General features: G+C 44.9%; 1 protein-coding gene across 1 annotated transcript; it reads right to left on the reverse strand.

Moving 5' to 3' along the window:
* Positions 1 to 38,978: 38,978 nt before the first annotated feature.
* Positions 38,979 to 53,825, reverse strand: DMRT3 (doublesex and mab-3 related transcription factor 3). The gene is made up of 2 exons (XM_029054852.2): positions 52,957 to 53,825; positions 38,979 to 40,698 (listed from the first exon to the last, which is right to left on the reverse strand). The coding sequence occupies exons 1-2, from the start codon at positions 53,396 to 53,398 to the stop codon at positions 39,734 to 39,736; spliced, it is 1,407 nt and encodes a 468-aa protein (XP_028910685.1). The 5' UTR covers positions 53,399 to 53,825; the 3' UTR covers positions 38,979 to 39,733.
* Positions 53,826 to 62,879: the final 9,054 nt, after the last annotated feature.

A 62,879-nucleotide genomic window follows, 5' to 3' on the forward strand; every position in this document is an offset into this window, starting at 1 on the left:
CCCGTGCTCTTGCCACTAAACCGCGCTGCTTCAGATGAACCGGACTTGCAGACCTGCAGATCCAAATGGACCTGCCGTGCCCCAGGTCTGGCTGGGAGGGGTGCCCGGGTTCAGGCCCCGGCCCCTAGGGTGGAGGAGCCCCGTTGGACCCGGAGAGGGCAAACCCCGTTGCATCCTACCGCGTGGCACTTCTCGGGTCTTGAAAAGGGCCACTGGGACCGAGTTGGGCTGCTCAGGAAAGGGAGAGATGGGGCGACGAGGTCGCGATTTGTGTGAGATATGCGGGGCCAGGCATAGATTTGTGTCTTCGTTTCCAAGGAGTTGTAAATCAGGCCGTTTCTTCCTGAAAGAAAATTCGCCTTCATTACCCTTCAAGGCCTCGGAAGGAAAATGTTCCTGTGGGCCTCTCCCTCCTACCTAATGCCCAGTGAGAAGAAGTACAGGGAACAGGTCTGAGATCATTTGGGATACCACTGTCCGTCAATCCCCCTGCTAGCCAAAACTCTAGTAGCTTTTGTTCGGGTTTTCTTTTTTTCTAATGGTATTTGTTAAGTGCTCACTATGTGCCAGGCACTGTACTAAGCACTGGGGTAGATACAAGCTAATCTGGTGGAACACACTCCCTGTCCCACATGGAGCTCAGAGTCTTAATACCCATTTTACAGATGAGGTAACTGAGGCACAGAGAAGTTAAATGACTCACCCAAGGTCATACAGCAAACAAGCAGCCGAGTCAGGATTAGAACCTAGGTCCTTCCTACTTCCAGGCCCATGCTCTACCCACTAGGCAACACTGGCTTCTTGTTAATAACTGTGGAATCTGTTAAGCATTTACTCCGTGCTAAGCACTGGGAGAGACGCAGTCGGAGCAGTCACTGTCCTTGGTAGTTTTCAGAGGTCCCTCAGGGCCCCAGTTCAGCTGGGTCAGCCAGACATGGAGACATTTTCCTTGGGGGCCCACACCTCAAGCCCCTTTCCAGAGCCATGTCAGTTCTCTTCCTGTCCCCAAAGTGGAGAGTCTAGTTCACTGTTATGTACTCTGTGGAGCTCAGAAAATATTTGTTGACTGACATTTTATTGGTTGTTAGCTGAATGACTATGACTGGGCTTTTCCACAGTATGGTTCTGAATGTACTTCCCATTGATTTCTTTTTCCTCCCATAACCTGAACTGGGAGATTTCTGTACCCTGGATAATGCCAATAATGCCAACCTGAATCTCTGATTAGAGCTGAAACTCTCATTTACTTTGGATTGAGTGTTATATGAATGGTTTTAATCATTAGAGAAACTGGAGATAAATGTCAGTTTTGCTTAAAAAACAAAGGGAGGAAAGTAGCAATACTCATAAGGGAAAACAGTTTTGATCCAAATGTGATATATTCTGTCCAATTTGATAGAGGAAGAGGATTGGTTTACAATTCTCTCATCCCGAGGTACAAGGCCAACTTTCCATTTGGAAATACTGGGACTAAAGTTGTGAAGGATCATTTTTATGGCAAAACATATTTCTCATCCTCCATCGATTATATCTTTTATGCTTCATTATTAATATCACAACTTCATAAAGCCTTGCTGATTTTTTTGCCAATTTAAAAATACTACTGGTGGAATCTCCTGTCAGGAATAATGTGTGAGCCTTGGTGAGACTTCATGGTCAAGAACTTGTACAGAGGAATTGATTACAGTGCTAGTGATTTTGCAGTGCCACGAGCACTTTCTCATCCCTGCCAGTCATTTTCCTACTGAGGCCTGAAGTGCAAAAAACAAGTAAACAGACAGAGGTACAGCACAAGGTTTTTGATGTGCAGGACCCAGTGCCATTGTGTCATCAATCAAGCAATCAATCATATTTATGGAGTGCTTACTCTGTGCAGGACACTGTACCAAGCACTTGGGAGAGTATAACACAACAATATAGCAGGCACATTCCTTGCCCACAAGTCTAGAGGGGGAGCTTACAGTCATGACCCAGATGGCAATTGTCTCGGTAGTTATCCCAAGGTGACCCCGGAGTACCCATCATCTCAAGGTCAAATACTATCTTGTGACCACCCCAGCCAGCAGGCAGAACTTGGAAGTGCGTGTGGGATTCCGCCCCCACAACCAAAACTGCTAGATTGACAGCCCAAGCCGGGAATAATAATGTTGGTATTTGTTAAGCGCTTACTATGTGCAAAGCACTGTTCTAAGCGCTGGGGGAGATACAGGGTCATCAGGTTGTCCCACGTGGGGCTCACAGTCTTCATCCCCATTTTACAGATGAGGGAACTGAGGCACAGAGAAGTGAAGTGACTTGCCCAAGGTCACACAGCTCACCCCCGTGCCAATCAAATTAGGTATGGAGGAGGGGGGAGGGCAGAGATTGGATAAACTGAGGCTGGAAGCTGGGATGGCCTGGGAGCACAGGTAATGAATATCTGTGGCCTCTGACCTTCTGTGCAGCGGATAGAGATTTGCAGCAGCTGGCTGCGGGTCACCTCTGCCCAGAGTGTGAGATGCCCGCTCTCTGCCTGCACCAAGTGAGGAGCCGTGGGATGGGTGATTGTCCCGTCCCGCTGTACGCTCATGGGACTGGAAGCCAGGTGCTTTGCCACGGGTGTGTAATGCATAAGTGGATTCCTCCCAAGTGGGAAGTGCTCGTGGCTGGGAGCTAGCCACCTCCTGCTCATCCTCGTGGCCGTGGTTGGGTTTGTCATCTGGAAGAGGTCAGGTCCCAGAGGAGGGAACTAAACCCCTGCAAGCTCTGACTCTTCCATTCCCATGAAAGCCTCAGCCTGAGGGAGTGGCCTGCGTGGGACGGAGGAGCCGACCTCCCCCACCCTTCCTGCTGACCACGTTCTCTACCTGCCAACCTAAAAGTTCTGAACACTCCATCAACTCTCCTCGACCATGTCCAAGCACCCCCAGCTGCTCCTCCCCAAACCGTAGTGGCCTCTGATGAAGGTTTCATCAAGAGCCCGTCCATATCCAATCTAGCTTGCGTCCCCTCCACTCTACCTTTTTTATTACCCTATTTATTTTGTTAATGAGATGTACATCCCCTTGATTCTGTTTATTGCTATCGTTTTTGTCTGTCTGTCTCTCCTGATTAGACTGTAAGCCCGTCAATGGGCAGGAATTGTCTCTGTTGCCGAATTGTACATACCAAGCGCTTAGAACAGTGGTCTGCACATAGTAAGCGCTCAATAAATATCATTGAATGAATGAATGAACTACGTGTGAGCAAACCATAAGTGAATTCCTCCTGGGTGAGACCTGGAGGTTTTGCCATGCGTGAGTAACACATAAGTATATTCCTCCTGATAGGGAAGCTCTAATATCATTAATCATATTCCTCCCGAAAGGGAGGTTCAATTCGCCACATCCAAAATAATCAAATAATTCAATTCGCCTTGCGGAATAAATTTTGTATAAAACTCGGGCTTTCTATCCTCGGTCTCTCTCCTTCTCTCTCTCTCTCTCTCTCTCTCTCTCTCTCTCTCTCTCTCACTGAGCCGATTCCCAAATGAACTCGTCCACGGGCGACGGGTGACAGCAGCCACTGAGGTTTTTTGCCCATGTTGTTCTGCTATTTTCCAGGATTCTTGCTGGGTCTGTCCACCTTATGAGATGCCCTAGAAGACTCTTTGGTCAGAAACATTCCCTACTGATGGCATAGACTCAGCAGGCAGAACTAGGACAAGGACCCAGATCTTTTGATTCCTAGAGTCTTACTCTTTGTCACTGGTCTAACAATAGGGCTCCAAAAAAAAAGGATATTATTTCAGCAAGAGTGTCAGAGTTGGTGATAGATAATGTGCAGATACCAATCCAAGGAGGGACTGAAATTGGGTGGAGTTTCACAGGATATTAGATTCAGTTCTTTTTTTTTTTTCCAGTGAGTTCAAAGGCAAGTATCACTAGCTGACATGAAGGTCAGAAAATAATTCATAAGAATCCAATACTTCTATGTTCAATCACACCTTCCCCCAGAACCCATGTTAGGATACAACTTTTAAAGCTTTTAATGCAATTCTGTTAGATTGTAAGCTCCTTGAGAGCAGGGATCACATCTATTAACTATATTGTCTCTCCTAAGTGCTTAGTACAGTGCTCTGCACAGAGTAAGTGCTCAATAAATATCATTGATTGATTTCAGAGACAAGTCAGAAAAAGGCTCACCTCCCAAAGAACTTTTTTTATTGGAATTCTTAAGCACTCACTGTCAAACACTATTCTAAGCGCTGGGATAGATACAAGTCAATCAGGTTAAACAGTGTCCCTGTCCTCCATGAGGCTCACAATCTAAGTAGGAAGGGGTAGGATTTAATCCCCTCTTTACAGATGAGGAAACCAATTCATAGAGAAGTTAAATGATTTGCCCCAAATCACCTAGCAAGCAATTGACAGAACTAGGATTAGAACCCAGGTCCTCTGACTCCCAAGCCCGTGCTGTTTCCAGTAGTCCACACTCTTCTCTTGGAGCATTCACATGAATGAATGAATCAATCAGTGGTATTTCTTGAATGCTTCCCTTACTGTGTGAAAGTACAGTGTACAGTAGGATTGATAGACACAATCCCAGCCCACATGGAGCTTACAGTGTAGAGGGCCAGATCAATTTTAAATAAATTACAGCTAAGGGAAATGGGAGAGTGTCAGGATATGTACATAACTGTTGTAGGGCTAAGGGTGGGGTGAGAAACAAAATGCTCCAGGGACACAGATCCAAGTGCTTAGTTGACATGGAGGGGAGGGCTCCTAGGGAAAATGAGGGCTTAGCCAGGAAAGGCCTCTTGGACACGTTGTGATCACATGTGCTTGGACGATGTGATTCACAATCATACAAATGACCTAAAAACCAAAACTCTCTCTTAGCAAGTATTTTTTCCTTCAAGAAAGAATAAATTTTGCCCTTGTACTTGAAATATGTCTGAGACTGGACTCTTGGGTCACGATCCTCCTCTCCCATTTTAGGAATGCATTTATTCTATATTCTCTTTAAGGGTTAAGCAGGAACTCTATGACATGGCCGTAAGATTCTAGATATCCTCTTTATTCTATAAAACTCCAAGATGAAATACCACATGAAAATTCCTCCAAGTACTACAAGGCTTACCTGGACTTCAGAATGAAAATGTCTTTTGGAAAACTAAGCCAAAATGCCATTAGCATGGAGTACTGTGCTGGGAGACTTTTACACCATCTCTATCACCCTCACGTCCCTATTAATGAGTAACTGCATTTAACCCCACAGCCAACCACAGGTCCTATAGCTGCATCTGCATTGGTAATCCGTTCAAAACCATTAATTTTTATTTTTACTTTACACAATTTATGTAGCCTTCCAGAGACATACGGTCTCTACCATGTGTTCGTGTGGTCTGAAAGACATTGAATTGACCTTTGATTTGCCAGCACTTAAAAAGTCAGACTTGTTGGCATATCTTTTGCTAACGTATGCTAAAAACTGGATCTGCCCTCAGTGTGCAATCCAGTATATAAAGCAATTAATCAGCTCAGCAGCTATGCAGTTCACTATAATATTCCCAAGTGCTTTAAAAAGTTTGGCAAATCTATAATGTAGTAAATATTGATTGTTCCCTTACATGTGGCGTTACTATTTGCTCAGCCAAGGATTCATTCCCTTTTTTAATATATTGTTGGAAATTATGTTGTCCCAAAACTTGTTTGCACTTTGGCAGCTTCATACAAATGTCAACCAGATGCAGGAAGGGTGTTTCAGTATGTGTTTTTAAGAATAAAAATAGGCTTTTCAAAGTTCATTTGGAACAGACAGCTAGGAAATTTGAAGGCAATCTATTTTGTCTAACATTTTTTTTCTTAGCTCCATGGTTACAAATTTAAAATTCTGTTCAGTCAAGACACAAAGTAGAATTGCTGCCTAATTGACTGTAGCTTAGTGTTACTGTAGTGGTGACCTTTTGCACCTTTGAAGGGTTCTGTCAATTAAATTGCTTTCAGTAGTGAACCTTATAGTTAAGGTTACACACATACATGCACACACACACACACACACACACACACTTCCATTCAAAGCTTCTGTTTTCACTACTTCAGAACTTTCCAAAAATATTTTCTTTGTGGGATGAAATTTTCCATGCATAATCTCAGCCCAAAAGTGATTTCAAAAAAAGTTTGCGAAAACTGTGTTCAACTTCTTTGGAGGGCATAGAAATATAGATTTACATTTTAAAGATGTGATATCCCTGAGTACTTGTGTGAATAACCAAAGAACAGTTGGAATAAGTGAGGCTTTTCATGCATTTAGCCCTCAGTGAGATAGTCTCCTAGACACTTTGGAGTGAAAGTACTTTAAAATAGTCTCAAAGTAATATGTGATTGGAAAATCACTTTTAAACATTAAAAATAAACTGCATTACATTTCCTGAATCTTTAGTGTTGCAGAACTATTTCCAGAACTATTTCTTAGACTCATTAACGACATTGTATGATTCTTACAGAGTTTCTTGCATTTACTTTTTACAGGTCAACTTTTCCCCAAGTTTACTTTGTAGATAGTGCTTTTTAAAACTTTCCTTTTTCTTTTTATTACAAATACAGCTATGGTGAAATTTAGCAAGCTGTTTGGGATAGGAGTTTTGTGGTGAAATTTATTTTCCCACAAATTCCTAACTAATGTAAACTACTGCATTAGATGGCACCAGTCTAGTTTTGTGGTGGAAAAGGGATCTCTTTAATGAAAAATGATTTTTTTTCTTGTCTATTAATAGTAGTTAATATGATTTCAAAGGAGGAAATAAAAATGGAAGTTATGTTTCTAGGACTGGGGTGTCTGTTGCTTTTCAGTTATTGCCAAATGAATTGGTTTAATAAAGATAATTTAGGAGCTCAATTCATCATATTTTCTAGAGTCTTACTGAAAGTTATTTTATTTAGTAATGCATGATTTATGATACAATGCTCTCATTTTATTTTCTGAAAATTTGATAATTGCCTTCAACATGCCCTGGGGCATGATCTGATGCCACTGTTTGTAAATGCTTTATGTCTGCCTCACCCATTAAAGTCTAGACTCTTTTCCCAAGCACTTAATACAGTGCATCGTACTAAGTGGGTGCTCAATAAATACCATTTCTACTAATAGATTTGGTTTTAGTGACTAGACCAAAAACTAACAATCATAATAAATCTCTTCATTATACATCATACCATTCAACAAACAAATGGTATTTACTGAGTGCTGATTTTGTGTAGAACATTGTACTAAGCACTTGGGAAAGTACAATACAACAAAGTTGGTAGACACATCATTCCCTCCCCACAAGGAGCTTACATTCTATTTGCCCTATTGAGCATCCACATGTGTAAATGAAGTATTTTTTGGCTCCCTGCCCAAAACCAAAGTGGGAAAAACTACTGAACCCAAGTAGTGTGTGTGTGTGTGTGTGTGTGTGTGTGTGTGTGTGTGAAGGTGTGAAGATACTTCCTGATGGACTTTGGGAGAGCCTCCTGCCTTGACTCATTCCCACACTCTGAAAACTTCCATTTAACTCTTATACTTGTTTCTTCCTTTCATTTTTTATTCAGGTGGCCTTAGTCCAGCTGCTAGCTGAAAGAATATTTTCCCTATTTATGTCTTCATTGGCAAAAGACTTATCCATTCTATTGTGAATACACTTTTCAGAAGAATTTATAGGGAATGTTAATTGAATTTCCAAGATTCTTACAGTCAGGCCCGGCTTCAGATGGCATACAAGATAATCGATCACTTCAGGGCAGCATGTGATGGGGATGGCACTCTTCCCAACTTCAGCTTGCTGATTGAGAGCTTACTGTGTGCAGAGAACCATATTAAGTTCTTGGGAGAGTACATTATAAGAAATATAATGTAGAAATATTCTCCTTTGCCATTTCCTGTGGAGAGAGACATAATCCACATAATGATGTTATTTGTTAAATTACTGTATGTCAAGCACTGTAATAAGGGCTGGGATAGACATGAGTTAATCCGGTCCACATGGGGCAGTTTAAGTAGGAAAGAGAACAGGTTTTGAATCCCCATTTTACAGATGAGGAAACTGAAGCTCAGAGAAGTGAAGTGACTTGTCCAAGATCACATGACAGACAAGCGGCAGAGCTAAGATTAGAACCCAGGTCCATGCTCTTTCCACTGGCCATGCCACTTTTCTATATGAAGGGAGCTCTGTACAGGTAGGAATGAGGCTGTACTGGATGTCAGCTTAGATGTTTCCCTAGTGAGTGCTCAGGTGGAACTGCCCAGGCCTCTGGTTCCCAACTACCTTTTCAAATTGACAAAAAGGGAGTACCATGGAGGGGAAGGTGCAGTCAAAAGAGCTGCTTAAATATGTGAGCTCTTCTGGCAAAAGGATTAACCTGGGTGGTGGTAAGTGCCTGGGACAGTATTGCTACTCTGCTGATACAATGCCAGATTTTTCTGGGACATAATAATAATAAATTGTGGTATTTGTTAAGGGCTTACTGTGTGCTAGGGACTGCACTAAGCGCTGGGGTGGAAACAAACAAATCGGACACAACTTGGACACAGTCCCTATGGGGCTCACAGTCTCAATCCCCATTTTACAAATGAGGTAAGTGAGGCTCAGAGAAGTGAAGTGACTTACCCAAGCCCATACAACTGACAAGTGGTAGAGTCAGGATTAGAACCCATGACCTTCTGACTCTTAAGCCCATGCTCTTTCCACTACGCTGTGGGACTTACTACTTAGAGAATCGGAAGGACAAAGAGAGACCTGAAAAAAGGGACAGTATCAGGTCGAGAAGATAAGGGGACAACAAAAAGGTAATTGTGTTTTGAATTTAGAACATTTTGCAAGGCACTGGGGGAACTTAGTATGCTTTTCTGTACAGTAAAATATTTAATGTAAGTTTTTTAAGAGACCAAAATACCATTTACACCTTATATTAAAGTCTGATTGAGCAAAGTTTATAGGTATATAAAATTCTATCAAAAATCAAATGACTTTATAATGCAACACACAAATCTTAATAAATATAGCACCAAAAATGATTTCAATGAAAATGGATAATGTTAAGGAAACATTTTTACTGAAAATTACTCTGTACTGTCACCTAATCCAATTTTGGCTTTAATGTTGAACAGTTACTGAAAAGAAAGGCACTTGTTTCACTATCAATTCATTTGGAGACTACTTAGAAAGAGAAAGAGTGTAAACAGGGAATAGGAGAGACTGCCTAAAAATAACAAAGAGAAAAGGGTGAGCAGAAACAGTTAGAAATAAGAACCTTTCACTGCACCTACAGAACCATCTCTTATTTCAGTTCTTAGGGTCATTTTCTTTCTCCTCCCCTCATTTTAGAGCAGGGATTCTCAAACATGGTTCATAATGGTACTTTGTGTGGTCAGCAAACATTTATGAAAATATAACAATGAAATAAGAATAAGAATAGTAAAATGGATTAATGTGCTTAAATGATTATAAATGTTGCATCTATCAGCTGACTAAGTATATTGTGGGAATGCATATAAAATTATGCTATTTTGTTGTTCACTGCTATTTTATAACAGCTAATTTTCATATGTATTTGACTTATTATGTGGCCTTCCTTGCCTGGAAACATTGAGAACCCCTGATCTAAAGGTTCCCAAAATTATGTAATCCCATTCATTTCACCAGAAATCTCTCCCTGTGGTGCTACAAAGTGACTCCAGTGACTATCTTAGTATTATTTAAAAGGCTAGATTTGTATTTCTTTGTCACCCTTGTCTTTGTGAGGGGAAAACACCAAGCGTCTACTTCTGCTCAAGTCACTGGCTAGATCAGCATGGGGGAAAACCAAACTCACTTGAACAAAAAAGCCCAAATCTACATGTTTCTTCACATACAAAACAAAGCTTCATTTTCAATCAAATGAAAGGGGGATTTGCAACTGGTAGTTTTTGTTGTAATTTATATGGATCGGCAGAAATCTGCTTGTTTGCTGGCAAGCTTTAGGCAGCTCAGCCACTGAAGCCAGGGTGGAAGGCAGATGCACCACTAGCTACAAAACAAACCCTGAAATAATAATGATGGTATTTGTTAAGCGCTATGTGCCAAGCACTGTTCTAAGTGCTGGGGTAGACACAAGATCATCAGGTTGCCCCACATGGGGCTCACTGTCTTAATCCCCATTTTACAGATGAGGTAACTGAGGCACAGAGAAGTTAAGTGACTTGCCCAGAGTCACTGAGCTGGCAACTGGTGAAGCTGGGATTAGAACCCACAACTTCTGACTCCCAAGCCCGGACTCTTTCCAGTAAGCCATGCTGCTTCCCTCTTACATGTTACATGGATAGGCCTATAGCAACAGCAATAGAAATTGTGGCTCTGGTAGCTAGAGTATGCATAGTGTTAACAAATACAGAGTATAGCATTGTAAATTATTCTAGTTGTGAAAGCAGGTGGTAGAGATTCTAGCCATGAGAAGTGTGTGCTAGGAAAGTTATTAGAAATCAAACATTGAAAATATTGATTAGAAAATGAAAAGGTATAAAAGATAATACTTACATTTATTTCATCCTTGTTCTCTTAGGTTCTAGAGGAAATGAGTGTACATTTGAAGATTACTCCATACTATTATAAAGTTAAAAACCTTGAAGAAGAACTGAAGATGTGTCTTTTCCTCCTAAATTGTCAGAAGATTGCCAACTCTCAAGAATCTGTGGATACCCTGATAAGACCTTGGAAGCTGGGGGAAGAAACAGAAAGCAGAGCCCTTTACCTGGATACTGAATAGTTTGGACAGGCAAGGAGGGATCTGGACAGAGTCCCCGGGGCAACCCATTGAGATAAAGTTTTTGGGACAGAGTGGCTGCATCCTATGTTTTTAGATTGGCATGCAACTCCAGCTGATTGAATGTTGCTTTGAGGATGTTGGCAGTTCGGCTCAGCTGCCCTGCTAATAATTAATAATGATTGCAATATTTGTTAAGTGCTTACTATGTGGCAAGCACTATATTAAGTGCTGGGGTAGATACAAGGTAATCAGGTCGGACACAGTCCTTGTATCCCATGTGGGGCTTACAGTAAGCCTGGATAGACCCTGGGTACTGCCTTGAGGGTCCCTAGAATAGCATAGTGGGATGGAGGTTCAAGGCTGAGGACTGGAAAACCTTAAATGCTGTCTATCAATCAGGCAGTCAGGCATGACAGCACCCACAACAACCCCTTCTCCTCCTATCTCTTTGGCCACCCCTTGGAAGCATCTTTTGCCAGCTCCTCCTCTGCCTCCCAACCTCTGAGAGTGGGAGTCCTTCAAAGCTCAGTCCTGGGTCCCCTTTTATTCTCCATCTACATCCACTCCCTTGGAGAATTCATTCACTTCCATGGCTTCAAATACCATCTCTATATGGATGATTCCCAAATCTACATTACCAGCCCTGATCTCTCTTCTCTGCAGTCTCACATTTCCTCCTGCGTTCAGGACATCTCTACTTGGATGTCCTGCCAATGCCTCAAACTTAACTTGTCCAAAACAAAACTCCTCATCTTCTCACCCAAATCCTGTGCTCCCCCTGACCTTCCAGGACCATCATCCTCCCTGTCTCACAAGTCCATAACTTTGGCATTAGCCTCAACTCCTCATTCTCATTCAACCCACATATTCAGTCTGTCACCAAATCCTGTCCATTCTACCTTCATAACATCTTTACAATCCACCCTTCCTTCTCCATACAAACTGATCCAAGAGTTTACCATACCCTGCCTTGACTACTATATCAGCTTCCTTGCTTACCCTTCTTCCTCCTGTCTCTCCCCACTCCAGTCCAAACTTCACTCTCCTGTCTGAATCATTTTTCTAAAAATACATTCAGTCCACATTTCTCCACTCTTCAAAATCCTCCATCCATTTTCACAGCCTACAGAAACTCCTTATCATTAGCTTTAAGGCTCTCAATCAGTTCTCCCCCTCTTACCTTACCTCATTAATCTCCTACTAAAACCCAGCCTGCCCAGTTTGCTCCTCTAATGCCAAACTTCTCACTGTACCTCGATTTCATCTGTCTTTCCACCAACCTCTCACTCACATCCTCCATCTGGCCTGGAGCTCCCTTTCCCTTCATATTCATTCATTCATTCAATCATATTTATTGAGCGTTTACTTCATATTCAATAGACCACCACTCTCCTAATTTTCAAAGTCCTGCTGAAATCATTTCTCCTCCAAGAAAACTTCCCTGACTGACTCCATTTGTTTATTATCTCACCACCGACCTTGCCCAAATCCTGCCTCTGGCCTGGAAAGCCCTCCCTCTTTATATTCGAGAAACAATTACTCTCCCCACCTTCAAAGCCTTATCGAAGGCACATCTCCTCCAAGAGGCCTTCCCTAAGCCCACATTTCCTCTTCTCCCACTGCCTTTTGTGTCACCCTTGCACTTGGATTTGGTCCCTTTATTCACCCTTTCCTCAGGCCCACCGCATTCATGTATATATCCATAATTACATAAGAGCTTTGGGACTGAGGAAGGGATGAATATAGGGAGCAAATCTAAGTGTCTTTGGAACCATTTCAGTACATGGGAAGAGGAAAAGTGAACAAGTGTTAAGAGGATCTGAGCATTTACTATGGGAAGAAATGTTTATGTCTGCATCAGGAAGGTATACATTTTGAAAGGATTTTGTTCCCTGGAAATTTTGGCTTGTGGCCTGAATATGCCCAAATTTTGATTTGCATCCTTAGCGCTATGCAAAGGTTTTGGGGAAAAGCACTGTAGACAGGAAAGGAAGCAGGGAATGTGTCTGTTTATTGTCATATTGTACTCTCCCAAGTGCTTAGTACAGTACTCTGCACACAGTAAGTGCTCAATAAATATTATTGAATGAATGACTGAATTGGTTGTAGAGCTAGATGACTAATCTTACCTTGGAACCCACTCTGGGAACCATGACATTTATTATTCATTTATTTATTGCTAATGTTTTTTGAGCACCTACTTTGTACAAGGAACTGTATTGAGTGTTTAGGAATATGCTAATCAATCATATTTATTGAGTGCTTACTGTGTTCAGAGCACTGTTTTAAGCACTTGGGAGAATACAATATAACAGTATAACAGAGTTGGTAGACATTCCCTGCCCACAGTGAGCTTAAAGACTAAAGCAGGAGACAGACGTTAATATAAATAAATAATTTACAGATATGTACGTAAGTGTGGGAATAAAAGGAGCAGTTGTACTCTTCTCATGAAAAATAACCCATAATCAATCTATCAATGGTATTTATTAAGCACTTACTCTGTGCAGAGCACTGTACTAAGCACTTGTGATAGTGTAATAGAGTAAATGAATAAAATCCCTGATCTCAGGAAGTTTATACTCTAGTGAGGGAGACTTTCTTATATGTACTGATGGGAACACTGCGGGGAGTCTTGAAATCAGGAGGTTGACTTGATCAAAGGGTACATCTTGGATTTTTCATCTCCCATCTCCCATTCCCACACGTTTCCTTCCTCCCTGTTGCTGCCCTGGGTGACTTCAGGGATGTTTTGAGAGCACAGATTGCATGGTGGGGTGGTTGAGAAGAGAAGAGGAGGAAAGGGAAGGAATTTCCCCAGATATCAACTGTCAATAATGCAGACTTCCAGACCAATCAGGAGGCATGCACAAGGAAGCTACATCAAAGGTCTATTACCTCAACAGCTCAATCAACCAACCAATGGTATTTATTTAAGGTTTACTTGTACAGAGCACTGTACTAAGCACTTGGGGAAGTACAATGCAACAGAGTTGGTAGATACATTCCCTGTCCACCAGTGCTGAATTGTATTCTCAATTCAAACAGGGCTTATGAGACAAAAAAGTCTAACTAGTTTTGATCTTCATCTTTTTGGGTTAAGAAAATGAGCTGGGGACTGCAGTGAAGTAGATTTTTTTTTCCCCAAAGGTCTGTGCAGTTCACCTGTTGCAAACTCAATAAGAGAGTTCATGATTTGCACACCGAAGTAAGTCAGTGACAGATACAGGAAGAGAGCGTGAGGTTTCATCTAGTGTGTACTACATTCTGGCTCATTTTGGATATAAATCTGGGAGGTCCTGAAATGTGGTTATGAAATAAAGATCAATCTGGGTTTATACTACAAAGAAACAAAGACAGATACATTTCCTTTACAGATGTTTGAAGCCAACCTACACAGAGAGCCCTAAAAAGAGAATCTGCCAACATAGAAGTGAAATTGTGCACATAAATCAGAAGCCAGTTGTGGGTCTGGATATAGTTTCTTCAGAAGACAGCAGGATTCCTGCTGATTGAACTGTCAGGGAGTTTGTTGTCACCAGTCCTTATCATTGTAGAGAAGCAGCGTGGCTCAGTGGAAAGAGCACGGGCTTGAGAGTCAGAGGTCATGGGTTTGAATCCTGACTCTGCCACTTGTCAGCTGTGTGACTGTGGCCAAGTCACTTAACTTCTCTGTGCCTCAGTTACCTCATCTGTAAAATGGGGATTAAGACTGTGAGCCTCACGTGGGACAACCTGATTACCCTGTAAATCTACCCCAGTGCTTAGAACAGTGCTCTGCACATAGTAAGCACTTAACAAATACCAACATCATTATTATTATTATTATCATAGAGTCATTCCAATTTCAGCTAAACTTTATCGGACAGTAGGAATGATGCCTTATTCAATAATTTTCAGCCCTGAACCGAATAAACGCTTGATACTTTTGAAAAGTTTCACCATTTTAGGATAAACCATTGATGGTTCTTTTTGATTGTCACAGAATTATAAGGTCTTTAGATCTTCCATTTCATGTCTCCATGTACCTGCCTCTAGCACATCATCTCTGAAAAGACCTAGAGATTATTTAGGTCTCACTCACCCAAAATTGTGATTGAAACATTTTCTCTTTAGTTTCTTAATAGTTATTCTAATGTAAGCATAGATATAGATAGACCTATGGTCCTCAGGAAAGCTGGTAGAGATTAGAGATCAAAGTGAAAAGAAAAGTGGGATGGAAAAATGAATTCAACCTGATTAATTTTACATTACTTAAAATGTGAATGGTTCCATAATACTCTACCACTATTGCTCCCCTTTAAGTTTGTAAGGTGAGTTATTTATGAAAACAGAGGTATCTTCCAGGCAAGTTACCATTTGGTCAGGGGACTGCCATGCTAATATTTGAAATGACAAATTTTGTCAAATAACTGTAACTATAAATAAGTCGTTACTTGATTTGAGAACTGATTTTGATCATCGTTGCTACCATCTCCATAGTCTTCAGTCAGAATTTCCTCTTGAGGTACACACAACTCAAGTTACTAAAATCAGTCTTTATCAGCAATCACCTCATAAAAGACCAATTTGGAAGACTCTGTGAGAACTCTACAATAGTATGAGAAGCAGCGTGACCTAGAGGATAAAGCACGGGCCTGGAAGTCAGAAGGACCTGGGTTCTACTCCCGGCTCTGCCACTTGTTTGCTGTGTGACCTTGGGCAAGTCATTTAATTTCTGTGTGATTCATTTACCTCACCTGTAAAATGGGGATTAAGACTGTGAACCCCATGTGGGACATGGACACATTTTTAAAACCACCTTAGGCTATTTATCACCTCCTCTATCAAGATAGAGGGAGGATATGATAAATAGCTATGTTTATAAACATAACTATTTATCAGCATTTGTTGTTATTACAATAAAAGGTGGGGGATGGCAGTCAAGTCCATCCTTCAAAATACAAAAGCATGTTCAGATTCTGGAAACACAATGGAACACAATCTGTGCATAGATTAAAATAGAACTCATTTGATAAGTACTTTGCTGCCATTTCAACACAAACCTGCAGTGGATTGTTTTCCCCCCCTCTTCTCTTCCTCTGTCCCCATTAAGGTCCACTAAAGCAGAGTTTTTGTTCTTAGGGGCAACGAGACCTTGTGGAAAAAGCCAGGGCCTGGGAATCAGAGGACCTGAGTTCTAATCCCAGCTTGGCCACTTGCTTGCTGTGTGACCTTGGGCAAGTCACTTAACTTCTCTGTGCCTCAGTTCCCTCATCTGCAAAATGGTCTCAATACCTGTTCTCCCTCCAACTTAAACTGTGAGCCCAATGTTGGGCAGGGACTGTGTCCAACCCGATAAAATTATATCTCCTTCAGCACTTCTCGAACAGTGCTTGACACCTTCTAAGTGCTTAACAAATATTATAATTAATCATTAATCCATCTCAAGGTCGCCAGACTATACTGTCTTTGCAATGAATGCACTTTAAACACACATTTCAATTCAAAGAGGAATTTGGGTGGGTGGGGAGATCTTTTAAGGCACTAAATGAGAAGATGGCCCTGCAATTCTCTTATTTTGATAAAATGTTTCTCTGGGAGACAGGCTTGTGAAAAGACCCAAGGATCAGATCTGAAATTTGAATCTGTGGAGCAGAGCACAGTGTCTCTTAAAATACTACCAACCTTCAGCCCCAATTTCAGGCCTGGACAAAGTGAGCCATGTACATAGGGCTAATCCACATAATTCTATTTCCTTAGGTAACCCTGTCATGATAACTCCAGCAAACACTATGCCAGGAACCTTGGGGGTCTACAGAATGTGCTAGGTCATCATTTATTAACACTAAATGATGCCTCCACAGTGATTTTTACTCCGTGGAACAGGTCGAGCTGAGGAAGTGGAGGCCATGTCTCATTTTCCCAATATGTCCTTTGTTAGGTCAATAGAGAAATTGTTATAAAATGGTAACCTGAGCTGGGTAACGTGTGCAGGATCTGGGGCTTTATTGTGTCCCTGCTATGTTAATTAGTATTAGGAACATGATGGATTGGCAACACGTGTACTTTCTGAGTCTTAAACCAGCCCTGAGAGTTTAGCACTCCATTAGTTACACATCACAGAAACCCAGGGGATGTTTACTCAAAAAAAGTATCACTTACAAGAGTGAAGCTTTCTAATTCATTCCTGATACAGTCCACTGGTGAGTAACCTGCAGCCCAAGAGAGAGATGGAATTAAACAGTAGGCTGAAAGCTACTTAAGCCTCACTCTTCAGTCCATAGAATCCTGAAATCTCAAATCCTCATATAGTCCATGGATGAATCCCTCAGAGGAGAAAGGTTAGGAGAAGAAGGGCTGTGTTGACATCTTTCATTGCCATATTCCTACTTCTAGAAATGGGGAAGCATCACCCCTGCTTACCCTCACACAGGGTTTGGAGAGGGAACCTGCCTTTCTTCTTTTTTCTTCTATGAAGCTCTTTCCACCTGGTATTTCTTTTATTCTTCCATCCTTCCCCACAACACTTCTGTTAGGCAGCTACTGAATTTTCACTCAGAGGAGGCTACATTTCAGAGAAGAGCTAGCCCTCCTCCTGCCCCCTCCAAGATAGAGGGAGGATGCTTGAGATGATCTCTTAAGCTCTCAGAGCTCTTTGAAGGGAGGTGATTATATGATTGTTCTTGCTATTTCTCAATTAGCCATGACCTAATTCACAGGAGAATGAAGAGGAGCTGAATTAGTCTTGGTAAAGTAAGCAGAGATCTTCATATAAAAGACTGTGTAAGAAATGCAACATATAGAATGAGGCATTTAAAATAGCAATGGACCTATAAAAAGGCCTTCTATAATGGGTCACCCTCTATATTTTATGTGATTATTACCATTATCATTATCATTGGTGTTACCATGGTTAGGAATATGCGTTGCTTAGAAAAGGTCCAGAATCAAATATTCACAGTTCAGCATTACGTGTTTTGTCATCTTCTTTGTCAACCTCTTGACCTTACCTTATATAAAAAGTTAGAAACTCCTCCATGTCATGCTTCACACTTTGTACACTGTTTTTGATTCTGCTGCCAGGTGGAATGAACAATCAGTCACAAACTGTAGCTTCAAGCCAGCTCTATTCCTAGGTCCTGGAACTTCCCTCTGATCACTGTCTTAAGCTCACTCTCTCCCACAGTGACCTATCCCAGCTTCTGAACAGGCCATCTTTTGCCCTTTTGGGATCCTAGAACTCTGCTGGGCTCCCTGTCTTCTGGCTTCGGGAGCCAGGTGAATTTGCCAACTGCACCTCAAGTAACTCAGGCTTAAGCCCCAGCATTCGCTCGGGTAGGTGTTGGGGGCTGTAGGCCCAGCCAGAGAAGCCAGAAGTTGCCATGCCACTGCTCAGGACTGAGCACTGGGCAATCTTCAGCATTTAGCATCAGAAGCAGTGTGGCCTAGGAGTTAGAAGACCTGGGTTCTAATGCCAGCTCTGCCACGAACCTGTTGTGTGACCTTGGGCAAGTCACTTCATTTCTCTGTGCCTCAGTTCCTGCATCTGCAAAATGGAGATTCTCCCTCCTACTTAGACTGTGAGCCCCACGTGGAACCTGATTATCTTGTATCTATGCCAGTGCTTAGTACAGTGCTTGGTACAAAGTAAGCACTTAACAGATAGAGGTTATTATTAAATTACAAGGCATAGCCCAGTATGGCTCCATTGTTTTTTGCCAGATAAAGATGACATCCCTGGAATACCTTTGAAAGATGCCATGGAGGACATTACAGTTTTCAGTCTCTGATCCATTGACCCAAGGGATAGAGAGCCATTTGGAAGAGCACTTCCAAAACAATGAAAATCAGGGAATTCACACAAGAGGGGCTGAATCTGGCCAGAGTCTTTCATTTTCTAACTTTCTTTTCCCATATTTCTATAGCCCCTCCCCATCCCACAAACATTTTCCCTGTTTGGCTCAGCTCCAACTGCAATGTTCATATTGAAGACTAATAAAATCTGACTTCTGTGTGATCATTTCAATAAGTGGTTTATTCCAAGGGATCCACCTCTCCAAAATTGTTCACTACACTGTAAACTCATTGTGGACAGAGAATGTGTCCACCAACTCTGCTATAGTTTACTCTCCCAAGTACTTAGTTCAGTGCTCTGCACACAGTAATTCCTCAATAAATACAGTCTACTGATAGACCGATCTCAATCCAGACACCCCTTCTCTATCCTTGCTAATAGCTTCGCCAACCCCTTGCAAAAGAAACTTCTTTCTATGGGATGGTTCTGAAACCCTGCAGACCATACTCACAACAGAAAGAGCAAATCCATCCAATGCCACATATAATAAGAATTCAGGATCCAAGTGAGAATTCCCATATAAAATACAGAACCATGATCTCCTAACACAAGCATCAAATGGGGGGTTAAAGTAGGTTGAGGTAAGAGTTACACAATTCTTTCCAAATCAGGTAAAAAGTGCTTCTCTTTCCCATATAGTAAAGAGAATTCTTGCTACTGCCACTCCCTATTATAATGCTCTTCTTTCAGAGCTCTTCTGAGATAGGGCTATTGATTTTAGTATAGATATATCTTAGAGGGCTCCCTCATTTTTCTGAAAAACTGATTTTGGATATAACACCTCCCTTTTTCTTGTCCTCAACCTTTAAAGTATTTTTACTAATAAACAAATTGTTTAAATCCCATTTCAATTTAGCATTAGATAATAGCAGATCTATTTATCATAGGTAATGAAAGTGCTCTGCACACAGTAAGTGCTCAATAAATACGATGGAATGAATGAAGATCCCTAGTGTGTTAACACAAGGTGCCTTTTTGCTGAACAGGATGTGAAAGATAGCACTTTGAAAAGTATTTACATACGCACACATAAAAAACAACAGATTCATTTTTTTGTTATTACTGATACATATTTACATTTACATTTCATCATATAATGATATTTGTCATGTTTTATCACTGTTTATATTTGTATTTGATGTTTGGGGATTTGGGGAACTCACAAATGCATCTCACATTATTTCCTACTAGAAACTCTACTTTATTTAAGGCTCTTTCACTTAACACTCTATTTTCATGGAAGCATTTTCATGGTACAAGCCAGGTAGAGCAATGTTGTCCTTACCCTACAGTGCAGGAGGTAAAACAGGGGTGACGACCCCACATTTTCATACCTGTGAATTGCCCTCTCAAAAGACAGACGTTGAGTGTTGAAGACAGACTCTGAGAAGATTTTCAACATTTCATCGTTGTGCATATCACAATCTACATTTAATGAAACCTTGTGAATAAGAAGTCAACATTTGCTAGACTCCCATAGAGCTTCACTAGCTTTCTCATCCTCAGGAGATTCACAGGTAATAAAATAAGTAAAATCAGCATTATTCATTCAATCATGTTTATTAAGCACTTACTGTGTGCAGAGCACTGTACTGAGCATGATGATGGGCATCAGAGGAACATATTTGTGCTGGCCAGTGAATATGTTCAGCTGATATGCATAACTCACTCAACATAAATGACTTTCTCAGGATGAAAAATAGGCTATTTGCAAAGCTTTAAAAAAAATCCCTCCTATTCTCAATTTACCACTGTCTTTACTCTCTGCAAAATCAGGTGAGACTTGTGAACATTTGGTCTTAAAGAATGCCTAAGCTTAGGGATATGGAGCAGACACACAGTACACAGCCCGTGTTCTCCAACTGGGACCTGAAAGGTTCCCTGTGGAATTTCTCTCCCTCTTCCTTCAACAGAGTACACTCCCCTTCCTTCCCTTTTCACTTGAAAATGGCCTGAGAATAAACTGCACAGACTGTTTAGACCTACACAGAACATATGCAAATCTTACCCACATGCGCTTGAGACCCACCTATTTTAAACACCTGGATATGGCCTTTGGGAAAATCAGATCAGAGACCTCTATGGTGTTCACTATTCCAATATCCATAGTCCAACATCCTAACAATAAACATTGAATTTAAAGTTTATCAGGACTCCCCAAAACTCCAGCTGCCTTCAAAGCAGCCTGTAAACTTTTATGTGACTCACCTGTTTCTGTTATGAGGTCATTGCAGAGAGGCATAGGGGTATGATCAAACAGGTTCAGGACTCGCAGGGGTTCCCAGAACAGAGAACACTTCAAGCAAAGAGATTTTACAGGAAGCATCAGTTACATAATCTGTGAAGTAGAGGAATCAATGTGAACTGACTATGGTGAGAACACAGACAAAATTTCCTGCTGATACATCTGATTTCCTGTTTCCACACTTCATGGCACATCTTTCAAACACTGTAATCTGTGTATGATATAACTACCCAATTTAACCTTTCACTAGTACTGTGCATGGCACTCAGTGGGCACGCAATACAAACTGTTACTACTGGCATTATTATAATCTCTAATTAATATCCCTCTTATTAGAAGAGAATGGCTGCTCCCAGGCCTTCCTAGGCTTGAGCTCCCCCAAATTTCTACTGCCCCTCTCCAAAAATAGAAAAAAGAGTAAAATATGAGATCAGTGCAGCAAGCTTGCTACTTTCAATAGCCCTTTACAGTAGTCCCTGACTGTTAATCCAACAATTAATCTGATCCAACTCAAGTTTCAACCACAGTCTGGTTGAAGGAGAATGAAGGAGTGAATAGCATATAGTTTGGGGGTCAGATGATAGATGCTCTTTCTCTTTTCATTCTCAAACCCCTATATACGAAGAGTGCCATTTCCAACATTTTCTCTCCCCTTCCCCACTCTTATCTTTCTCCCCTCTTCTGCTTCCAGTGTTTATGCAAAATTTATATGTCTGTGACATGATATCTGGGGCCTGAAATAGAAAGGGGGGTGGAGGGAGATGAAGATCTGAACTCAGACATGCTATTTTTTCTTTGCTGGGGAGAGGAGGCATGGGGAAAGGGATCTTTCACCATAAGTGGAGATTTCCATTGATATCTGTGTAAGTGAAGAGCGGAAAGAAAGTAGCCACATAGTGAAGAATTAAAGCTCTGAGTAAGAGCAATGATGAGCCCTGTGATCTGAAGAGATCTGAATGCTCCCTGAAAGGCCCACTTAGGCCACATCATTCTTTCCATATTGTCCTTTTTGTTTAATCTATAGTATCACCATCCATGGTGGTTACAGTCCCATTTGAAATCAAAAACATTCTGAAATATATCCAACATAACACATTTAACCACTGAGAGATATGTGGCTATTATTAAAGCATTAGTTGTCATGGTCACATATTAGCCTTGCTGTCATCCTGCTGAAGAATGACTAAAATCATTCAGCGAGAAGCAGTGTTGCCTAGGGGAAAGAGCATGGGCCCAGGAGGCAGATCTCCGTCCTGTCTGCTGTCTGCTGTAGATCCTGTCTGCTGTGTGACCTTGTGTCACTCGACTTCTCTGGGCCTCAGTTCCCTCATCTGCATAATGGGGATTTAATGCCTGTTCTCCCTCCTACTTAGACTGTGAGCCCCATATGGGACCTGATGATCTTGCAGGGCACAAGGCACAGGGCACAGAGCACAGTGCTGAGCACATAGTAAGTGCTTAACAAAAGCCCCAATTTGTATTATTATTATTGAAGTCAAAAATTTACTGACTCTCCCAAGGCATTTTTTCTCACCGCTTGTTCTGTGATGAGGCCTCCAGTCAGATAAATGCTTCATTGGATTTGTTTTTGTGGAACTACAGTGACCTCCAGTGTTCATGAGTTTTGTAAGAAGGAAAGTTCTTCTACAGGCCCCTTCCCTGCTAAGGTTATGGGAAGAGGTGAGGGAGGAGGGGGAAAGGGGGAAATCAAAGAAGCCATGAATGGCCCATCTGGCTGGACATCTCACTAATAAAAGCCAGGAGGCTTCAGAAGAAAGAGACAACTTTTCAGAAATGTGATAGACTTAAACTGCTTCCTTCCATGATGAACAAAACATCTGTTTGTTCCATCTTGCAAATTTTGGAATGTTGAGTCTTGGGCTGTTTTACTGACAATGTTAGATGGAATACTGTTTCTGTGTTCGTGGTGAGTGTCTTTTCAACTCCAAATGTAAACATTTCACACCAAGAATGGAAGTAAGAATAGGTTTTACTGATAAACAATTACTTGCCCAGTAAAACTTAGACTCGCAACTTTTCCTTTTACAGTAGAACTCAAATACGGCCTCTCTTCGCTGCAGATTCACTAATTTTCCACATCTGAAACAGTTACAGCACTTTAAAGAAGCCCATGCTTGTCCTCTGAATAAGCATTACAGTGGATAGCCAATTGTCAGACATCAGTTATCTGAGCAGAGAGTAGTTGTAATTTTTTTAAAAAAGAGTTCAGATAACTAAACGGAGTTGGGTGTCATCCATCCAAAAGAGTCATTAGCAATTTGGTTTTGTCATTTTGATTTTTTATGATCTGAATTAGCCTCAGGACTAATTAGCTCTCCACAGTAAGCTCATTAGGGCAGAGGCATCAAATCCCATGAAAAGACCATTTTGGACTATATGCATCCAGTTTTGTTGGCTCACTCTCTCTGCTATGTTGACTTGGTTTGAAAGTCAGAGTGACCTGACGTCATCCACTGCGTCGTGGAAACCACTCTGGTCAGGACCCTGATGTGTCCATGCTGGTGCTGCTATCTCGTTTACCTGGATGAGGGTTGGGGCACTCAGGTTTCATGGCATCTTTCCTTGCAGTTTTAGGGCTTTTACAATAAGTTTCTTTTGCACTTCAGATTTTTAGCTTGATGACAGATAGAGGTGATTAAACAAAGCTCTGTAAATGGATGAAGTTCTATATTCAGACACAAGTACCAGGTCAACAGATTTTGAGCATCATACTAAGTCCTGGAAACAGTCATTCAAGAATTACTGTATGCAAATGAATGTACCCTAGATGACCACACCCAAGAAAATATACAAATGATTGTAAAATACTTCACCGCATTAGCCCGGTACTCCAGAATGAAGATACGTCTAAAGAAAACCGTGGTGATAAATCAATCAATCAATGGTACTTAATGAATGTTTACTGTGTTCAGAGCATTGTACTAAGCACCTGTGAGAGTACAATACCATAGACTTAGTAGACATGATCCCTGCCCTCAAGGAGTTTAAAATCTGCGCCAGAGAAACCATCCACAAAAACAAAAACTCATATTGGCAACACAAAGCTAAACTCTGTGACAGAATCCTGTTACCTAGGGAGCACATGACCAGTGATGCAATGATAGAGAAGGAAATGGAAAACCAAATCAAGAAGGCCAGCCCAACCTTAGTCAAACAGAGTGTGGTGGCAGTGTGATATCAGGCTCCATTTATGGGCCAGACTCAGCATCAAATGGTGAGACAAGATCAGAAACCATGAAGCTCCAGAATTTAATCAGTATCCCAGAATCAAAGTTAGGGTCACTTAAACACAGCTACAGTGGGTGGGACACTAGAGGAGAATGAACCACAACAGGCTACCCGAACAACTGCTATACAGAGACCTGAAATCAGGAAACTGAAAGCAAGGAGGGCAGAGAAAATAGTTTGACATGGTAAAACGAAGCTTCATTCAATGCTGCATCCCAACCAATAACTGCTGAATATAAGCCATCTTAGCACCCTACTAACAGGAAAGCAGTGGCTCTTTTTGAACAAAAGTGAGAAACAGAGAGAGAAAAGGAGAAAATAGCCCAGTGTTGTGTTTATTAAAGAAAAAGACACAAGAAGAGACAGTCTTTTTATATGCACACGCAGCTGGAATGGTGGGTTTTGCTTTGTCCTTTTCAACCACACAGGCATTCGCTGTCAGGGATGTCTTCCTTAAATATTGAGGACAACTATCTCTCTATATATATGTATGTGTGTGTTGCTGTGCATTAGTGTATGTGTGTCTAGCTGTGACTTGAATATGAATGTGCATAGGTATATTGGTGAAGGTGCACTTATGTGCATTTTTATATATATGCATGAATGCCCAGACATCAGTTATTTTCTCAAGTGTGTGTATCTTGATAAAGGTGGGGTGGATGTATGAGAGGTGCACATGCAGAATGATATGGCAATATAATCTTCATTTTCATCTGCCCTTTTCCATTAGAGTTCAGTAGCTATAGTAGTTTTCTCAGCAAATATTTTCTTTTTTAAACAGTAACAAGAGAACACTAGGAGGGAAAGGGGAAGGACGGGGGGAGAGAGGGGAGAGAGGCCATAAATGTCAACAGCCAAAACGAGGGATCGTACCAATAGCCAGATGGGCAACAAGAGAGAAAATGTCCAGAGGAGAAGCTGTTGTTCGTGAACAGCTTTCTCAGGTAGTTTGGGTTAATTAATCGTACGAAGGTAATAAGTGACTCTTCAACCCTGGATCCCTGGAACAGAACAGGTCCCAGCCTTGAAATTGGAATCTAAACTAGCACCAAAAAGTGAAGTAGGGGAAATGCAAACCAGAACATTTTTCATGAAAGTTGGACACCAGATCACTGTTACTCCTAGGTCACATAGACTGGACCATTATTATTGTTGTTGCTAACATTATTTTTCTACTAACAAGCCTATTATTTGCCGTAGTTTTTTGTTTTGTTTTGTTTTGCGTTTGGTTTTTCTTTTGGGAGGGTTTTTTTTTTTTTTAATGGTATTTGTTAAGTGTTTCCTATGTGGCAGGCACTGTTCTAAGAACTGGGGTAGTTACAAAGTAGTCAAGTTGGACACAGTCCATGTCCCACATGGGGCTCACAGCCTTTAATCCCCATTTTACAGATGAGGTAACTAAGGCACATAGAAGTTAAGGGACTTGCTCAAGGTCACACAGCAGACAACTGTCGGAGCAAGGTTTAGAACCCACGTCCCTAGAGTAGTACCCTGTGCATTTTCAGTAGACCTTTATAGAATGCATTCGATAAATTGTTGATGATGATAATTGGGAATGAACCCTGCCCTCAAATAATTTGGAATAGAAAAAGAAAACAGTGACAAAACATGGTACCTCCATTTACACAGAGGACAGAGTAAGAGAAAACGGGCCTAGTGAAGCGACGCAGCACAGCCTACTGGAAAGAGCATGGGCCTGGGAGTCAGAGGACTTGAGTGCTAATTCTGGCTCTGCTACTTGCCTGCTCTGTGACTTTGAGCAAATCTCTCCACTTCTCGGTGCCCCAGTTTCTTTATCTGTAAAATGGGGGTTCAATACCTGTTCTCCCTCCTACCTAGATTGTGAGGAGTCAATCAATCAATCATAATTATCGAGCATTTACTGAAGATCACTGTCTAAGCACTTGTACAGTTGTACAGTTGGGGTGAGTATCAATGTGCCTCAGAGGTACACAACTAAAATCATAGTCAACACAGAGGGGAGGGAGGTTGCGGAAATAAATGGCTTAGTGTGGGAGGGCCTCTTGGAGGAGATGTGATTTTAGGAGGATTTTGTAGGTGAGGGGAGTGGTTATCTGTCAGCTATGATAGGGGAGAAAGTTCCAGGCCTGAGAGAAAGTCGGGAAGAAAGTCTGACAGGTGTTGTGAAACATTGGCATGCATTACTAAGGGGGTAATATCTGCTCTAGAGATTTTTAAAGGATAGAAAATATGTCTGGACTAGGTTAGCTCCATTTCTACCTGGAAACATTTGGATGGACTCCGGAGGTCCCTTTCAACCCAACTCTTCCCCCAGCCACTCTACAGGAAGAAGTGAACCCTTTGCATTAGAAAGGGGGAAATTATCTCCTACCCAGTCACTAGCGCTACTGGGTAGATCAAAACAATGAGGGTCATAGTCAGCATTTAACAAATGTTTGCTTGGTTCACCATTCAAATAAAAACATCACCATTACATGTTCTTTGCCTTTGTCTGGGTGTGCTGTCTTTGACTTATCTCTTTATTTGATGTCTTATCTCAAGACTTCTCTGTTCTGCTTTCTCTGCTCTTTTGCTAATTATATGTGGGATTACCTTCTTATCAATCGTAATTTTTCCCTTGTCACTGATCAGTAGATGAGTACTTGTTGAGCCCTGATCATTATAATGGCCAAATCTATAAGAGCACAGTGCTGCATCCCAGCTGAAACTTGGAAGTCTTTTGTTGCAATAAACCAGTATGGCATGCTGCTATCAAGAAAGAGAAGCAGTGTGGTCTAGTGGAAAGACCCTGGGAGTCAGAGGACCTGGGCTCTAATCCCAGCTTCGCCCTTGTCTGCTGGGTGACGTTGGGCAAGTCATTTCTCTGGGCCTCAGTTACCTCATCTGTAAAATGGGGTTGAGGCTGTGAGCCCCATGTGGGACATGGACTGTGTCCAGCCTGATTATCTTGTATCTACCCCAGTGCTTAGTATAAAGAGCCTGGCACATGGTAAATCCTTAACAAATACCATTTAAAAAAACTGAGTGACCCTTTTTGAGCAGAAGTTTAGTATGGATCAAGAGGTAAAGAGACAAAGCAAAAACAACGCCAGACATTGCAAGCAACAAATATGACAGTCCAACAAAGGGCAGCACAATGTGGCCGGGACTGTAGTTCCTGAATTAACCTTTTCGGTTAGACATACATCCAGATGTGAGACAGTAAACTCATCCCTCTAGACTGTAAGCTCGTCGTAGGCAGAGAATGTGTCTGTTTATTGTTGTAGTGTACTCTCCCAAGTGCTTAGTACAGTGCTCTGCACACAGTAAGTGCTCAATAAATATGATTGCATGATTGAAAGTTTCACTGTCAGTGGTGTCTTCTTTGAATATGAAGGATATCTTCATAAAAGGGGGCTAAGAATCTAAACAAAATTGTAAAGTGTGAAGAGCAGGGTGTAATCAGAACCCTATGTGTTGGGGAGACTAGACTAATGGATCACGGAAGAGTTTGCTTTGTTTGTCAGTGGTCCCTAATGGTTCATAATGTTTTTCAGGTGTCTAATGAAAGCTAGAATCTAAATTTTTTCTGCTGGAAAGTTCCAGGTTTTATTCTTTTTTTCAAAGAGGGAAACTGTAAATCTCCAAATGAACTTGCTCCTGCAAATTCCATTCTCCCATATTATATAGTTATACTTGTTCAGATAACAAAGTCCAGATGAACTGTAACTTTAGTTACTTTCTCTATGGACCCAAGTTTCCTATAAGGAAGGAAGGCTATGACATTTCAAAAGAGCCTTCTGAGATTTATGTTTCGTGCTCCAGGACAGCCTTCTAGAAAGCAGCATATTTTCCTATCTGGCTTCAGTTTCTATTATCTGGCCTTAGGATCTCTTGATTATTCCCATCCTTTACTGAAGTGACCCTGAAAAGAAATGGAGGTTAATGTCTGACTGACGTGGTACACTAGAATAAAGGAGAGGAGCCAGGGAGAGGAGCAAATTTACACATAAATCATTTTCATTTCCACTGTCAAGAAAAGGTGTCATTGGCCAAGTATCTATTCCATGAAAAAAAACCATACAGATCTCGAAATATCTTTCACATAATATAGTGCAAGGAACACAGATTGCTTAATCTTTGTAGGCAATTAAACAGAGAACTGTGAGACCATCTGAATTGGCACTATACATGTTTTTGCTCCATTTTCCTGATTATTTTTACTTTCATTTTATTTCCTTAAAATACGCAGCACACAGAGTACAATTCTCACTACTCTACTTTCTGGGAAGGCGGAAACTATGTGTTAAGTATAATAGCCCTGAACAATCAGAACAACGGTGAAAGTCTCCTAGAGAAGTCTTCCCTCTAGTGGCTAAAGGTATGATACACTCCGTCCTAGGGCCAGATTCTGTCCTCTGTCACTTTCATTTGATGGACACACAAATCCCAAAATGGAAAGAGTCTGTGACTGAAGAGATTGCTGATGATTAGGGATCAGCTGTCTTAACAATAATCACTGACCAACCATTTATTCAAACTGAGCAATGCTAAGGCTGCTTCTTAACTGCAGCTTTCTATGGATCGTGGGCCTGTTTCCCCTAGGCCCATTGAGCCCATTGACATTGAGCAGTGAGGGTTTTTTCATTCCCTGCCTGCTCAGCTGACCGACCTTATCATCATCATAAACCCTTCATTTCCCCTCTCTGCCATCCCCTCTCTGTCGACCACGCACTCGGCTGTGAACCCCTTAAGCACTTTGATAGAGAAGCAGCATGGCACAGTGGATAGAGCATGGGCCCCAGAATCAGAAGGTCAAGGGTTCTAATCCCAGCTCTACCACTTGTCTGCTGTGTGGCCTTGGACAAGTCACTTCACTTCTCTGGACCTCAGTCACCTCATCTGTAAAATGGGGGTTGAGACTGTGAGCCCCACGTGGGACAAGAGACTGTGTCCAACCCCATTTGCTTATATCCACCTCAGCGCTTAGTATGGTGCCTAGCACATAATAAGTGCTTAACAAATACCGTCATTATTATTATTATTATTCACCCTAGCCTCACATGTCCGTGTCCTTATCCTCTACTATTTCCACTCTCCTTAATCTAGTTTAATGTCTGTCGCCCCCTGTAAACTCCTTGTGGGCAGGGATCGCATCTACCAACTCTGTTGTATTGTACTTTTCCAAACTCTTAGTACAGTGCTCTGGACACAGTAATCACTCAATAAATATTATTGACTGACTGATTGATTATTAAGCTCTTACTGAGAGCAAAGCTCTGTACCAAGTGCTTTGGAGAGTACCGTGAAAGCAAGAAGCACAACCACTGCCTTCCAGGAGCTTACAACTTAATGGAGATTGACAGAAAAAAATAATTTACAAAGAGTGCTCCTCTGAATTTGCCTCAATACCAGTTAGTTTAGATAATCAACTTTCATAAAATATCAAGACTTATATGACCATAATCCTTTTTCATTTCCCAGACCCTTTCCTTAAAAATTCTCTAGAGCCCTTATCAATAATGGTCTTTACTCTCCCCTTTCACTCTCTGAGGAACATTACTGCACTTGAGCAGCAAGAGGGGGACCAGGGGAAGATGATCCCAAACCACCAGAAGTTCATGGAGGCAAACCTCTGTGGGACTTTTCTCCCACTCTGCAAGGGAGAAACTAGGGCTCATCATTATCTCTCTTTCAAGGGCTATCACCTCCATCTTTGACCCCTCAGCATTGTTGACATCCTGCACATAGGACATATCTTACAAAAACTCGATGAACTGGGAGGAAATTGAGGCACAGAAGAGGACCAGGCATAGAGTGACTTACGATGAGTTTACACAGATCCAGTGGTTTTGCCAGGAATCGAATCCAAGAAAAATCTAAGAGAAAGGCACTGAATTTCATAGCTCTTTTTTGCAGGGACTGATTAAATTGTGGTTATCCAGACTCATAGTTTCTCTTTTTTTTTCTGCTGCTCACCTTTTAACCATTTCACTGCTCAAGAGAGAGGAGAGTAGATGAAACTCAAATCAGTCAGTTTTGTTCCTTGTTAGCAGTTCTGGTAAAAGTGAGGGAAGAAGACGTAACTATTCTTACTAGGGAGAAGCAGCGTGGCTCAGTGGAAAGAGCACGGGCTTTGGAGTCAGGGCTCATGAGTTCGAATCCCAGCTCTGCCACTTGTCGGCTGTGTGACTGTGGGCAAGTCACTTAACTTCTCTGTGCCTCAGTTCCCTCATCTGTAAAATGGGGATTAAGACTGTGAGCCCCACGTGGGACAAGCGGATTCCCCTATGTCTACCCCAGCGCTTAGAACAGTGCTTGGCACATAGTAAGCACTTAACAAATACCAACATTACTATTATTATTAGTTAAATTGGGTTGGGGATTACCTGCAGGATTTATTTATCCATCCTTGTCCTCTTTTCTCCGGGGTAATTTAGCCTTGGGTGGGGGTCAGAAGCTAAAGCACTTCACAGGTATTAATTAGTCTTCTCACCAGCCCAGCAAGAATAGTTGATGAGAGTTGTTATTATCATTCCTTTTTCCTGATGAGGAAATTGATGCTCAAAAAAGGAAGGGCAATTCATCAGTCAGTGGTTATCAATCACTCAATCAATCAATGGTATTCACTGAGTACTTACTTTCCCCTCTCACTCAAAGCTGGGGGGAAACCCAGAGCCAAAGTAGCTAAGGAGGGAAGTGGAGTGGTAACTCAGAATGGCTTGGGGTTTAAATGTGCCAGTTCAGACCTTTGAACCTTGAGCCTGAACAGAATCATTCCAATCACTCTGCTAGGACTCTGTGACCCACAGCTGAGCAGAATGACTTGCAGAATGTGAACCCAAAGATCTGAGGGAAAACCCTCCCGATGTCTGAAAGAGAAGAAATGGCCATCACACAGAAAGAGTCTGGCTGTGAACCATAATAATTAGAAGTCTAAATGGCTTTGGAACACTTTGTCCCTTTTCCGCTTAATATTTACAGCAGTTTCCTGCAGGAGCTTAGAACAGAAAGATCCAGGACCCAGAAAAGACATTCCTCTCGAGTAGCAATAGAGATACAGGGCACAACAGAGAAGCAGCATGGCTCAGTGGAAAGAGCACGGGTTTTGGAGTCAGAGGTCATGAGTTCGAATCCCAGCTCTGCCACTTGTCAGCTGTGTGACTGTGGGCAAGTCGCTTAACTTCTCTGGGCCTCAGTTACCTCATCTGTAAAAGGGGGATTAAGACTGTGAGCCCCCTGTGGGACAACCTGATTCCTCTATGTCTACCCCAGCGCTTAGAACAGTGCTCTGCACATAGTAAGTGCTTAACAAATACCAACATTATTATTATTATTATTACAACCAGGAGAAATGACACCTTCCTGCCTGTCTACAAGATGTGATATCAGGAAACCTTGCCAGAGTGTTCAGGATTGCCTGGGGGAGAAAGACCAAAACGAATCAAGAAAGCAGATTAGAGCACAGAGTAAGGAGACGTTGTCCTGATTAGCTGCAACAGCCAAATCAGACAGCAGAGCGGAATTTTAAAAATGTGGTAATACGGTCACTAGATGGCGCAATTGCTTCATTGGAAAAAGACTACTGCGGCAATAAGGGTCTTTGAGACACTGAATTCAATCCCGCTTTCCAAAGCAGATACCAAGTTGGGTGCAGAAAAAAGCGAAGATTCCTATAGCTTTCCAATCAGTTCTAATTTGCACAAAGACAAAGAGAACTTGTCAGTGTCTGGGAACCTTCCATGCACAGAAACTTGGAGCTACTTTAATGGCTCCCTTGGGTTTACGCTGAGCCCTGGGTGGTGGGGTGAAAGTCTGTGAACAGCTCATTCTCTGATTTGTCCTCAACTGCTCTTTTCCTATGTAATCTTTGGGTCCAAGGCAATGGTGTAACCTGGGTAGACAGGTAGGAAAGCGTAAAGCTCCAGCTTCTGTACTGTTTTGGCCTTGCTTAGAGAAAGTAGGGGCACAGTTCATGAAACTTTCTTTGGGCAGAGAAAGATGGAGTTAATACCGCCATCGCAGAAGTTTTGGGAAAGTTGCCTAAGGTTCAACTTTCAAATGGCTGCCAGCTTCTTGGGGGCTTCATTGTGATCTCTGGCAGCCTCAGATGTTCCCTGGTACTTTCTAAACTGCCTCTCCCCTACTCTTTCCTGGGCCCTGTGTGCACCTAAATTAGGGAGAGGAAAAGGAAGTGAGAGATAAGGCAAAGTCATCTCAAAGAAGGTGCTTATCAAGTATCCCTCTGTGTGAGATAAATTCCATAACTATTTCCCCTTGCACTCGGATCAGTTCATCCTCCCTAAGGGCAGTTATATACATTGTGGCACTGGAGATCCTGTAAAACGACTTGTGATTAAACTTGAGTTTCCTCCCATGGAAAAGGGTACAGCAAAGGCGCCTTGGCCAAATACCAGGACCTTGAAAATAATTGTTCCCAATGTAGTAGCGGAGAGAAAGAAAATTCTGTTCCAGGCAGAACATCAGGGCAGACTCCCTGTTGTTAGCGAAGAGGCTCACCACCTTTTCATTGCCATAAAGAACAGGCAAGGTTTCCATTTTTAAGGCCTTGTCCAAAATTTCCCCACACAATGGCATCCAACTCAATTCATCTGTCTCGAAAAGATGAATGGCTCAGCCAGTCCAGCTGAAATTTGATTTGGTGACTCTGAGCCATTCACATCGAATGCTTAGTCCAATAACCACCTCTCTCATACATCCAGCTACGAATCGTTATAGTTAGTTGCAGTGATTTCTCTCTGTGTTAAGTTTAGGTCAGGGACATGTTCAAAGCCATATGCTCTTTCAGGAGTCTAGGAAGGAAATATTCATTGCCTTTCCTACAGAGCTCTGTTTATTTGCAGCTGCAGCTATTTTAAAGCAAGGGATTTGGGAAATGGACCTACTGGACCTGCAAATATATTGAAAGAGATTGAAGTTCCTGGGGGTGGGGGTAGGGAATGTGAGGAAAACAACAATTAGTTCCTCCTAAAAGTCACTGTAGGTAGATAAAGTAACATGAGTAATGCCTGGAAGAGTGATTTTATCAATCAGGTGAATAGGTGAGCCACAAGAATCAGAGAGCAGACTGATCTGATTGTATTGCATTTAACCCAGCACTTAATATTCATTCATTCAGTAGTATTTATTGAGCGCTTACTATGTGCAGAGCACTGTATAGTGCTTGTCATATAGTAAACCCTTCACAAAAACTATTATAGTAATAATAATAATGGTATTTGTTAAGCACTTACTATGTACCAGGTGCCATACTAAGCACTGGTTTGGAGACAAGCAAATCGTGTTGGATACAGTACTATCCTATGTGAGGTTCACAGTCTCAATCCCCATTTTACAGATGAGGGAACTGAGGCCCAGAGAATGAAGTGACTTGCCCAAGGTCACACAGCAGGCTAGTGGCAGAGCTGGTATTAGAACTCATGACCTTCTACCCTCCAGGCCCGTGCTCTATCCTCTACACTATGCTGCTTCTCATTATTATCATTATTAACATTATTATTGTTGTTGTTATTATTATTCAGGAAGCATACACAGGGGTGGAGTTGTGCCCTTGCTGCTAAATACCTATTAGCAATGTCAGAGAATTATTATTATTATTGTTGTTAATAATAATAATAGTAATAATACCTTCAATTTGTGGAGATTTTTCATTTTTTCCAAAATATTTTCACATCAGTTATCACATTTTATCTCCACGACATCCCTGTGAGGAAGTGGGAGGCAGAGAAGGATGAGATGAGGAAACTGAGGCCCAGAGAGGTGAAGTGACTTGCCCAAGGTCACATGCAGGCTAGTAATAGAGTCAGAACTATAACCCAGACATCTTGACTCCCAGGTCTGTGCTCTTTCCATTATACCTCACCCAACCAGTGGTGGCTGACCAAAGGCATACCATCATCTAACTTCATAGGCCATAGGACTAAGAGGTTGGATTCATGGATTTTATTCTCAGCTCTGCCTCTAGCTAAATCCACAGAATGGAGGTTGTATTTTTTTCAGCTTTCAAAAGATGAATTAGCTGATACAATGAATTCAATAAAAAATCTAAATCATTTTCAAAGTGAAGTTCCTACCTTATTCTATAATTTTAGGTTAATAAAAACTTGATTAAAGATTAGTCAAGAAACAAATTCCAGAAGTTTAAATAAATCCAGGGTACAGAACAACAGCACATTATTCTAAGTTTACCGACCTTCCCCTTCCCCTTGATGACTGGGATAGGAAGGAGGAAAGTGGGAGAGGTGAGGAGAACTGGGAAAGGGGGTGGTAAACATGCCCCCTCACCCCCAAGATTCTTGGCCATTTCAGAAAAATACACAGAAGTTCTGGAAATTTGGACTTTCCTGGTTAAACTGGTCAGATTTCCTTGCACCAATCCCCAATAGCTCTTGCTCACTTTATAGGCTTGGAATGTCATGTGTGGATTGGAGCATGCTCCATACAAAAAGCCAGGATTCTCCCAGCTAAATTGGAATGAATGGTTAACTTAGCATATGAGATGTATTGTACTCATAAATACTCTCACTGGACTTCTCCCACTGGACATAGAGGGTGGAGGGGAATGGAAATCTGATCCCCAGGTAGTATCGATATTATTATTCCCAGGATCACAGAGAGGTGCACTGACTTGTTCAATGTTGCCCAGTAAATAGCACAGCCCAAAAGAGTCTCACTTCCCTGAAAATAATCATAAGAACGTATTGCCTCCAGATCTAAACTGTCAACTCACCTGTTCCAAGTACAAAGTACAGTGCTCTGCACACAGTAAGTGCTCAAAAAATGCCACCGATTGATCTTTAGTAAAGTAAAATGGGGCCCACAAGATGAAAAAACATATTTGCTCATTCAACTCTCTTCAAGATGACGGTCTCTTAATGGGGTTTAGGGTTTTTGTGGGATGGAAGTTCCTAGGCCAGAGCTCTGCCCACCACAGGTGTGCAGTAATGACCATTGACTGACTATATTTTAGAGTCAGGACACTGATTAAGTGCTTACTATGTGCAATACTGAGGTAGATATAAGGTTATCAGATTGGAGACAGCCTCTGTCCCACATGAGGCTCACAATCTATCTGATCCCCATTTTACAGATAAGGAAACTGAGGCCCAGAGAGGTTAAGTGATTTGCCCAAAGTCATACAGCAGGCCAGTATGCAAAACTGGGACTCAAATTCTGGTCTCCTGACTTCCAGACCGTGCATTTTCCACTAGGCCATGCAATTTCTGCCAGAGACTAGGTTTTTCCCTCAGTCTGCTCCTCCACCTCTCCCTTCCCATCCCCACAGCACTGTACTCGTCCGCTCAACTGTATATATTTTTGTTACCCTATTTATTTTGTTAATGAATTGTACATCGCCTTGATTCTATTTAGTTGCCATTGTTTTTATGAGCTGTTCTTCCCCTTGACTCTATTTATTGCCATTGTTCTTGTCTGTCCGTCTCCCCCGATTAGACTGTAAGCCCGTCAAACAGCAGGGACTGTCTCTATCTGTTGCCGACTTGTTCATCCCAAGCGCTTAGTACAGTGCTCTGCACATAGTAAGCGCTCAATAAATACTATTGAATGAATGAATGAATGAATAAGAACTAACTAACTAAGTCAAGAACTAAGAATTGTTGAAAAGTGTCTTATTTATCCATTGGACTTAGGTGTAGGTCTCTCAAAGGCCTTTTCAGCCCTAGATTTCTGTGATTCTATCTACTGTGAACGTCATTTTTTTAAATACGTGTTTCTCTCAAACTTGTGTGGAATGGGTTTTCCCTTGAAACATTAGCATCATTTTCAGAAAATGAAAGCGGAGGAAGGGGAAAGAATTAAGACTTTCTTGAGTATCATGATTAAAAAAATGTGCTCCACTATTATTTTAGTTACTGTGAGGTTGTTTCTATGGTATTTGTTAAGTGCTTACTATGTGCCAGGCACTTTACTAAGTGCTGAGGTAATAATGTTGGTATTTGTTAAGCGCTTACTATGTGCAGAGCACTGTTCTAAGCGCTGGGGTAGATACAGGGTAATCAGGTTGTCCCACTTGGGGCTCACAGTCTTAATCCCCATTTTACAGATGAGGGAACTGAGGCACAGAGAAGTGAAGTGACTTGCCCACAGTCACACAGCTGACAAGCGGCAGAGCTGGGATTCGAACCCATGACCTATGACTCCAAAGCCCTGGCTCTTTCCACTGAGCCACGCTGCTTCCCGAAATAATAATGTTGATATTTGTTAAGTGCTTACTATGTGCACAGCACTGTTCTAAGCGCTGGGGTAGACACAGGGTAATTAGGTTGTCCCACGCTAGGCTCACAGTCTTCATCCTCATTTTACAGATGAGGGAACTGAGGCACAGAGAAGTGAAGTGACTTGCCCACAGTCACACAGCTGACAGGTGGCAGAGCCGGCATTCGAACCTATGACCTCTGACTCCCAAGCCCGGGATCTTTCCACTGAGCCACGCTGCTTCAAGCTAATAAAGAGAAGCACCGTGGATTAGTGGAAAGAGCACGGGCTTGGGAGTCAGAGGTCATCGGTTCTAACCCTGACTCTGCCACTTATCAGCTGTGTGACTTTGGACAAATCACTTAACTTCTTTGTGCCTCAGTTACCTCATCTGTAAAATGGGGATTAAGACTGTGAACCCCATGTAGGACAACCTCATTACCTTGTATCTACCCCAGTGATTAGAACAGTGTTTGGCAACATCGTAAGCATTTAACAAATACCAACCTTATTATCAGATTGGACACAGTCCCTCTCCCACATGGGGCTCACAGTCTTAATCTCCATTTTATAGTTGAGGTAACTGAGGCACGGGGAAGTGAAGTGACTTGTCCAAGGTCACACAGCAGACAAGTGGTGAATCCAGAATTAGAACCCAAGTCCTTCTGACTCCCAGACATGTGCTCTATCCATTAGGCCACACTGCTTCTTTAGTCTTGTGGTGTGGTTGAAAATAGAAGCAATAAGGAGTCATTCAATTTGATCTTGGGATCTCTAAAATGTACACGGTTAAGGAGATAGAGAATGAATTACTGGGATTTTTGTAGGTACCCAACTTCTTAATGTCAGTGACGAGTAGAGTAACATTAGGAAATCTTGATGTTGCTTCAGTGGCCAGGAAAGCTTAATTTGAAAAAGCTCAAGTGCCCAAAGTCTGGAGTTGAAGGGAGAAAAGGCAGTAAAAGACCAACAGAGAATATGTACATGATTTGTGTGTGCCTGGGAGAGAGAGGGCGAGAGAGAAAGAGTAATTCTACTTTGGAGTGTATAGGAGTAGTTTTATCGTTTTGTCACACATGGGTACTAAGCCTGTTACTGTCCCTTATTTATTTAATGATAAAATTTTAAATAATTGTAAAATGATTTTATATGGCAAAAATATTTTTATTCTAATATTTATTTTTAAATATCATACATTACTTGGGCCCCTCACTGCTCCGAGCAGGGCACCAAGGACTCCAACAGACATCACATTTTCAGCATCCTTACAAGTGTTACGGGGGATTCTGCCCTCTCTGCTCTGGCAATGATAGGCAGGTGAAAGAGGCACTGCCACACAAACTGCTGAAGCTGCATGGTCTAGTGAAAAGAGTACAGGCTTGGGAGTCAAAGGACATGGGTTCTAATCCTATCTCTGCTGTGTGACCTTGGGCAAGTTACTTAGCTTCTCTGTGCCTCAGATCCCTCATCAGTGAAATGGGGAATAAATCCTCCTTCCTCTGATTTAGACTGTAATAAATAATGTTGGTATTTGTTAAGCGCTTACTATGTGCCGAGCACTGTTCTAAGCGCTGGGGTAGACACAGGGGAATCAGGTTGTCCCACGTGGGGCTCACAGTCTTCATCCCCATTTTACAGATGAGGGAACTGAGGCACCGAGAAGTTAAGTGACTTGCCCAAAGTCACACAGCTGACAAATGGCCGAGCCAGGATTTGAACCCATGACCTCTGACTCCAAAGCCCGTGCTCTTTCCACTGAGCCACGCTGCTTCTGTGAGCCCCATGTAGGACTGTGTCCAATATGATTACCTTGTACAGTACTAAATGCTTAGTACAGTTCTTGGTACATAGTAAACATTAAACAAGTACCTTAAAAAAAAAAGAACCTTGGTGATGGGGGAGCCTTGGGCCATGAGACTGCAGTCTCAATTCCTGCCCATCTCCCCTCTTTTGGTTCTATTTTTTTAAAAAGTCTCCAGCCTCCTTAACCCCTTCTGAAAAAAGTGTGCCACTTTGGATGGGGTCTATAGGATCACTGGCTTGGTGAATCATCTTTTTTCCATTCTGAAGTACCAAATGGGATTTAAAGGGAAGAGAAAGGAGGGGATCGTCTTAAATACAGAATAATCTTGATTTTAGCTTAAAATGAAATGTATTAGGCTCTATACAAATCCTGTTTTAAGCTAAATTTCATTTAACCAGCCTTCTGATAGCTTTAGTGCTGGGAATAATGCAGCTATATCAAGGAGCAGTTTTCAGGTTTCTATAGGCTTCCTTAAAGGGGCCTGGTCCAATTTTTAGGTGCTATAGCCAATGCCTTCTCATCTTCCCATGACCTTTGATTCAACTCTAGAGGGATCAGGAGAGAAACTGAGGCGATGGCAACTGAGGTGAATAGGAGTGAGCAAGCTGCCTGCAAAAAGCTAGGTTGGATTGTCCAGACTCCTTTTCCCACACTAGTTATTGTGTAGAGCACAAGCAACAACAAAGAAGATGACTTAATAATGCTCAGTCAATTCTCCAGCTGAAAATTTCCTGCCTCTCTCAGCCCAGCTCCTGAGCTCTGCCAGTCACACGTTCAACAGAAAGTTTCAGTTAACTGAGTCAGGAAAGAATTTGCCCCCTGCTCTTCTGGGATAGCCCCGTAGTAACCCCATGTTTCAATCTGTGAAGATATTCTTGCCACAAGTATAAATGACATAAACCAAGATCATCTTCTCAGTTTATTTTTTTTTCTAGAGTCCTTAGCATGCTACATTAACCTGACAATGCTTAATCTTGTGTTCATTTCACAATACATTTCATGCAATTCACAGCTGTAATTGGTTTTACATTGACATTACACGTGTTTCGATCTAGCCATGTGAAAAGGATAATTCTTAATAGTTCGTCTCTAAAAAGTGTCCAAGCTTAAATAGCATGTAAGCAGTTCACTCTATCCCCAGTGTAGTGAGTCTCTCTTAAACGTCGGAACGATTTTTAGCATAAGAATATAGGGCCCCTGTTTCATCCATTGGCATCCGAAGACTTCCTTTTGGCTTCTTAAATCCTGAGGAGTCCTCTGTTGCAAAACCACATTTAAGTTTGAACCTTCCACGTTGTCTGAGGTAAGGGGCCAGGCTCATCTCACATCCCAATCCCAGTACAGACCTTCCACTACCCCAGTTTTCCCATGACACTATCCTTAGCATTAGACTCTCCTTTACAAGAAACATTCAGACTAAAGCCGTTGAGTATAGCTATTTGGCATTTTCAAGTGAAGTGCAAGAAATTAAATAAGTTACGTTTTTATTGCTAAAGTATAGTATTAAGCAAAAGTCATGTAGTTGGGGTTTTTTTTTTTGTTTTTTTTTTTTTTTGAAACAGAATTAAAAGCGTTTGGTACAGTACACCTCCCCCTTCTTGGTACCCAAGAGTTCACCTGGACGGTAAATATCATTTAGTCGTCACCTGTCTAGCATCACTTTAAGAAGATGTATTGAGTATTCTAGAGTCCGAAGAATCAGACCTTTCATCATAGTCATCTTCTGTATAAATGGGTTGCTTCGCCACAATTGGACAGCCGTCATCGGGAATCGAAATCCGAGGATCTTCTGATGGGCGAGTGGGGAGGGCCGGAGAACTTCGGAAGACACTGGTGGAGTTGCTGGAGAAAGGACTGACGTACTGGGACCTCAGCTGGTACTGTTGCTGCAGGGTCATGGTGTTCCACAAGGTGACATCGTTAGGCAAAAAGGGGCTGGACTGATTTCTCGCCAAAGTATTCCTCAGCATCAGAGGGTACCGGGGCGGCTGAGGAAAAGGGTGCTGTAAGGGGACAGCCAACGGATTGGGCACCACATTACTGGAATCGGTGGAAAACCTCAGTGTGTCTGGGACTCTAAAGGCTGACCCAACAGACCACTTGGAAGAAGAAATGGGGTAGGAACTCAACGTGTGTTCAAAAATGTTCCCGTTGGAAGGCAAAACGAGACTCTCAGAATCAGAAGAAGTTCGGTCCCCTCCTGTGGCCGATGAGCGACTGGACAGAAGGACTTCCACGGCACTGACCAGGTCTCCCCCGCAACCCTTCAAAATCAGCTCCAGGACTGGTGGCTTCTGGTTGGGAAATATTTTTTTTAACACTTCAAGTGGAGGTCTGTTGGCTTTCAAACTGAAAGGCAGAGAAACGGTCCCCGACGGACCTTCAATCAGGAGGTGATTCTGCTCTGCATGGTACTTGGGGCTGTCGGGCCTGCTCTCCACTGTGCTGTTGTTTTTCTGGAGGGCATAACCGCCTTCATCCACTGACACGATTTCAGGGCTCTCAGAGGGGAAGCAACTCTTGCTTTTTGCCACATCCGGAGAGCTCCTTTGATCGGTGTCTTTGTCGCTGTAGGCTTCGGTGTTGTCTCCTCCACTGCTGTCTCCCAAGTGTTCTTCAGTCAGATCTGAAAGGCAGAGAACAGCTGGGTCAATCCCTTCCTGGCATTCACAGAAGGGTAACAGATGTGCCAGGAGCCAGATTTTGGGGGCCGCGTGGATTTCCAGATTGAACTGGAAAGGTAAACGCAACCACAAGGGTTCTGTTCCAGAGATTCTTAAAAGGAAGAAGCCTAGAGCATCTCTGCAAAGACAAGAGGTGAAACACTCCCTGACCAGTGATCGGAATACTGTGATGCTCTCCGGAAATAGGGGCATTGAGAATGCTTCCTGTCCCCCGGATGAAATGAGTGCATGACACATGTAAGGGTTCGGGACTTGCTTCACGTGGTCAGTAACTTTACCCGCCCATGGAGCCTTCACTGTCTCCCCAGAGAAGATCAATTCCTCAAGGGTATAAGCAGGGTGAGACTAGAAAATGATTCATCCCTGCAGGTTCTTCCAATTTCCCATTCCCAAGTGAGATTTCTAGGGAGAAGCCAGTAACATAATCAGCTCCCTGTCGACATGCCCAAAGGGAATTTTAATGCTTTTAAGATCTGTTTTCCCCAAAGCTGATTATGTGTTAAATCTGTCAAGTGCACTAAGTTATCACAGTGTTTCGTTAGGTTACAATACACAGTATGCTAGTTAATATAATTGTAGGTCTTACACGAAGAGCGCTGAAGCACACGGAAACCTCTCTTAAATAGCCACCTCCGGGACTGGTAAACCTGAGTAGCCTGTGATAGGCACTACAGACTGAGCAAAATGTGCTGGAAACTTTACTAAGCGAGGTCCCTTTCCACTAGCTGCTTAAGAAAAGCAGGCTGTCTGCAGGGCAGGACTATGTACAAATAAAGACACATGCATTGTAATCCTCAGAATCATCAGCAGTCATATGATCGTGCCAAAGAAGCAATTACCTCAATCATTTCCAACTTGAGGGACTGCCCTGTTATTGATGGCATTTCACAAGCCATTTGATAAACAAGCCTTCCCTGGCTAAGCTCTCATTTCTCCTACTCTCCCTCCTCTCCGTGTCACTTATGCAATCAGGTCTGTACCCCTAAGCACTTGATACTCACCCCAACCCCAGAGCATTTATGTACATAGCCTTATATTCTACTATTTCCCCTATCTGTAATTCATTTTAATGTCTGTCTCTCCCTGTAGACTCTAAGCACCTTGTGGGCAGGGATCGTGTTTACCAATTTCATGGTATTGTACTCTCCCAAGTACTTACTACAGTGCTCTGCACACAGTAAGTGCTCAACAAATACCATTGATTGATTGAAAATGATAACCAAGAGAGAAATAGCATGCACTGAAGGTTTTGGGATTTTTTTTGTAAACTATTTCCAAAAGGGGTGCATTACAGCATGAAGCTGGCTATTGTTCACTCATTCATTCAATCATATTTATTGAGCGCTTACTGTGTGCAAAGCACTGTACTAAGCGCTTGACTATTAGAAAAGATTACGAGGTGCCTGGTTTGCTTACAGCCACGAATCTGTCCCCAGGCAATCTTTCGCATTATAAGAGCACATTACTTACCAGAGAGCCACAAAGAAATAGATTAAGCACAATATATGTTCAGATGTATTTGAGTTAGCACACAGAATATTCCCCCTTTTAATATTACCCCATTTCATTTTATTTTTAAAATATTCAATTAAAAGACCCTAAATGAATGTTATCCTGATACCAAACAAAATTTTCCTAGATATAATTGATGAAAACATTGAAAACCATTGGAAAGATATAAATGAATTTATATTATAAATAGCAATCATACTGACATAAAAATCACATAAAGAGTTAAAAAATAGGGTACAAAAAATATAGAGTACAATACTGTACCATAAAATGTGCAATACCACTACCTTTAAATGACCTAAAAAGCATAGACAAATGTTAAACAGACATGTCATTTAGAGAAGTGACCAGAAATTCCTGGTTGATGACCCCTCTGTTGTAGCTGCTGAAAACCATCCAATTTCTCAGAGTCTGCCTATCCGGCTAAAGGCAATCACACCAGCAGGCAGGTAAAAGGGGTGAAACTCCTGTCCAGCGATGCTGAGTTTTCTTTGGTCCCTGGCCAGAGGGGTACGAGGAGAGAGAAAGGGTTGGGGTGAGGGGGCTGCCACCAGCTGGAGCTTGCTGGGGGCAAAAGACTGTAGCATCGCTCCAACAAGCAGTTCCAGGCTGGGTCAGAGGTTCCCGCCGGGAGACAGTTGAGTGGAGATGGACAAGAGAAAGACGGTGGGCGGTGGCTATTGCCTGATTCTCCCCAATCTCCGGCACTTGGGAGCCCCTTCCTGGGCCAGAGTGGTTTCCCAAGGCAGTGACCTAGCAGAGCTGACGGCCACTCAGATTACCCCTCCGCTACTGTTGCTGGCCTCCTCCATGGCCAAGGAGCCAAGGAGCAGGGATCAGACAAGGACAGGCCACACAGGGGCCAGTGGGAGGGGGTGGGGAGAGACTGGGGGAGGACGAGGAGAATCTCAGCAGAAGCTGCTGCTGCTGCTCCTATTCTTCTCAAGGAAGGCGGAGGCATAAAGGGGGAAGGGAAATGGGGGGGGGGGCAACTTCTGCAGTGACTGTGGTCACTGCTGTCACCATCAGTGGCGGTGGGAAGAGAAGGAGGGGGAGAAGCAGCTCTGCCACTGGCTCCCTCACTCTTCCCACCCCATCCAGTCCCAGCCCCCGACTTTCTGGTCCCAGAAGGTGGGGGCCGGGGTCACAGAGGGGGCCAGCTGTGACAGCAGGCGTGACATTGAGCAGAGGGAGGAGGTGGGAGGGACAAGGACTCCGCGAGGAAGGATGGGGTGGGGGTTATGTAATACTTACCTTATGAGCCTGGTGTCGTAAAGTCGGATCCGATGTCGTAAACCTGAAAGAGGGTGTAAATTCAGAGATGTCGGAAGTGCCGTTCGTCGTAACTCGGACAGTCGTAAGTCGAAGACTTCCTATACAGTATGCTGTTGTGTAAGTTTTCGTGGCCAGTAATCAATGGAGAAGCTATAGTCGTCTGTGTGTGCTTTACGTTGGTTGCTCCACGTTGTTAAACTCAACAAGGAGCCATTCATAAGCAGCACACACCGAAAATATAAAGTCTCCTAAATACACAAATTCACACAAACGCGCACACACACATGCACACAGACATTTCAATAGCTACCTCTATTCCACAATGCATCTCTTAGTTACAAATTTGACACTGATATCCATCTCGATCTGCATTTCAGGAATTGCATTTATTTTACCTTATTCATGAAGGTAAAGGACTTTTCATACCAGAGTTCACTTGTTGATTATGTATATAAAGCAGCTTTTCAGAGGCTACTATTGGCTTTGGTTGGCATATGCTTATGCGTTACTTAATGAAACTTGACTTTTGCTTCTTTTGACTTTTGAATGGTGAGGGGGTTCCAGTTTGTTATCCTAATCATTTTGTGAATCCTCCTTAATGCATTAAGTTGGAGGGTAATGACTTTTTTTCCAGAAGAGAAAAGAAGGTGCTGCAACATGTAAATCATCATGTTTTGAACAGCTGTTCGAGCTTTAAAATGCAATGGAGTGTGTGTGTGTGTGTGTGTGTGTGTGTGTGTGTGTGTATCTGAGTGTATGCATACATTTTTTTTTAATTAACTTGGGCCCTGCTCAGTGGAGCTTGGAGAAATTTTTTAAATGGTATACCTCCAAAGAGCCCTCAAGTATCAGTGCAATAAATGTTCAGAAACATGATTATATGCTTAGAAAACAATTTTCCTATTTATTTTAACTTAGCATTCCTTCTTATTCTCTTTTCAAATCAAGCAAAGAAACTACCCTGGGCTGGAGAGGCAGGGAACACAGTGCTGAGAAAACTTTAAATTGAGCTATTTCTGAAAACTTCAAGACCTTCAGAGTAGGTGTCCACTTGAAGCAATTATATTTTCCTTCCTTGTGCAAGCTCAATTCCACTAAAACGGAAGCATTGAGACAGTCAGTAAGGACAGAAATCACACTTTGGCAAAGAGCATAGAAAGCCTCAGCACCCAAAAGAAGCTGGTTCTGAAAGTGAGGGCAAATGAGAAGGGGATTGACACCTGGTTGCAATTTTCTGTGACTCCTAGGACACCCTGCAACATATCTTCCCAGTTTGAAAACATGGTTAACCTCAACAGTTGCAAATATTATGTCCCACCAAAGCACCACATTGCTACAATTGAATATAAACTGGACCACACCATCAGCAGCCTGAAAGTATTCTGGTGGTGTACTCACGGTAACTGAGTAAATATTCATTGCCTCCCCAAAGTGAGCTCCACGGCTCCTTGGAAAGGACTAGTACTACTATCACAATTACAGGGATTGAGCTGGGATCTAGAAGGTGGCACTGAAGAGGCAAACCTAATGTTCCCAGGGATGCTAAGGCTCCTAACGATCCTGCCACTTAAATCCGAGGGGTTGCAGTGCATAGGCAATCTGGGCCACTTTATGTGAGCTCGTCACTGGGCAGGGATTGTCTCTGTCTGTTGCGAATTGTACATTCCAAGTGCTTAGTACAGTGCTCTGCACATAGTAAGCGCTCAATAAATACTACTGAATGAATGAATGAATGAATGAATGAATAATCCCCAAAATAGCTCTCTGAAGCACACATTTCTGATATCTTGGTATTAAAGTGAGACATAATTTCACCATATATTTGCTATTGTATTACTGTGCCCTCTGCCAGTGTGATTTTTTTTAATTTTACAAACAATTTACATGTAAGCTTAGTGCATTCACTCATCTCAATTTAAGAAAAAAAAAGGAGTAAAGGAATTTTTCTGGGCAGTGAAATTGATACTCTTAATTTGCCTTAGATTTTCCTGAATTTCATCAAAAAATGCAAAGAAATTGCACCATTAAAAGACACCTCCTAGTTTGTCCTGAAATATTTTTCATAACATTTTGAAAAATAATTCTAGATTTATAAATCATTAGATTCCATTTGGTCTGTTAGTAGATAAGAATTGCTGAAAGACAGTATCAAAATCATTAATAAATAAAATGTCCAGAACAGCATTCTTACTAAAAGGGAGCTGGGCAAAAAGGAGAAGAAAGAAAAAAAAAAAACCTACTCTTCATCTGCTTCCCACAGTCATCAGCCTTGATTCCTAAACTACTCATAGTGGTCAACCAGATTTTGGGACCTCTATTGATCACCATGTCTGGACTCAGTCCTCAGTCCTCTGTAGCTGCAAGGTTCTCAAGGAAACAGTCCTAACAATTGAAGTTGTACTGAGAAGAATGGTTTATATGCCCTGTTTACCCACATTTTAAAAGATATGAGGCAATTTAGCCTCCAAAACCCACAGACATTTGACTAAGAACGCACAGAAAATCATCCACCCAAAAAGTTGACCCAAGTAACAAGATTTTAGTATGCAAAGCTCAGACTTGCTCCAGAGTTGTCAGTGCTTAAGGTTGTTCCACATCAAAACCGCAGTCTTACTCATTTCAACCATTTCTGACAAGCCTGGAGCATATCTGGAGCTAAATATTTCAGAGAGAGACAGCTGAATGGAGAAACTCCTATTTTAAATGCAGTGGTGCTTAGAGTCACTTTGCTCATTCCTATCCCCAAATAAACAGAAGTCCGGGGCCTTTTAAGTGCCAAATGAAAAATAATCAAACAGGCATGCATATACAGGAATTTTTCCTTACTCAAACATTTCCATTTTTCTCTTCGCCACCATGTCAAAGCATTCAGAAATGGAGATTGCAGAATCTGTTTATTTGGGCTTTATAAAAACACTTCTTAACAGCAGCCCATTCACATAGGATTTCATAACCACACAAAATTCCCAGTGATTCGGGAGGGCCTTTCGAAGAAATGTCTTGGGTTAAATTCCAAACACAGACCTGCTCTTGTTACATTTTCGGTTGGAGGCCAAAAATGTTAAAGCACAAAACCGAATTCAGAAAAATTTAAGGTAAATTAATAAATCGATCTTATTACTTAGGAAATAATCCTTTTCGATTTGATCTTAGAAATGGGGAAGAGTGGATGCCCATTGTACATCAGTATTAGTCAGGAATTGTAGAAGAAAATCAATGTTCCTAACAATCTTATTCTGGTAAACTCACAGAAAGTGTTACACCTGAGCGAAATATGACTTAGAGATTTACCTCGGACCCCAGATACATAGCAGTGGGGTCTCTCTGTGCCAGAACTGTGAATCAGAGTGTTAAGCATTCTTCCATCCTTCAGTCAGACAGGGAAATAGGTTTTCAATGAGCAGGAGTCATATGAATGATATCCTTTTTTAAGAGATGAGGACTCTTTTCCTACTTCAGGACCATCTCCTCCACTCCTGTAGCCTCTTGTTTGTTCAGCTAATGGGTTGTCCTTTTAGTTTACTTAGTTTGTGTTTTTATTTTTAAAGAAGCAGGGACTTGGGGAAGGTGGCTGCGTATTATTGTAGAGATGGATCTCTCACGGAAGTAATTTGTGAGGTGTCTTTGCGTTCTTTGGGTTCTTTTGGGAAGAAAACTGCCTTGCTAGATTGCCTGATTCTTGGTACTATTGAAGGAATAACTATTTTCTTACTATAATTACTATAATATAGGGTATACCATATATGATAATAACTATAATGATGTCATGATTATGGCCATCGTTAACATCTCCAGAAATAACTCCGGGGATGAGAGACAACCCTTGATCTGGGAACAGAATCGGGTTAGACTGAACGCGTCAAGCAAGGCAAAGGGCAGAGCAGTTTGAGGCTGGAGAGCTGCAACAGGTAAGGCAGGAAGAGAAGGAGGAAGATGAATGTCTGCTAGGGCCACCGCCTCCTCCCTGTCCATGAAGAAGTGCAACATTTCCAGAAAGGGGCTGCAAGTCCTCGGGGGAATTTGATTTATGAAGATTTACTCCTTTTCCCCCTATAAAGCTGTTAGCGGAAAATGCTGACTGGCTGGCAGGGAAGAATTTCTCATCAATGCTCTTTGATTGTATTTTGCAAACAAAATGCCTGTTGCTTGGTAACATTTCACTTGAGCCTGACCTTCCCCGAAAGTTATTGCTATCAGATTCGATTTACACTGTCCTCCTGTGATTACTGTAATCTTTTAAACCGGGGAGTTCATCTATCAGGGAAAAGAAAAGTTGGGTGTGCGAGTCAATAGCACCGCTATCCGCCAGATTTATAACCCGCAGAGGAGGGAGTCGATTTCTGTTTCTCTTTCCGGCACGGGAGCGCGGAACCAGAGTTTGTACGACGCAATCTCTTCCTTTCCTCCCACCAGCCCTCAGACCGGTAGGGTGACACGAACCCCCTTGGCCCCCCAGCTTCCCAAGACTTTCTTCTCAGCCCCCCAAGGATCTGCGGGTTTGGGGAGGGGGAGAAGGGGGGCGGGGCTCACAAGGTTGCAGAGCGAGGCTGGAGGGCTAGGAGCAAGGGGCGAGGAAAGATCGTCAGAGCAAAGGAGGAGGCAAGCAAGTAGCCCAGGCGGTGAGGAGAGGGGTGACGGGGAGGACGTATTTGTGGGGAGCAGCAGCAACATGGCGTAGTGGATAGAGCACGGGCCTGGGAGTCAGAAGGTCAGCGGTTTTAATCCCGGCTCTGCCACTTGTCTGCTGTGTGACCTCGGGCGAGTCACTTCACTTCTTTGGGCCTCAGTCACCTCTGTAAAGTGGGGGTTGAGACTGTGAACCCCACGTGGGACAGAGACTGTGTACAGTGCCCGGCACATAGTAAGCCCTTAGCAGATACCATCATCCTCATCATGATGAGTCCCGGGGGCACAGACTCCCCGCTCCCTGCAGGTCGAGTGGGAGGCGGGTCGGGAGACACCCTCACAGAGTAGAAGCAACGGAGGGCCCATGGGGGTGCCGCTGTCGAAAGCATCCTGCTGCTTGAGGCAGAGTCGAAGCGGGCGCTATAAAGGGACTCTGGCACGACTGAACCCCTAGCTCCTGGGGCCGGCCCTTCCATCCCTCTCAAGGAAGTCCGGCCCCGGGCAAAGCAGAACAGGCAGTCAGATAGACAGACAGACGTAAAAAAACGCAACCCCGACCTGACTGCGCAGGAAAACTGCAGACCCGCTGCCGATCGCCTCTCCCTTCCCTGGGCCCCGACTTCCAGTCTCCTCTCCCTCGGGGGACAAAGCTCTTGGGGAGAGTGGGAGTGGGAAGGTATGGGGGTTTGCCTGGAGCAGCTCCCGGAGCGTGGGAAGACGGGCCCGCAGGGACCCTGGAAAAACAAAGGTTTGTATGTGAGTATGCGGAGGCCCCCGCATCTCGTCCCCGCCTTTCCTCCCGCTCTCGTTCCCGGGATTCACTTGGAAGTAGACGATAGCTTTACAGAGATGGAGTTGAAAGGTGGATCGAATTATTTAAAAGTTCGTTCTCTCCGGCCGGGATGTCCGTCCCGCCCTGGGCCCGTTCCAGGAGGAAAAGGAAGCCGGGTGCGTTGAGGGATGGGGGTGGCGGGGAGGGATCACGGACTTGCATGAAAGAAATTCTGTAATTTTCCTCCTCTCCCTCTCTTTCTCTCTGCCTGTTCCTGCATCTCGGTGGCTCTCTGTGTTTACCTACCTTTCTCCTCTAATTAAATTTAAAAAGTACCTCATTCCCAGAACCTCTCGGTGCCCACTTCCCCAGCCTCTTTCCCACTTTTCCTTTCACCTCCATTGGACGGAACGAAATAGATCGAATTGTTCCTTATACTGGGTTTCTGGCTTGCCCCGAAGAGGAGAAAGAGAAGAGTGGGAGAGAAAGTCAAAATACTTTCTCTCCGGCCCTTTGCCCCTGTCGGGGCTAGTGGGGCGGGACGGGGCAGGGCGGCGGACTCGGACGAGACGATGAGGTCCGAGGAATGTGGAGCCTCAGCCTTTCACCTTGGCCGTGACCCTTATCCCTCCCAGGGCGGCCCGGCTCGCCACCGGTTCTTGAAGGGCTGGCTCGGCTAGTCCGGCCTGTTGATACAGACATTTTACCTACTAGAAAGATTTCCAAGATTTTCGGGGAGAAGTGTTTTGGTGTTCTGGATAAGACTTTCGTTTTGGGGGGGTTTTGAGGGGAGGTTCTTGGGGGAAACATATTGTCAACTTTATCTAGAGATTCGCATCAGCTCTTGGACTCAGTGTCTTCCTGAATAATTCAGTTCTAAAAGAGAAACAATATCAAAGAGAAAGATATACTAAAAACGCAACAATAAAAAAAGAATATGATTTTCCTAACCGGAAATAAGGTCGGGAAGAAAAGAAAGGGGAAGGTTTGTATTCTAATACTGATAGCGAAGGGGTGGTAAATGCACACCCGTTTCTTCCATTGATCTTGGAGCAGCGACGAAGAGAATAAGCTTCTGCTGGCTCCACAGATTGATTTTAGCCTCGAGGAGCTGCGCCGATTGAACACAAAGATTTTAATATCTCGGGGTGACCTCCCTGTAAATACACCGCTTCAGCAGCCGTACCTCTTTCCCTGATCTTGGGGCGAGGGAGATGCGTCAGGTGCTTTTACTCTGGCATTTTTGTTCAGAAAAAAATGTTCCTCGCTCCCTCCTCTCCCATCCACACACACACAACCATAGGAATGCTTTCTAAAGACGATTTACCCTTAAAAAAGGACGGCCGAGTTTTTGACTTCTAGAATTCGAAAGAAAAATAAACCGAGTCAAACTGACACGATATAAATGGATGATAATATGTACAGTAAATAGCATGCATGATATGTTAAAGAGCACACTTGTATGCTATAGTTATATATAGACTTTTTTCCAGATTTATCTACCTATCTGTATCTCGTTTTCGGTAATTCTTTAAATAATTTAAACCCTAATCTATCCCTGAATCGACAGTGGAGGCTGGAGAAAAAGGACACATGTGCCCAACTCTGTCCGCTGTTCTGTTCTTGATAAAGTCTCTCGCTTTCTATGTCTCCCTCGTCCCACGGCTCCCCATTCTCCCACTCCTCTCTCCACACCGCAAAGCAATGCAATGTCCTTGGCGTCACTCCTAGCTTCGGTAGTTGCAGTCCTTAGCTGTAACCCAGCTAAACTGCAAAACATGGATGTGCTGCCGCTGTTTCTGGTAGCGCTTTTCTTTCTTTCCCGCCAGGGTTGGAACCTTAAAGAACTGGGCGTCCCGTCGTCCGGGAAATCTGCGGGGCCCCAAAGCTGTGAGGCCTCTCTTCTCAGTGTCCGTGGAGTCTGGGAACCGACCGATCTTTCCGGAAATTCCCTGCCCCGAAAGTGTGAAGACCCTGCCCCCACACATACATACCGTTCTTCCTTTGCCCTGTGCCCTGGAGGAGGGTTGGCCTGGGTCCGGGGCTGTCGGGCCCAGGCCCTGGGAAACCCAAGCCAAGACCCATCTCTGGGCGCGGACACCTCAAGTCCTGCCACTTTTTAAAAAATATATGGGGAAAAGCCTGCCCCGGAACGAACGATCGAACGGACGGACGGACAGACCGATAGGCAAGCAGGCAGTCAGTCCGTCCTCGGAGTCCTACTCTTCCTAAAAGGCTAATATTCTCGCTGGGATTTAAACGCACCAAACTCCCCCGAAGCCTTGTTTTGAGCACTTCCACCATGCAACCTAAAATCCTTGAACCCGTTTCTCCATTCAGACGCCTTGGAGCAACTGTCGATTTAATCGGCTCAGCTGCCCCAGGCGCCCCGCTTTGCAGTCGGACACTACTGATCGCCCGGGGAGGAAGGAAAACCCTGCCGGCCAGGTGGTGATGGACAGTGGGGAACCGGGCGCTCTCCCTGGGCTTAAAAACTCTTGAAAACCCTGCCCGGGCTCCAGCTTATTTCCATCAGCACCTCAGCCTGCTCACCCGCTGCCCATAGGTTCACTCAGAAGTATTCAATACACCACCCCTCCAGGGGACGGGGACACACACACACACACACACACACCCCAAACACACTAACAACAACTCAGGATGAGAAGGGGAAAAGAAGAGTTTAAGAAGAGCAGGTTCTTTCTCTCCCTGTCTCGACACCCCCCTCCCCCTTCTCTCCTTCTTCCTCTCTCTGCGCGGGATACTCCAAAGCGCACAGGACCCCAGAGGGGGAGAAAGCCTGGGTGGAGAGGGATCCAAGAGCACAGAAGTGGGGGGTTCTAATCCGACCCCACAAACAGGGAGGGAAAGAAGGGAGAAAAAGGGGTAGGGTTCTATCGCTTATCTTCTCCATTTCTCCTGCCCCTACTTGGCAACCCCCGACCAAGAATCGAGCGTATGCGAGAGGTTTCAAGGTCGTCGACGCCGCGGGTGTGAACAAACTAAATCGCGTTTGCTCACTTCCCTTTTGGCGGATTTTGAGGGCCCTGTCAAGAGATAACCAAATTTGTGCAGCTGGAGACCCCAGAGGAACCAAACCCTTCCTCCTCCAATTTTTGCCCGCCTCTTCCTTCATACATACACACGCACACCCCAACTTTCACAACAGGAAAGAGCAAACGCAAAGTTTGAGCCTGTGGCCCACGGGCTCTCTTTCAGACTTTAACACCATCCCCAGGGATCGCTCCTGAAAGTCCCACCCTCTCCCAGAGATTCCTGAACGCATCCCGGTAACACTACAAGCTCAATCCCAAGGGTAACCCGGTTGGGCCCATAGTCCCGGGTTGTAGTCCTCCCTCTGGAATCCCCTTCCTCACCCTCCCCTCTTCACTCAGAGTCTTGAATCTCGGCTTCGATTTCTCCGAATCTCGAATCTTGGTTTGCCTCTTGGCCAATTTTACAACCCAATCCGAATCCCCTTTTAAAGCGGCGGGTCGCTAGGCTGCATGTCCGTCAGCACGCGTCTTTCTCTGGCTGGTTCTCTCTCTCCCTCTCATCCCCCACCCCCACCCCCCTTCTCTCTCCCCTTCTTCAAGAAAGCAGTAACGAAACCCTAAATATTTGTTCGGGCTTGGGGAGGGGTTTAATCTTAGAGAAGTTACAGCACACATAAAACGGGGGCTTGGGGTTGGGGGAGGGCCGGGTGCGAGAGGAGGGGGCAAGAAGGGGGGGCAAGACCATCTCCCCCAGTCCTCACCTCGCCCAGACCCCAGTAACGGGGAGGTTGGAAGCCCCGGGCTCCGGGCAGGATACGAGGAAGCGCCCAACAGGGCTGCGTGTGGTTGTGGGCGAGTTGGGGTGAGCGTGATGGGGCGAGGGTGGCCCGCGAAGCCACTTCTACTCTTTGCCCCGTCGGAACGCCAGGCGAGGCTCCCCAGCTGGCCCGGAAGAGGTTCCCGAAGTGCCTCCGGAGATCCGAACCCATCCCCCCGCGCCGTGCGCCCCGATTTCTTACCCGGCTTGGGGGGCTGCTGCTCGGAGGCCCAGCGCAGGGCGGCGGCGGCGGCGGCGGCGGCCAGCTCCGCGGGCCGCGGAGGCGGCGGCGGCGGCGGCGGCGGCGGCGGCGGCGGCGGCGCGGCGCCGCTGTCCCCCGAAGGCTGGGGCGGGGGTCCCGGCAGGGCCCGTAGCGAGTCCGGGATGAGGCTTTCCAGGCTCTCGTTGGCCTGCTGCCGGCGGAGCGCCACCTGCGCGGCCATCACCCGCTGGCGCTCGATGATGAGGATGCACTTCTCGCAGGTGCAGTCCTTGAAGCGGCAGTAGCGCTTGTGGCCCTTGAGCCACGACAGCACGCCATGGTTGCGGCAGCGGGCGCATTTGGGCGTGCGCTGCAGGGGCGCCCGGGGCGGCTGGGACACCGGGCCGCCCATGTACAGGTACGGGGAGCCGTAGCCGTTCATGGCCCCACACTCCCGGAAGGGCGGCCGGGCGGGAGGGCAGGCAGGCAGACGGCAGACAGGCAGGCAGACGGCAGACAGGCAGGCAGGAGCGGGGGGTGGGATCGGTCCCGGGAGAGCCGGAGGACGGCAGGGAAGGCGCTCGCTGGAATGGGGAGGAGATTTATCGGAGCTGCTTCGGAGGCTCCCGGGCTCAGAGAGCACGAGAATCTCACTGAGCTAGGCCCTGGGCGGGCGGCGGGTGAAGCCGTCAGCGTTGCCGAACCCCTGGCTCTGCTGTCCCCTGGGTGTCCTCCGGTGAAAACTGCCGCCGCCGCTCCGTCCGCTCCGCACGACCCGCACGCTGGGCCCGCCCCGCGGCTCTCCTCCTGCTGGCGGCTGCAGGGGGCGGCGGCTGCCCCGCCGGAGCGTCCCTACTATCCGGGGGCGGAGCCGCGGCTGCTGGGAGCCAGCGGGAGCTCTCGCTTACGTCTGGAGCTGAACCGCAGCTTCTTTGCATGCTCCCCCGAACGGGGCACCTCCCCCGTCTCCCACCCCCCTCTTTCCTCCGCCCCTCCCGATCCCCCTCTCCCTCCCATCTTTCTTCGACTCTCCCTTCACACCCGATCCTCACTCCCCCCCCCCCCATACACACACACTCCTTTTTTCCCTCCCGTTCCCTCCGCTCCCTGCACTTCACCTTCCTTGCCACCTGCACTCCGGCAGCACTCTTGGGGGCGCTCCCTCCTAGCTACCTGCCCCCTCCCGCCATCACCCGAACAGTTGTAGCGCAAGGCTACAAAAAAGAAAGTGTGGAGCTAGGAAAGAGCGTGAGCAAGCGCGTCTGTGAATATGTGTGTGTGTGTGTGTGTGATGGGTGTGAAGAGACTGAGAGAGGTGCCTCTTCTTGTCGTCGCCTCCTCCTCTCCCTTCCCCACGGACGGGACAGATGTGGCGGAGCTACTGCTCACAGCCTTCGCTGAAGAAACCTTCCTCCAGTAGCAAAGCGAGTACTCGGATGGTGATTCCCCGAGGCCGCCAGGAAAAGAGAGGTTTTTCTGAACTTGGGGTTTGGAGCGTTTGAAGAAGAGGCTAAGAGTGGGAGGGGCGCTGGGCCTCACGGGGAACAGAGAATAGTACTTAATTTATTGAAGGTGGCGGAGATGGCATAGGTTTTTCATTAATCTAGATGTCGACCTACTTTTGCAAGCACAGAACGGTATTTCCCTTTTACGCCAACGAAGGAAACGCAATCTCCCCGGAACCCGACCCTCTAAGAGACCAGCTAAAAGAAACCCATTTGCGGCACACCTAACCCAGGGCGCTTCAAAGGGGAAAGTAACCAGTAGCCCTATCCATCCCCCCCCCCCCCCACACACACACAAAAACACCTTTTTCCTTTCCCACCCAAAGTTTCTTCAATTAAAAAAAAAAAAAACGGCCAGGAAACAACTCTCATTGAGCCAGTCGAGGAACTGCGCTAATCTAAATTTCAGAGACCGGGAGACACGAGCAGCCGGGCTTAGCTTTCTTCCCCCTAGGAGCTATTCAACAGCCAAAGAGAGATCTCATTTCATTTCACCCCAACATCAGCCTACTCGACATTAGTTACGGCTCGGGGCTCTTCGCGCCTTCTCCGAATTCGGCTTTTGGAGGAGCCTGGTCAAAATGACTACAAAACGCAAAGGCAAGGTATTGCGGAGACCCAGACCACTTTTTCAGTTCCAGATGGAAACTGCAAGGCCTCATTCTCTCATTCCTACCTGACTCCCTCCGCCTCCCGCACCTCGTTCCCATTCCTCTTGTTTGGTCTAATATGGCCAGCCACGGTAACCGCATTAAAAAAGGTAGTGTCCGTTCACTATCAGCCACTACTTTTATCTGCAAGACAGCCAGGAATGGAGGCTTAGAAACGTAGTACTAGACTCTACTGGGCCAGGGTGGGCGCTCGGGTTTTGGACGGGGCAAACGTATTGCCGATGCTTCCCTACCGGCTGAGGGCATAAACGTTTCAGTGACAACCGGCCGTTTCCTCTCCCGGAAAATGTCTAATGTTATACTTCTCGTGACAGGTGGCAATTCGTTGTGTTATCCTGATAGTGAACGTGCAACACGTGAAGCTTTCGTCCGATCTAATGACCTTGAGTCTTCCCCAGTGTTTAGCACAGAGATTGGCACATTAGTAAGCACTTAACAAAATATTATAATTGTTGATATTGTGACTACTGTAAATGCTCAGGCAAACAGCCCGATGTTCTGGAGAGTGGAACTCCTGGTTCCACTTCTTGGAAAAGACTTTTTTCCAACTCGAAAAGAGGCCAATGTCTTACGTCTATCAACCTCCCTAAATGCACGGAAAAAGAGTTCCTGTTCGAAGGGTGGAGGAGGAGGGGAGGGATGTGCTGATTATGGAGGCGAAATTGAAGTTTGTAACGTCTCGCTTTCACCTTCTGAAACATTTCATTGATAGCGGTTTCCAAGCCCTCAGTGTTCTGGGACGGGGGTTCCCTGGCAGCCCCAAGCAGGACTCGAGGACGAAGGGATACGGATCCAATTCCCTCTGCTCCCGTCCGACGACTGAAACCCGGCGGGAGATGGGGATGGGGGGCAGGGTGTTGCGGCCCATTTCCCTGACGGAGCGAGGCCCGGCATCCCAACTCTTTGGGGTTTGAATCGTCGGTTCCGTCGCTTCACTTTGCGGCTTTTGTTTCTGCAGCTGGAGGCTTCCCCAGCCCGGGACCCGGCTGCTGCAGGCCCTCTGTCTCGCATTGACATGCACATAACGTCACTGCAAACGTTTCTACCCACCAAATCCCCTCACCCCTCCCGCACCTCGCCACCCCCATCCTCACCCCCCCAAAAAGAAAGAAAAACAAACACAAGGGAGAAAATAAAAAGAAATAAGAGCAGGCAGGCAGAGGCCAAATCCCAACACTGTTTGCCCATGCAATATAGCTGGAAAGGAAAAGAATCCAGTCCAGCGCGCTGGCGGCCTGTGTCTTTGCAGAAGCCGAGCCCGGGAGCTGGCACAGCCCTGCTCCACGTGATGAACGAATTAAGGAGGATAAATGAAACACTGGGAGCTTTGGAATAGGATTCCCGGGCCGCCGTGGGCTCCGGGGGAATCGGTTCTATTCAGGGTCGTCGTTAGCACAATACACCAGCTCGCCATTTCTACCGGACCATCGATGGGGAACTGTCTGAGAGCCCAGCAGTTTGGGGGCATTTTTCTCAAACTGCCCGCCAGGTCCGAGGCGGATTTCAAAAGGCGGCGGAGCCCTTATCCCCTGGATCACGTATCATCTCTCCAGTTATCCCTCCTCCACCACTACTACAATGCTCAGGATTTGTTCGGTCCGGGGGCCCCAGCTTCACTCGGGGGCTGAGATTTAAATACTCATTTGATATAGTGCAGTAACCCTTTTCTCATATTTGATGGGAAGGTTTTCCATACCCCAGTATTTGACAACATCTCCCTATAGGGACAGGTTTGTATTTATGTTAGTAAAATGTCCCCTGCCTGAAAGTCTATTGTAACCCAACACCTGACAACCCCGAGTCCCATTTCTGTTTGCAGAAAGGGTTTATTCAAGCACATAATGGGATCCCAGCAGAAAGCCTTTCAGAACAAGGGGCTATGGTAAACTTCACCACATGAACTCCGTTTCCAGGGCTATTAAGCTTTTAATTGGAAAATAGCAGAGGAAATTTCAAGGTGACTATAACGTGTTAGCAGTTAGTGCCCAAAAGAATAGACCGAGAGCGAATGAATGTGGAAAGCATATGGTCCAAATAACGTTTAGGGGGGAAAGTGCCTGGTTCCACTAAGTCCAAGAAGCTTATACACTTATGGGAAAAATCATCAAAGAAATAAGAAAGGGAGGGGGGAGAGGGGAGCTGAAAGGGCGAAAATGTAACTTCATTAGACTGAATCAACTCACGGCTCCCGTTATCATTTTGCTTTAACCGCGATTATCTGAGCAGGATTCCAGTGTGATGGGGATTAATAGTGGAATATGTTAAAAAAAAAATCTTGAAATGCTTTTCTTCCCCTGAATCAGAGTAATCTTCTTTCACAACGGGCTGTTAAAAAAAGGGGGAGGGAAGGAACGAAGGAAAGAAGAAGAAGCAAAAATTCCTCACAGAGATATTCGGACATGATTTGGATTGATCTCAGTGAATACCCTCATGAGAAAAGTTTCTGGTTTTGCCCAGTTCACACCGCCTCCTATCGTATAACCCCGGAGCCCCGCGACTGGGTTCACGTCTTTTCTTTCCCTTTTTATGGTGTAAAGGAAACGTTATTGTTACTATAGAAGCAGTCATTTTGAGACCGAATGCAACCATGAACCAATCGCACCCTTGTGCAAAGGTTAGAAATCATTTTTTCTCCCTTATTACAGCGGCTTAAACGTCCGGTGATTCTCTGAGAAAAGATGCAGGGTCAGGCAGTGGGGCTTTGATTGGTCAAACAGTCAGCTACTTTAAGTGGCATTAAATGTCCTCGTTTTCACATAATTACTTCAAGATAGAAGCACATATCAACCGGAATGGGCTACCCGGCCACATCGCGAGCTCGCGGCACTGAAATTAGCGACATTAAGCGCTCGGAGCCTGGCGGGATCGGACCAGTAATGAACCAGCGCCGCGCAGTTAACAGCTAGGGACGCGCCGGATATCTGAATAGAATTAATAAAGGTCAGTGGCTGCCCACCATTCAGAGGTATTTTTTTTTAGAAGGGAAGGTGACAATTTGCATTCCCCCGCACCGCCTCGCGATCCCCAGAGGCCGAGACGCTAGACAAACGGGCGATGCTCTGCTATTTAGACCGTAGCTGTCCTTCTCGAAAGTTGGGGCGTCTTGGCGGTGATCTTTCATCGCAGAACCTTTTGGGGCTAGCAACGCGGCAAGTCAGGGTGCCTTCGGGAAGAACGAGGTTCATCTCTGGTAGCGGCACTAAAACGGAGTAGAGTCCCAGGCCAGAAACCGTCCCTCTTCTTGGAGGTCACTGAAATAAATGGAAGTGCATTTTCCCGTCCATTCAGTATCTGCCACCCAGAGTCGGGTGCGGAGAACTAACCCTTCACCTGTGGTGTTCAATCTCCTTGCAAGAGTCAGTTCCGTTCTGGGATTTCACCATATGCGACACCGCGCGACCTCCAGACCCACGGGGGTAAATATGAGCGCAACTCACCCATTCCCCCTCAACTCCACCCTAAACCAGACAAACTGCTAAAACACATTCAATCGATCGTGAGTGATATAATAGTGATGGACAGTTGCAGCAGCCACCGTGACAAATGTGCTGCTTCTGGCTTGGATGCTCCCACTGTAGCTATTCTCTTTGCTTTTCTTCTTTGGTTTGGCTTTACGGTTAAAGTGGGAAGAGACCCCCGGGCTCGAGCTAGCCAGGCGCGGGGAGAGTCCCCAGAGAGCGAATTGAAGCCTTCTGCCGAGGTGGGCAGGAGCGAAGACTCATCATTGCCAGGTCGGGGACTGGCAAAGTCGAGCGAGACATTGATTTGACTCTTTAGCTTTTCCCAAGCGGGCCCTCCCCCCTCCTCTTCCTCTTTCCCAGAGGAAATACAGCTAGACAGACGACGGTCGCTTCTGGGAAACATACAAGTCTCCCCTGAGTCTAAAAAACAATGGGGAGGGAGGAGGGAGGAAGAGTAGGGAAGGAGCTGCCGAAGATGGATCCTCGGTCACTTGAGAAATTGGAGGAGCCCGAAAGAAAGTTTCAGCATCTTCAAGTGCCCGCTCCATACGGGAGTTTGTTCTTTCCCCTTCCAATGAGAGCCGCTTCCCGCCCTCCTTCCCGACGAAGCCAAAGCGCTCCCGAGAAGAGAGCTAATTGCCCTGTCCTGTACCCCCGGGGGCAAGACGGGCCCAGCAGAAAAGTCAGTGCTGAGGGGAGATGCCCGAGCGCGCCGTTGGCGGGTCAGGGGCCGGCCCTGAGCATCGGGAACGCCGCTTCCCGCTCACTGGGCGGGCTCCGGGTAGCCTCGCTGGCCGGCGGCCGGGGATCGGCACGCGGTGACCTCCGCGGGCCGAGCGCGGCCGCCGCACCGAGAAGAAACGCGGCGGCGGGGCGACAGTCTCGACGCTGGGATTCGGGGAGACCAGATGCTCGCCCCGGGAACCGCGCGGCCAGTGAGGTTTCCTTGTTATTTTTCAGAGCCGAAAAACAGCGCGGGTCGGTAGGATAGCAGTGGTCAGTAGTCGTCGCCCTAGTAGTAGTATAAAAATCCTGTATTGAGCGCCTACTGAAGTCAAGGCTACCGGGCCAGTGCAACTCCCGGACTCGCCCCTGTCGCCCCTATAAGCCCGGTTTCTCCTAGGGTAACAAGCGAGTGGGGCGCGATGCGGATCAGGCCTCGCTCACAGGGCATAGGTGAGAAGGAAACTTAAACCCGGATTATTAGTCAATCATTAGGTATTAACGCCTGAGGAGTAGGAGTAACAATCATCATAATGATAATATGGCCTTCTGGTAAATAGCACTGTTATGCTACTAAAGTCAACGTGCTTTTCGGCAGGGTCCTGTTTGCAGCAACAAAATTCTTGCCGATTTAGGCCATTTGATTCGAATCAATTAAGGCAATGAAACCGCTTCCCCGTTATTTTGTTCAGAAATTCTAAATAGTTCAAATATTAAACTTCTCAGAGTGGGAGTGATGTTCATTTAGGCAGGGGCTCCAGTGAGCGTTGTGGACGAGGAGGAAGGAGCGGAGGTTTCGGATACGTGGAAAACCTTTTCCTTGTCCAGCAAAAAGTATTCAAAGACTGTGAGCCCCATGTGGGACAGGGATTGTTTCTAACCTGATCGTCGTGAATCCACCCCAGCGTTTAGTACAGTGTCTGACACATAGTAAATTCTTAACAAGAACTATTAACGAGAGAGACGCTTGCATAGCCCAAGATCACCCTGTTTCTCTAAGTGACCTGCCTACCGCAGCCTTTAAGGGTAAATCAAACCACATTCAAGGGAACGATGTAAACATGTCCTTTATTAGCCTCAGGGCTAGTTAGAGCTGATACAATCCCGTGTTAACAACTTCAGTTAAACCATTAAGCACAGTGGCGCAACAATAACACGAACGAACGGTGGTAAACCAGACGCTGACTCAAATTCTCTCTAAATTCGAGTATTGCTAACTCACTTATTTTTAGGGGCACGCCATTTGGTAACGGAACATCTCAGTTACAGAACTAGCGTTTTCCCGATTGAAATTCTTAATCCGGAGCTGCCCAGCTTCTGCTCTTGTTCGTTCCTACCCTAAGTACTAGTTTCTCACTGACATTAACACGCGGTACCAAGGTCAAATTGGAACGAACAAAAGGCGGACTGCAGTTCACTGGCGCTGACCTAGGGACGAGATGTGGTAGCGAGAAGATCTCTTGGCCCAAAAGGCCATCCTTTGGTCCCTTTCCAAAGGCCAGGGTCAAGAAGGAGACAGGTGCAAAGAGACCCAAGCAGGGGATGCCAAGAAACCGGCGGTCAGCAGCAGCGGCCGAAAGTCGTCCTGAGAGGGCCTGGCAGGGCGACGGGGAGTTTGGGGGTCTCGCGTGGGCGTTTTTCGAGCAGCGCAGCCAAGGACTGCTTTCTTGCAGCAGCAGCTGCAGCAGCAGCAGCAGCAGCCTCGCCCCCTCAGCCAGGATCGCGTGGCACCCAGGCCGACTCGAAAGAGTAACTGGGAGAGAAGAAGCCCCAGGAAATACGCCTGAGGTCCACTCGTGACCTTCTTGACCTCCGGCTGCCATTGAAACGCTGATATTTCCCGTGCAGTCAAGGTATTTTCGTTTCCGCGTAACGATGCCACAGGATGCAGGCTGCAGGACTTGGGGTACATGTGTTCATCGTTAAAAAGGCGGCGGGGGGAGGAGAAAAAAAAATCTCCAACTGTCAGTGAAAGTTTGGGCTTAAACCCTAGGGCGGCAGGGAGCCTTACGGGTCTGGCCTCATCATACCTTTGGGGCCATGTAAGCTTTGTTCATATGCCTTTAATACCTCAATGGGGGGCAGCCGGCCAGCCAGCGCGGGTCGAGGCCTTTCCTTGGCCGAATGGGTTTTTCTTTTTTACATTGCGACCAGCGGGAGAAAACTCTAGTCATTGAGCCTGCTCACTTGCTTCCTTTTTCTTAGACTGTGCGACCCCGAACCGTGTCTCATTTCCCACCTATGTATTCCTTCCCAGCGCTTAGTATAGTGCTCTGCACCTAATAAGCGCTTAATAAATACTACTACTTCTACCATGCTTCTCTTCTCTTTTGACGTCGTCTTCCCGACGAATGATGATTGGCCGAGGTGGGGCTATGTCGGCTTGTCAGTATGTGTACGTATTATACATATGTATATATACACCTACATACATATATATAATAATAATGATGGTATTTGTTAAGCGCTTACTATGTGCCAGGCACTGTACTAGGCGCTGGCGTGGGTTGGACACGGTCCTTTGTCCCACGTGGTGTTCCCAGTCTCAATCCCCATTTTACAGACGAGGTTACCGAGGCTCAGAGAAGTTAAGTGACTTGCCCAAGATCACACAGCAGGCAAGTGGCGGAGCGGAACTAGAACCCATGACCTTCTGACTTCCAGGCCCGTGCTCCATCCACTACGCCATGCTGCTTCGGGCATATATAATACAGGGATTGTACATCTGTATAGCTGTCCTTCTGTACAGCAGTGGAATTCACCCATGAATGCGTGTGAGACTCGTGGGTGAAAAGGCCAAGCTAAAGCCGAGGCCCCCAGTCAGGAGCGAGGTAAGAACGCAGAAAATATACGATCCTTGCGGTGCGACCCCTACAGGCGAAAAGTGGCAGCAGGACCAGCCAACAGTTGACTCGACTTTCCCGGGTCAGGCGGCCTGGCCCGCGGCTGGGAACGGCCTCTTCCCTCAGCGGGCAGATGGGTTCCAAACAAGCCCCTGGTCCCTTCCCATCTCCGCATCTCTAACCCGACGAACACCCCGGCGAGTTTTGGAGTTTCGGAGCGGGCTTAGTTAAGGCTGTAGGAGGTGCTGTTCATTCTACCAAGCCCAGGAATAGCCATTAGTCCAAAAATAAGCTAACATTTTTAACCTTTTGGGGGCCCCGGATTGATGAGTTTGAGATGGGCGTTCCGAAGGGAGGGTGAAAGAATTCTCTTGCCCGGATCTACCAGAGTCAAATCCTTTGAGTTGGGTCATCCCACGAATCCTTCCCAACTGGCCCTCTCTGCGGGTCCTTTTCGCTTGACATCTGGGTGCAGGGCCGTTCGGGTCGGCTGATTCAGCCAACTCACCCAGCCGGACTCGGCTCCCGAGTACTCCTTCCTCTCCAGTCTTCCCACCCCCCATTTACCCGGGATTCACACGATATAATCCCGTGTCAATCCCGAGACACGACAAATCGGGCCAGAGGGGGCCGGGTCTGAGAGCGAGAGCTTGTGGTCTCCAAAAGCTAGCCCCCGGGCCTCCGAGATCTCCCGCGGGGTGAGTGCGAGGGACGGCCGCA

Source organism: Ornithorhynchus anatinus, chromosome X5 (assembly GCF_004115215.2).
Source record: "Ornithorhynchus anatinus isolate Pmale09 chromosome X5, mOrnAna1.pri.v4, whole genome shotgun sequence".
NCBI classification, from domain to species: domain Eukaryota; kingdom Metazoa; phylum Chordata; class Mammalia; order Monotremata; family Ornithorhynchidae; genus Ornithorhynchus; species Ornithorhynchus anatinus.

Excerpts from the sequence above, each read along its gene's own strand:
- DMRT3 (XM_029054852.2), bottom strand. The coding sequence starts at position 53,398 with ATGAACGGCTACGGCTCCCCGTACCTGTACATGGGCGGCCCGGTGTCC. Across the intron at positions 40,699-52,956 it reads GCAGCAGCCCCCCAAGCCGG|ATCTGACTGAAGAACACTTG; the intron begins GTAAGAAATCGG and ends TCTGCCTTTCAG.